Source organism: Chionomys nivalis, chromosome X, assembly GCF_950005125.1.
Source record: "Chionomys nivalis chromosome X, mChiNiv1.1, whole genome shotgun sequence".
In the NCBI taxonomy this organism is placed as follows: domain Eukaryota; kingdom Metazoa; phylum Chordata; class Mammalia; order Rodentia; family Cricetidae; genus Chionomys; species Chionomys nivalis.
In genome coordinates, this window is record NC_080112.1 from 65352508 (window position 1) to 65424596 (window position 72089).

The 72089-nt window shown below is 38.7% G+C and overlaps 1 protein-coding gene across 1 annotated transcript; it reads left to right on the top strand.

Annotated features, from left to right (window-relative positions):
- The first annotated feature begins 29701 nt into the window (after nucleotides 1-29701).
- Nucleotides 29702-37765, top strand: LOC130867773 (G-protein coupled receptor 83-like). Its single transcript, XM_057759941.1, has 5 exons — nucleotides 29702-30575; nucleotides 31219-31344; nucleotides 32405-32538; nucleotides 32914-33599; nucleotides 34188-37765. Exons 1-4 carry the CDS (start codon nucleotides 30120-30122, stop codon nucleotides 33560-33562), a joined length of 1365 nt encoding a protein of 454 aa, XP_057615924.1. The 5' UTR covers nucleotides 29702-30119; the 3' UTR covers nucleotides 33563-33599; nucleotides 34188-37765.
- Nucleotides 37766-72089: the final 34324 nt, after the last annotated feature.

The following is a 72089-nucleotide window of genomic DNA, read 5'->3' on the forward strand; positions in this document are numbered from 1 at the left end:
CTGCATTCTCTAAAGGAACAGAACCAACAGGATATATATATGAAATTTATTAGTTTGTTTCACACAATACAGTTGCAGCAGCAGTCCAAAAATAGGTGTCTCACATTGGAGAGGTCCAGATCCCACTAGTTGCTCAGTCTATGAGGCTGGGTGCTTAAGCAGGGCCAATCTGGTACTAAAGGCCTGGAGGGTTGCTGGAGACATACTGGTCTTTAGTCCACCTTGGAAACTCAAAGAAGATTGATCTATTATCAGCTAAGGAGTCATCTGTGGCAGGAGCAACAGGGTAGACAATCTCAGCAGCAAGGCCAAGCAAGCAAAAAAGGGAAATCTTTCCTTTTTCCTTGTCCTTTCTAATTTGGGCTGCTATCAGATGCTGCTTCCCATATTTAAAGTGAATCTTTCCTTATCATATAAGGCAAGACAATTAGCCTCCCACACAGCCACAGGCTAACCTGGTAGACACAATCTCTCTTTGACTCTTTCTTCCCAGGTGATTCTAGGTTGTGTCAGGGTAACAATTAAAAGTTGTCATCATAGAGGCCAAGGTTTTCATCAATTAATTATTGAGCACCTAGTGTTTACTTCCTCAGTTATTATAGGGAAGGGGGGAAGTAAGGCCTGTGTTCTGTAACTTATGTAATTGAGAAAAATGTACTAGCTCACTGGGACAATGTCAGGCTGTGTGTGGATGACACTAATTATCAGATAATAGCTACATCAACAAGGAACATTTACAGTGCATCTGTCACCACATATGTATCTCATCTATATCTCATAACAACAAACACTACTAACACAGATTGATACTTAAAGGGAAAAGGGATCTGATGAAAGTTGAACCTAGCTCCAACTAGCTATCAATTCAGTATTATTCCTGTTGTACTAAACAGTTTTCAAGGCATAGGGTGGGATGCAGCAACTTCAGAAGTCTAATTTATGAACCTTTTTTTTGGGGGGGGGATTTTCGAGACAGGGTTTCTCCGTAGTTTGTGGAGCCTGTCCTGGAACTAGCTCTGTAGACCAGGCTGGCCTCGAACTCACAGAGATCCTCCTGCCTCTGCCTCCCGAGTGCTGGGATTAAAGGCGTGCGCCACCACCGCCCGGCTAATTTATGAACTTTATGACTTTCATGTATCTCCAGTTTCTGTCTGTAGTAATAAATCCTCTACTGAAATGTCTGCATCTGCCATACACACTGTCATATGCTGAAAACCTCTTGTAAATGTAAACTTTTTTTAACATAATCCACTTCATTACTTCTCTTGCATAAATGAGCAAGGAACCTGGGGCAAATATAATTTTTAAAATAAAAAATACCATCCATTATTTTCATCCCCAGACATATGACGTTCCATGCACGTGTTCTCATGGCATTACTGCTTAGGCTGACTTGGAAATCCATTTTTTTTTCACTGATCCTTTTCTTGTTGTTGAGCTTCCAACTTCCAGTTTTTATTCCTTTTATTCTACGACCTGACCCCGCTTTCAATGATATCTGAGTTGATGGCATGCAAGTAGAAGTCTGGGAGATATTAGATAAGATGAGTTTGGAATGAAATAGTGGGTGACACTGATTTATCTTTCCTCCTTTTCCTCCTCATTTTACAGCCAGAACTTTTTTTTTCTTGTAAGCTGTCATTGCTTCTTTCGCTTCATGTTACTCCCATCTCAGCCAGACATCTAAGGTTTGTGTAGTCAATTTTATTTTGAAATTAAATGTACCACAGCATAACTTTCTATTGCGTTTCTTGTGACATAGAGAGAAATGGTGGTAAATGGAGAGTTCCATTATTACTCAGTGTAGAAACATGCTAGCTATCCATAATGCTTTCTTTAACAGTGCCGAAAGGAACAGGAACCAGGCTGGGCAATATAAATTTAACTTACGTAGTTATAAATTTGACATTCTCCTAGTTTTTAGTGGGAGTTAGAATGGAGAAGAAGGACTCATCCTCAGTTTTTATTTGAGTATAAGGAATCAGAGGAATGTGTACAATGAGTATGAAACATAAGACAATATATACATGAAAGAGTAAAAAATAGCAAGAATTCTGGTATGATATGCATAATGAAAGCTGCTGATAGACTTGAAAGTCTGTGAAAGCCCTTGAGACAATATCTTCTGTGTTAGCTGGAATGAGAACAAAGACTTTCTGGAGGAAAAGAAATTTCAGCTGAGTCCTAAGGAAAAAGAAGCCTTTGGAAAGGTAGACTACACACTGATAGTCTAGATCATAGGAACGAGCCTTCTCGACAGTATGTGTCAAAGGACGTATACATAGGCTATAGGCTGATGAGACAAATACGGGATGTGGCTCAGCTGTACCTTAATAGCGGTGATATCCATTCCTGTCGTTGATAATCATAACTAAAACTTTCTTGAGTATGAGAAATTGCATTGGGTGTTATTCTAGTTTAATTTCTGGTGCTGTGATAAAACACTCTTACCAAAAGCAACTTGGTGAAAGAATGGTTTTATCTGACAAATATTTCCATGTCATGGTCTGTTACTGATCCCTTAAAGTCAGAGCAGGTACTAAAGCATGGACTGGATGGAAGTAGAGACCATGGAGAAAGACGAGTTGTTACCTTGCTCACAAGCCTATTCTTATCTATCTTTCTTATACAATGCAGGACCACTTGCTCTTGGAGTGTTGGCACCTACAGTGCGCTGGCATCATCTACTTAAATTAATAATCAAGACAATTTCCACAGGTCAATCTGATATGTGCAATTTCTCAATTAAGCTTCACTGCTCAGGCAATTCTGAGTTGTAATAAGGTGAGTTTTAAATCAATCATTAAAGATGTTTTACAGCAGTCATTTTTTTTACTTTGACAGCTCTAGGTACCATCATCACATAATCATTTTGTGAACCAAATAGTGAACTGAGAAACAGAGAGATGACAACGCTTAAGGTTATGTAGCTTAGTAGAAAAGCTATGTGAGACCTAAAGTTACCCTACTCCACCTGAGCCACTTTCAATGCCACAGTTTTCTAAAGCTTCTCTTTCTAAATGATTGTTAGTCTCTATAACCAAAGAGAAAAGTTCAGGGAGTCTTGCTGTTGACCCTACAAACGTACCGAAACTTCCTGAAGAATATTATATATTTCATTGAGGGATTTTCTGCTTCCCAGCACTGGTTCTTTTTCTCTAAATGTTAACGAGGGGCATGCAACCATAGAGAAAGGTGGGGAAACATTCCTTAGATCCCACTAATCTTTTTGCACATGGAAGTCTAGGAGATCTCCAGCATACATTTCTCTATTTGCCTACTTAGAAAAGAAAGTCAATGCTTCTATTTTTAAAAATGTATTTTCAAGATTATAATTTGATTACATTATTTCCCCCACTCCTCTCTTTCCTTCAAACCCTCCCATGTACCTTACTGTTCTCTTTCAAATTCATGGCCTTTTTTTTAGTATGCTTACAAACCTGAACTCATAAATACAACCTGTTTAGTCCTTATAATGCTACTTGTAGATACATTTTCAGGGCTGACCGTTTGGTATTGGATATACAGTTGGCTCAATCAATGCTGGTAAAGAGTATCAACTTTCTATCATCCCCTGTATTTATTTTTCTAGGGTTGAGGACTCATGAACTTTCCTCCTTCCTTCTGTATTTATTCCCTAAAATTTCCTAATTAACCCCCTGTTTTCCTTTTTTTAATTACAAATATTTTCATGTTATGACTTACTTCTGCATGTACCTTATCTTCTTCAGAACAATTATCACTATCTAAAAATCACAGTTTGTTTTGCATTTATTATTTGCTAATTTCTATTAGACTGTATGTTCCATGACAGGAGAAAGTTTACTGGACTGCATCTCCAAATTCTAATATCATACCTGATTAATAACATATTTTTCAATTAGTGTTTGTTGGATGGATGAATGAATGCTGCCCTCCCCAACTGTGGTATTCATGCTTTTGTGAAGTAATACTTAGTATCAATAAAAGATCTACTATGTTATGGGGAGGCAAGGTAAAAATGTCCCAGTATGACGTCCTAAATAATGACTTCACTTAAACTCACTTGTTGTCCACTTGGCACAGGTTGGAAACAGAAAGATCCAACAAGCCTGCCATGTTCCAATAAGTTCCCTAGAGGATTATGCTTGTTGGTTCCCATGGAGACCAGCACAGCAAAACAGTCCCAAAGGTAGATCAAATAAGGGCACTTGCATGAGGCACTGTGCTTGCAAGGACCTTTGCTGTGACGGATACTAGAGAACAGGAAACAAGTGTATAATAGGTTTCTTGAAATTGATTATCTGATCTTGATTTAACTTTGGTAGGTGGTATATGCTGAAAATATTTTCATTTCTTTCATAGTTTACAATTTGAAAGTTTCTAAAGTATATTCTTATGATGATCAGGATTTCCCTTGTACCTCTTGTTATGCCCCCTTTTTATTTTAATTTTGCTAAGATTGGATCTTCTCCATTTCCCTTTTAGTGAATTTGGCTAAGGGTTTTTCAAACTTACTGATTTTCTCAAAAATAGCCTTTATTTGGTTCTTTGTATTTTCCCCCATTTCTTCTTCATTAATTTTAGACACATACTTGATTTTTTTCTTGTTATCCACACCTCTTGGACATTATTTCTTCTTTTTATTCAAGTGTTTTAAGGTATGCCATTAAATTACTAATATGGGATCTTCCTAATTGTTTTCTAGGCACCTAGTGCTGCAAACTTGTCTCTTGGAACCTCCTTCAGTCTTTCTTGTAGATTTTGGTATGCTGCCTTTATCTGTTAATTCTATTCTATTCTATTCTTTTTTTTTTTCTTTTTTTGAGACAGGGTTTCTCTGTGTAGCTTTGGAGCCTGTCCTGAAACAAGTTCTTGTAGATTAGGCTGGCCTCGAACTCACAGAGATCCGCCTGCCTCTGTCTCCTGAGTGCTGGGATTAAAGACGTGTGCCACTACCACTCAGCATATTTTTAACTTATGCTAAAAATGTTTTTATTTTTTCTTAATATCTGTCTTGAATCATTTTTTAATTCAGTAGTGAATTGTTTAGTTTCCGTGAATTTGTAAACTTTCTGTTATTTCTGTTGCTGTTTGAATTCAGCTTTATTCTGTGGTGGACAGACAGAATATAGTGTTTTAGTTCAATTTTTTTGTGTCTGTTGTAGTTTGATTTGTATCTATATGTTGTCAATTTTGAAGAATGTTCTATGAAATTCTGAGAGGAAGGTATATTCTCTTGTGTTTGGTGGAAATATTCTGCAGATACCTGTTCGTGATTTTGGCTTATGACATAATTTAGCTCCAACATAACCTGTTTAGTCTTTATCTAGATGACATGTCTGTTGGTGGGAGGGGGTATTGAAGATACCCACTATCACTGTGTAAGGGAGAAATATGTGATTTAAGTTGGAGTAGTGTTTCCTTTGTGAAACTGACTGACCTTGTGTTTGGTGCATAGATTTGTAAGAGTCCAGCATCTTAGAGAACTTTTTCCTTTGTTGGGGATGTAATATCATTCTCTATCTTTTGGATTAAGTTTGATTTGAAGTCTATTTTGTCAGATATTAAAATGGTCACACAAGCTTGCTTCTCGGATTCATTTCCTGGAATACCCTTTTCCACCTTTTTACCTTGGGGTGATGTCTATTCTTGATAGTAAGATGTGTTTCATGAACACAGTTGAAGGACAGATCCTGTTTTATGTTCAATCTGTTAGTCTATATCTTTTTATTGGGGGAATTGTAACATTTCTCTTGAGAGATATCTCAATGATCAGTGTTTGTTGTGGTTGCATGTTATTGGTTTCCCACTCGTGATTTGTTTCTCTGAGGTTATTTATTTCTTATGTTTTCTTGTGTATGGTTAACCTCTTCAGGTTGAAGTTTTCTTCCTAGTTCCTTTTGTGATGCTGGAGTTGTAGATAGATACTGCTAAAAATTGGCTAAAAATCCTAGGAAGTCTTTCTTCATCTATTGTGATGGAAAAATTTGCAGGATGTAGTCTAGATTAGCATCTCTGATCTCTTAGTAGTGTTTCTCAACTTTCCTAATGCTATGACCCTTTAATATTGTTCCTCATGTTGTGACCTCAAATTTAAAATTATTTTCATTTCTACTTCATAACTGTAATGTTGCTGTTATGAATCACAATGTAAATATTTTGGGGGATCAAGGTTTGCCAAAGGCATCCAAACCTATAGAGTCTGTCACAGCCTATAACTTCTGTCTAATCTCTCCTGCCAGATAGAGCCTCCTCTGGAAAGACAGGTATTATTCTAATAGGTCTGCCTCCATTCATTCATTGACCTTTCTTCCTTTTAGCTTTTAATACTCTTTCTTTTACCTTTAGTGTTTTGATTATTTAATGGAAATTTTCTTTTCTGGTCCAGTGCATATGACATTCTGTATACTTCTGTACCCTGATAGGCACTTCCTTCTTTAGGCAAATTTTCTTCTTTAATTTTGTTGAAACTATTTTCTATCTCTTTGACCTGGGTTTCTTCTCCTTCCTCTCTCATTATTATTCTTAGATCTGATCTTTGTATTGTGTCCCAGATTTCTTGAATGTTTTGTATCAGAAGTGTTTTAGATTTAACATTTTCTTTAACTGAAGTATCCTTTTTTTTCTATCTTGTCTTCAATGCTTGAGATTTTCTGTTCCATCTTTCGTATTCTATTGATGAAGCTTACCTCTGAAGTTCCTGGTCAAGTTTCTAAATATTTTCTTTCAGTTTTCCCTTATTATTGATCTCTTTTATTCATTCTATTCCTGCCTTAACATCTTGAATTACTTTCTTCCTTTAATTCCACTGTTTGTTTGTGTTTTCAGAATTCATTAATGGATTCATTCTCATCCTTTTTAATGTCCTTGAAAATACTCTTAATAATATGAATTGAATTTTTTGTCTTGTTCCAGTTATATTGTATTTTTTAAGGCCTACAATAATTCTGGGCTCTGGTGGAAACATCCTGTCCTGGTTGTTATTGATTGTACTTTTATGCTTGTGTCTATGCATGTGGATTTGAGAAGGATGCAATTCTACGCACTGATATCTGGTCTTATTTTTGTGGGTAAAATTTTCATTTGTTGGTTACTATTTCCCTCTCTGTATCTCAGGAATGTGTAGTAGGTATGATGTACTTGGTAGGTAGTGCTTCTGAGTTCTTGTCAGCTGTGACCACTGGAGGCTCAGGGTAGAACTTGTTTCTAGGTATTGGGAGCTAACAAGCAGTAATGGATATAGAGAGTGTTAACAGGAAGGAAGAAAATTTGGCATGCCAGGGAGTTTGTGGAGTCCATAGGGAATGGAGGAAGAGAGAGAACTGAGGCATTTGTAGGCATTGCTACAGTGAGGCTATAGAGGAAATGAGTAAAGATAGCTTACCTGATTCTTTTTTTTTTAAATTGATTTTTATTGAGCTCTACATTTCCTACATGCTTTTTTTAGCTGGTGTGGCCAGAAGGCTTTCAAGAAGAGAGTAGCTTGGGTTTTGGTGGCTGAGACTGGGGGTTGGGGTGAGAAAGGGAGATTGTGGGCAAAGATCTACTTAGTCCTCTGGGAATGGGAACACAGAGATAGGAAAAGTGACAGCAGTTCTTCTGCTACAAAGCTGGGGAGACTGGGGCTTTGGAATTGGAGAATGGGAAGGACAGTGAAGATTACCTCATCTGTCTCCCTGGCTGTTCTGGCCAGTGGTTTACCAGGGTATTGGTGGGTGAGAAAAAGAAATGGAGCTAGGAAGGAAGGCTGTAGGAGAGGATCTGTTTAGTTTCTGGGGCAGAGAGGAAGGAGAAGGCAATCTAATACCAAGCTGGAAAATAAGTGTGTTCCTAATTTTAATGTTACTGTTTTTCAAATGTTTTATTGAGCTTTGTTTTTGTCTTTTTTCAACACTGTAAAGAATATTGGTCTGTAGTTTTTGTGTTGTTGCATCTTTATCTAGTTTTGCTGTTACAGTAATACTGGCTTCATAAAAAATATTTTGGAGAGTTTCTCCTCCTTTTCCTCCTCCTTCTTTTGAAGTAAATTATTTAAAATACTTTAAGAAGTATTGGTTGTAGATCTTTGAAGCCTGGTAGAATTTCATTGTGAATTCATCTGGGTCTAGACTCTTGTCAGTAGAAATGATTTTCAATATTGTTTCATACTCTATTTGTTACAGGCCTGTTTAGGTTGTTTATCTCTTGATTTTAATTTTGGTCATTTGAATGAATCCAAAAATTCATCCATTTCTTTTAGTTTCCAATTTAGTGAGTACAGGTTTTGAAAGTATTTTTAATAATACTTTCTACTTTCTTTGGTGCCTGTTGTAATGTTTCCTGGTTCATTCCTGATTTTGTTTATTCAAGTCATCTTCTTTCTTTTGTTTAGTTGAGACAAGAGGCCATAGATCTTGTTTATATTCTCAAAGAATCATCTCTTAGATCCATTGATTCTTTGTATTATTTTCTATGTTTCTATTTAGTAAAATTATTCTCTGATGTTTTTTTGTCATGTATTGGATTTTGGTTTGATTTGTTCTTGTTTTTCCAAATTCTTGACATGTATCATTAAGTCATTTTTGAGCAGTTCCTGATTTTGAATGTAAACACTTAGAACTGTAATTTTACAACAGTTTTAAAAATACAACAGTTTTTAGTGTTTCACAGAGGTTTTGTTTTATTCTGCTTTCATTTTCACTTAGTTACAGGAATTTTATTATTTAGCTTTTTATTTTGAAACCACCATATTCCCTAACTACATTCTAAACATTTGTCCCTATACCAAGAGATAAGTATAGTACTCACTCCTAATCAAGGAAACTTCTCAATAACAGATGAATATCATTACAGAAAAACACAACCCATCCAAATGAAGTTTTGGAGCCCAGTCTAAAGGGGTGCATCCACAAAACTGTCCCACACCTAAGGCTCAGAGAACATTGTGGAAATGTGGGGTGGAAAGATTGTAGAAGCCAGAGACGTTGTCCTCGAGGGATGTCAAAAACCTTACTCATAAAATCTCAATAGCATAAATGCCTAAACATGAGTTGAACAATGACAAGAGCAATAGACTTGTCAAATTGGGTAGAGGAAAAACTTATGAGGTCTCAACCTTACAAAAAGAACTAGAAGCAAACAAGATATGCTGAGATTGGGAGAAATAGTCTTCCTTGGGGAAAAGCATGGTAATCATTTATCCAATACCAACTGGTCAGCCCTGCAAACAAATATACAAGTAATGTTATACAGACTGAGAGCATGAGTGTGCTCTTTCACATACACACACACACACACTCAAGCGAGCATGTGTGCATGTGCACACACACACACACACAATAACAATTTAAAAAGAGGACTATAAATTTAACAGAGAGCAAGGAATGTATGGAAGGACTTGGAGAAAGGAAAGAGAAGGGAGAAATATAATTATTATATAATCTCAAAAATAAGATTAAAAAGAAATAAATATGTACATGAGTATTTTCTGCAAAAATACAAATAGACTAAATATTATAACTGTAATTCTTGCTTGTATCGGTTTTGTTATATGTAATTTTACAATGTTAAAGTTAAAACCTTCCTTTTTATTTTTTTCTTTCCATATTTTTTGATAAAAATTTACCATTCATTTTACATACTAACCCCAGTTCCTCCTCGCCCTCTTTTTCAGCTCCCTCATCTCCCCCCTTCCCATCCCCAATCCACTCTTCAGAGGGGGTAAAGCCTTCCCTGGGGAGTCAACAAGGTCAGGCATACCAACTTGAGGCAGGACCAAGCCCCTCCCCCATTTCAAGGCTCAGCAAAGTATCCCACCGTGGGAAATGGGCTCCATAAAACCAGTTCATGCACTTGGGTTAGGTTCTAAGGCCACTGCCAGGATCCCCCTCCCCCACAACAGATCAAACTACATAACTGTCACCCACATTCAGAGGGTCTAGTTTGGTTCCATGCAGGTTCACTAGCTGTCATTCTATAGTCTGTGAGCTCCCACTAGCTCGGGTCAGCTGTCTCTGTGGTATTTTTTCTTTTTTTTCATCATGATCCTGATCCCCCTATGTTCATATGATCCCTGTTTCCTCTCTTCAGTTAAACTCCAGGAGCTCAGCCCAGTGCTTGGCTGTGGGCCACTGCTTCTTCTTCCATCAGTTACTAGATGTAAGTTTTATGATGGCAATTAGGATAGTTACCAATCTGGTTATAGGGGAAGGCCAGTTCAGGTACCCTTTCTGTTAATGCTAGGAGTCTCAGCTGGGGTCATTCTTGAGGATGCCTAAGAATTTCTCTAACAGCAGGTTTCTCCCTAACCCCATAATGGCTCCCTCTATCAAGATATCTCTTTCATTGCTCTCTCCTTCTAACCCTCCCCCAACTTGGTCTTCTTGATCCCTCATGTTTCCATGCACTATTCCCTTCCTTCTATTCTCCCCTCACATTTTGCCCAGGAGATCTTATTTTTTCCCTTCCTGGGGCCCTCCATGTGTGTCCCTTTTAGGTTCTCTCTTTTTACTCAGCTTCTCTGGGATTGTGGATTGTATTATAACTGGTTATCCTTTGCTTTATATCTAATATCCACTTATGAGTGAATACACACCACGTTTGTCTTTCTGGGCCTGGGCTACCTCGTTTAGGAAGAAAACCTTCCTTTTTAATAAGACAGGAAAGGGGAAGTAATATAGGATGTCCTTCTGTACACTGTGAATATGTGTTACTTTTATTGGTTGAAGAATAAAGCTGCTTTGGGGTATGGGAGGGCAGAATATAGCTCTGAGGCAAATCAAAGCAGAGATAGATACAGGTGAAGAGAGATGCAAGCAAGCTGCTGGAGAAGCAGAACAAGTTAACACCACAAAGCCATGTGTGTATAGACAGATTATTAAAAGTGGGTTAATTTATATGTAAGAGCTAGCCAGTAATGAGCCTGAGCCATCGATCAAGCAATTTTAATTAATATTAAGTTTCTGCATGATTATTTCATAAGCGGGTATGAGGATTGGCGGGTGGAAGAGAAACCAACCCACCAGGATTTAGCAGGACAGAGAAAAGTATCTGGCTACATGTATATTGCTTAGAAGAGTATCAAACTTGGGAAAAAATGGTAAAAATATTCTAAAAGTGTTTAATTTGGAGATATTATGATTTTAGAAGATTAATGTCCATGTTATCAAAACAAAGGCATGGCAACAGGAACAGCTGAGAACTCATATCTTGATCTACAAGTTGGAGGCCAAGAGAGGAAGAATCAGAATTGTAGGGGTCTTTTGACAGTTCAAAGTCTGTCCCTAGTGACATACCTCCTTTAACAAGACCACACCTCCTAATTCTTCCCAAACAGTTCTACCAACTCAGGAGCAACTATTCAATCTTATAAACATATGGGGCCATTCTCATTCAATTTACCACAATATTAATATAAGATATTGGAGATAAACAAGAAAAAACAAGATTATTCTTTAAGCATATCCATGTATCAAGTTAACAAGGGTTTAATTTTTCTGCTTACTTTTCTGTGAACTTGACATATACTATAATCACCTGAGCAGAGGGAACCTCAATTGAAAAATGCCTCAATAAGCATGGCCTGTAGGCAAAAATGTGGGTCATTTCTTGATTAATGACTAATATATGAGGGCTGAGACTACTATGGACAGTGTAATTCCTGGGCATATAGTCCTGGGTAGTATAAGAAATCAGACTGACCAGGCAGTGGTAGTGCACACCTTTAATCCCAGCTCTTGGGAGGCAGAGGCAGGTAGATATTTGTTAGTTCAAGGCCAGCATGGTCTACAGAGCAAGTTCCATGATAGTCTCCAAAGCTACATAGAGAAACTCTGTCTTGAAAAAAACAAAACAAAACAAAACAAAAAGAAAGCAGACTGAGCAGGCCATCAAGACAGTTAGCTGTATTCCTCCAAAGTCTCTGCCTCAGTTCCAATCTCCAGACTCCTACCTTGAGTTCCTACACTGTCTTCTCTTCATGTGTAATATAAATTGTAAGATACTATAAATCATCTCCCCTCCAACTTGCTTTTTGTCATATGTTGTGGAATATTAGTTTAAGACATGTTACATTTGTTTATTCTGTGTGATAATTGTTTAATGATGCAAAGATATGTTGCATTATTTTAGGTTGAATATGATTAACTCTGTAAAACTGTGTTACTTTGCCTGTCTAAAACATTTAATTGGTCTAATAAAGAATTGAATGTCCATTAGCTAGGCAAGAGAGAGAACTAGGTGGGGGCTGCCAGACAGAGAGAATAAACAGAAGAATGAGAAGAAGGAGAGGAGTGAAGAAAGAAGGAGAGGAGGACAGTAGGAGCCACCCAACCAGCCACCTAGCCAGCCACAAAGTAAGAAGGAAAAATAGATATATAAAATAGAAAGGTAAGACGCCGAGAGGCAAAATGTAGTTAAAGTGAAACAGGATCAGCTGTGTTAGAAAAGCTGGCTAGAAACAAACCAAGCTAAGACCAGGCATTCATAAATAAGAAGAAGTCTTTGTGTTATTTGTCATCTGGGTGGTGGGCCCCCAAAGAGAAAAAGAAGGAAAATCAAAAAACAACTACAGTCATGACTTTTATCATAGCAACAGAAAGAAAACGAAGTGTGTATCCAACCTCAAATACAGTCAGCAATGAGTTTCTTATAAAATCGTAGTTAATTTTACTACCATAGGCTGGACCTGTACTGAGGATGAACAATGGAATCATCCGGGAAGGAAGACATTAAGATGATTTCTGGAGATCAATACTAATATTGATATTTGTTCATCCCAGATAATAAAAACTATCATCCCAGATTATGTAAAATATGAATTGCTATTCTCCCCTCTTTGTACTAAAGTTCTTCTCAAGGCAGTCTGTTCCATAGGAGTACTACTTATTCTAAATTTCCATTCTACTTCATTGAAATTTATCTTAAGAATAACTCTACTCATAAGTCTAAGTTTGGAACATGAAGCTATACCAATTAATTGTCTTATGGTAATCGTTCAGAGGTGAGCAGATTGTCACTCTGCCTTTTAACGGGTTTTATTTCCTAATTCATTCCCTCAACTCCATCCAGTCATCTTACTCCCCCCCCCCATCTTATTGACTGATTCTTGTATTTAAAATCACTATTTGTCACTTTGTGACTGGGAAACATCTACTGAGGGAAAGTTAATCATTTTCTGAGGCATCTCATTTGCTATTTGAAAGGCTTAAAATTTAAGCTTTTAACCTATTTAAAAAATAGAGAGAAAAAAATAAACCTTTGTTATGTTTAGTCGAAATCTCTATCCTTATGCTTTCTAACCAGCAATTCTTGATCTTTTACAGCCACACTATTCTACATACTCCTCATTAATAATAAATTTTCTGAATACAGACTTAGGTAACGTTTACCCTTTTTGTATCTTTTCCAGGCTTAATAGCCCTATGTCTTTATTAGACTTGGGATCCAGGCAGCTCATAGCACTCAAATTCTTCTTTTATAAGAGCGGTCAACTTTGTAGTAGTCTGTCTCTAAGTATAGTAAAAGATCAGCATAGCGCTATGTCTTGTGAGGCTGAACTGCCAAAATAAATACCTTGGTCATTGATCCACCTGTGTTATCTCCACTACTCCATGTATGCAGTTCCTATGACACTTACTTTGCTGTTGCTCTTTCTGTTGTTGCCATTTCCAAGTCCCGTACTTATTATCCTCCTATCAATTAACTCTACTCCAGATAAATCTACAGAATAATGGTTATTTTGTATGCCATACCTCTGAATATAACAACCTGAGAAGTATGTGAAAAAGTATACAAGACCGTGATTACAGAGTTTATACATTGTCTGTACTTTTGTTCATATGTGTAGGTACAGATACATGTGTGTATGTAGAGAGAGATAAGAGGTCAGTCTAGGGTGGTGTCATTTTCAGGTGCTGTCACCTTGATTTTTTTTTCAGATGTCCTCTCTCACTGTCTTGGAACTTGACATACCAAATAGGGGTGACTGTCCAGCCAGTGATCTTTCTTTCTCTGCCTCCTTGGGACTGAAATTACAGATGCACACTACCAACAATTTTTTTGTGTGGGTACTGAGGTCCAAACTCGGGAACTCATGTTTGTATAGAGATTCCTTCACCTACTCAACTATCTCCTTATCTCCTGTACATTCCCTTCTATGTTTCTGTCCATCTCTTCACTATATATTACATATCTGTTAGTTTTTGTCTTCCTCAATCGCGGACTTTCACTATAACCTATTCCTCAATGACTTTCTTACTTCTAATAACAATTATTTTTGAAATTTTGTATGTCGTGTCCAAAACACAAATCTTCCAAATTTAAATTGAATCAGTTCCTAAAATCCATTTTCTTGACCTCAGTAACACATTAACCCAAATTTCTTATATCATTCTGAGTTTTGTTTTGCTGTTCTCTTTATCAGTTTTTTGTCCAAGTGGTCACCTACATCAAAGGTATGGTCATTTTTGCTGTCTTGGGGATTAACTCTTCAATCTTGGCTTAATTTAGACATTAGTCTGTCTACTACTATCCTAGGATTGATCCTACATTTGCCTCCTGTAGGAACTTGCATAAGCAAGTGATACTCCACTGCTACTTCTACACTTTCATTCCACTAAAGCGGATATAGAAGGTTTACTCAGCATGTGACAGGTCACTTCTCCGACTCTCAGGAAATACTGATTATGAACGCCTGACAACCTAATAATGAGAAGCACGATCATATTCTTTACTACTACTTAGTCCACAATTCCTTCTACTGATAGATGGTGATGTGGCTTAGATTTCCTGGATTCTGTCTAACTGACAAGTTTACTACTACACAGCAAAGTCCAAAATATGGGGCTCAGAGAAACACTTCCTAGAAATTAAATGTGGCACTGGGACAGTAATCCCACCAACTGAGAGCGAGAGGCAGGGAGATCACAAATGGAAGGCCATTCTAGGGCACACAGTTATTTTGAGGCGGCCTGGACTACATACTGAGTCCTTGCCCTGAAACAGAGTCGGCTATTAGAATGGATTCAACTCAGACCTTGTCATGGAGGTCTGGAAATGACACATCTAATTTTAAGTAGCCTGGGGCAGAAAACAAAATTAAATCACACTTTGCAAGGAACACTCCTGTAGCTTGCCGAGTGAAGTTTCACAGAGAGAGACCACTCTGAGCTAATGGTGTCAAAAGTTCAGAACTAAAGACCCCAAGCAGCACATGTTTATTGTTAGTTCTGAGAAAAATTGAGCTGTAAGGAATCAGACACTTTCAATAAAATTAAGCCAGAAGATAGGGATTCTTATTTCCTCTCTGTTCTAGACCTTAAGAGACTTAAATGCTAGTCTTAGGTCTACTCTTAGCCCCTAATGCAAACATGGGTAATACCAGTATCTACTCTTAGTGTCAGTTTTCCCATGCCCAGGGAGACTCCAGCTCTGGCACTGATTGTATGTACCTCTTCTTGGATATTGCAACCCTAAATTTGGACCAAGGGCAATGCAGATACTGGCTTGTAATATATCATGTTGTCATCAAAAAGAAAACATGTTTCATCATGACAGATGCAATTCCTTGCTTCACAAGACTGGGTTTGTATAAGTAGGGAAAAAATGTACCTATCTCCATGATTTATATATATATATATATATATATATATATGTGTGTGTGTGTGTGTGTGTGTGTGTGTGTGTGAATTGGTGAAATTTTAGAAGACTGTAGTGACTCTGAAAAGCAACTTTGTCATTTATCTAAGTAAACATCAACTGCATTTCTTTGGAATTTTCATAAAAATTGAATATGTATATATGCACAAACATATACATAAATGGCCATAACAAATTTATGTATAGCACTGTAAAATGAAAGAAACTAAAATATTCTTCAACAGATGAATAAATTATGGTACATTAAGTGTCACAAAAGTGATGCTTCTCATCCTGGAAGAAAAGATTTGAGCTAAATGCAGTCTATTCAGCTGCTCTGTAAGTTTGGTCAGAATCTCAAACTGTGTATCCCAAACGGTCTCAAAATAGTGATATGGCCTAGGCTGGCATTGCATTTGTGATATTTCTGCATTTTCTTCTTGAATGTCAAGATTACAATATTGTTTGTAACACAAAACAATGAAAAATCATATCTTATAAAGGTTCCCCTATATGATGTCCTTTATAGGACATTTCCAGAAATCATAATGTTTTAGTAGAAAAAAATCTGCATTTACCTTGGTTAGAGTTTAGGGTGGTTGTGGTTATAAAGGGGTAGCACAATATAATTTACTATGATGTACCAATTGTCTATTCTTTTTTTTTTTCTGAGACAGGGTTTTTCTGTAGCTTTGGTGCTGTCCTGGAACTAGCTCTTGTAGACCAGGCTGGCCTTGTACTCCCAGAGATCTGCCTGCCTCTGCTTCCCAGGTACTGGGATTAAAGGCATGTGCCACCACAGCCCAGCTTGTCTATTCTTACAGGAATCTATCAATGTAATAGAATTTTACATGCACAAAGATTATTTGTATAAACTAGGGTGAAATTTTACTATCTTTGTGCTTACAGTAGAGTGCTGGCTTTGCTCGCTGACTGTGGATGTGAAAGGTATACGGAAAATTGGCTGAAGGGTATATGTGATCATTTCTGGAACATAGCTGCTACTTCTTAATAAATATGAAATCACTTCAAGTTAAAAGATGAAGAGTTAGTAACAGAGTGCTGAGGGAAATTATTCTGGACATTGTGTTTATGAGGCAGGAATGGACAACCTGCAGTTTCCGTATGACCCATTGGACACGGAGTCAGGAATATCTGGGTTCAGATTCCAGCTTTTCTACTTTCCAATTGAATGATTGTGGATGAGTCAGTCACTTGGCTTCTAGGCTCTTTAATTTATTCATTTAAATGAGAATAATACTATTTACTCCCCTAAGCACAGAGGAGTTTAAAATGCCTGGATCCTGATGAGTGTAAAGTATTTGTTCCTTTCCTAGAACTTTATGGAGTTTAAAACGAAGCTGTCATTCAGGATTACCAATTCTGTTGGTTGATTCTGGGATTCAAAGCAGAGGAACTCAAGCAAATACTTCAACAGTATTAAAGAAAATGCAGGGAGGCTAGGAGGCAAAGAGGCTAGTGTATAATAAAAGTGCCCTAAGAATGCTTTACGCCTACAAAGTACCTAGTAGTGTTGCAAAAGTAAGCAGTTCTTCTTGTAGTGGAGTTTAAACATCCCAAGTGGGTTGGCATAAGAAGAAAGGTACCAAAGTGATAGCACATGCTGTTGCAAACAATTTAGCCTCTGTATTTAATTAATTGACCTTAAGTACTCGATGCCCTGTTGTCGTTCATTACAAAGAAATATGACTATACTATATGTCATAGACTAAACCCTACTTCAGATCTAACTACTTTATTTTGTGGCCTTACTAAAATAAATCTTCACACAAGGAAACAACTAATGTTCTCAGAAAGTCATAGTAGAAAAAGTTCTAGACCTAAACCTTTAAAAAAAATTGAATGCCATTGATCAAGTCCCTAATGCTCTTCGTGCCTCAGTTCTCTCACAGTGTTTATACTATAGCACAATATGACTTGGGCAATTGATTTTTCTTTGTTTGGAAACTTAAAAGACCTTTTAGGAGGGATAACCCTGGACAGAAAGATTGACAAATGAGCAAATGCAGTAATGTTGAGAATGTGTGCTTATTCATTTTTGCATTTCCACATTGATCAGTCTCTTTTGACTCTCAGTGAGTTTTCCAATGATTTATTTTCTTCTCATCACCAACTTTCTAGTAAACCAGGGAAGGCCTTGTTAGTTCATCAAGTATGAATGGGACCAGCAGGCTGTATAAAAGGGAGATGAGACATGCTTCAGGGAAGTTATTGTAGTCATGCAAAGGAACTTTGTCAACCCACACTCTTCATATAAAGTCTATGGATTTAAAGTCAGCACAGTGAGTGAAATCTGGTGAAATACTTGTTTTTCCTGTATGCACTTTTTATTTCAATTGAATCCAATATAAGTCTGAAAGAGTCAAGGAATACAAAGAGACGGCAGTACAAGAATAAGGAAGACCCCGATTCTGATCTCTATGATCTATGGCTTTATTAATAGAGATAGCATACAAAATATGACCAATATAAGCCACAAGTAATGAATAGAGGCTTGTGTGGTTTGACTCACCTCTTGAGATAGGTAACAGAAGAATACTCTCCAATTACATACATAACCCAGTGTCTAGGATGGTTTCATTGCAGTTATTGAAGTGATCCAAGCAATAAGTCACCCATGAAATCTGTGATGTTCAACTAATACTTTTCTTCACAGGTAAGAAAAAGAACTCAACTTGCAGTTATACACGGTGACTGGATGAAGGCTGTGTAAGCAATAAAAGATCCTCTATTCCCTAGAGACTTGATTATTTTGTATGTGACATGTCCTCATTCTAACACTGATTTTTAGAATCCAGAGTTTTCCATTGTCTACTCTTTTTTAATATAGCAATTTTTACTTAAATGTGAGAGCAAAAATTAATAAATGGAACCTCTGGAAACTGAGAAGCTTCTGTAAAACAAAATACATCATCAACAAGACAAAATGGGAGCCTACAAAATCGGAAAAGATCTTCACCAACCCCCACATCAGACAGAAGACTGATATCAAAAATGTACAAAGAACTCAAGAAAATGGTCATCAAAAGAACAAATAATCCAGCCAGGCAGTGGTGGCATACACCTTTAATCCCAGAACTCAGGAGGCAGAGGCAGGCGGATCTCTGTGAGTTCAAGGCCAGCCTGGTCTTCAAGAGCTAGTTCCTGGACAGGCCCCAAAGTTACAGTGAAACTGTTTCAAAAAGCCAAAACAAAACAAATAATCCAATAAAAATTGGGGTACAGACTTAAACAGAGAACTCTGACAGAAGATTCTAAAATTGCTGAAAGACATTTAGGAAAAAGCTTAACATCCTTAGCCATCAGAAAAATGCAAATCAAAACAACTCTGAGATACCATTTTACACCTGTCAGAATGGCAAAGATCAAAAACACTGAGGACAATTTATGCTGGAGAGGATGTGGGGCAAAGAGAACACTCTTACATTGCTAGTGGGACCGCAAACTGGTATAGCCACTTTGGAAATCAGTATGACAATTTCTCAGAAAATTAGAAAACAACTTTCCTTAAGACCCAGTAACACCACTTTTGGGTACATATCCAAAGGATTCTAGATCATACCACAAGCACATGTGCTCAACTATGTTCATAGCAGTATTGTTTGTCATAGCCAGAACCTGAAAACAACCTAAATGTCCCTTGACCGAAGAATGGATAAGGAAAATGTGCTACATTTACACAATGGAGTACTACACAGCAGAAAAAATAATGACATCTTGAAATTTGCAGGCAAGTGGATGGTTCTAAAAAAAAAAACATCAGCCTGCGGTGGTGGCACATGCCTTTAATCCCAGCACTTGGGAGGCAGAGGCAGGCGGATCTCTGTGAGTTCGAGACCAGCCTGGTCTACGAGAGCTAGTTCCAGGACAGGCTCCAAAACCACAGAGAAACCCTGTCTCAAAAAAACCAATAAATAAATAAATAAATAAATAAATAAATAAATAAATAAATAAAAAATTAAAAAAAAACCATCATATTGACTGAGGTAACCCAGAGCCAGAAAGGAAAATATAATATATACTCTCTCATAAGTGTCTTTTAGACATAAAGAAAAAAAAACCAACAACCCAAATTTACAATCCCAGAGAACCTAGACAACAAAAAGGACCCTAAGAGAGACATACATGGATCTAATCTACTTGGGTAATAGAAAAAGACAAGATCTCTTGAGTAAATTGGGAGCGTGGGGATCTTGGGAGAGGGTAGAAGAGGAGGGGAGAAGAGAGGGGAGCAGAGAAAAGTATATAGCTCAATAAAAACAATTAAGAAAAGAAAAATAAAATAAATGAGAGCTAAAAAAATACATTGAAATTTTTTCTTCCCTGTCACTTCCATTCTACTACTCCCATGTCCGCTCACCTCCCCAAATGTATATCTTCCTCTTCTTTAACCATTATTGTCAAATGTAGATATAAATGAATCAACATATATCTATAGCCTATTGGGTTGGTTCAGCATTTCTAGCATATGTATGTATGTTTCTAGAACTGTTCATTTGGGTATTGGAAAACCAATCAAGGGGCTCATCCATAGGGAAGATCAATTCTCTTTTTAGGAACTAATGCTTGTATCTCTTCACACAGGCATAGGGTCTCCATGAAATTTCTCCCATCTACACTGGATGCCAATTGTGTGGAATGGTTCAAGTCTTGTTTAGGGAACCATGTTGTTGAGATGTTGTGGATATACTTTTATCATCTTTTGCCCACCAAGTAAGAACAATTGAGCTACTCTTATTCTCCAGTTTATGGCAAGATTTCTGTTGCTAGAATTTATCATATCATTCTCCAAGTGTTTTAAAATCATTGGAAAATAATTTCTGATCTCAAAAGTTCAAATATTTATGATAAGGGGATGCGAATGCAATAGGGATGGTTCAAGAATCCATAGAAAGCCATGTAGTAAATGCATGTGTTAAAATACTTTATTGTTAAGCAGTGTTTGCTGATATATAAGCCTTTGCGTGTGTCACATCTTTCATATGAGGGCAGAAAGACAGAAATTACTATGCTTATTTTACTGCTGTGGAACCAAGGCTCAGTGACGCTTGGTGACATTTCTCAATTTTTACAAGATGAAAGGAGCTGAAAGGAAACCAAAACTCCTGGTCTCATGGCAGCAGTGACTAATGTTCTTTTCATTAAACAAAGAAACATCAAGATCAGCTGTGTGAAAGAGGGAGGGGGAGTGTTTCCAATTTGAATAAATTTGGTAAACATTGCCTTTTCAAAATTCAGAAATATAAAACAATAATAATTTGCTTAAATCTCCATTTATCAGCTAAAGGAAGATGATGGGCAGATGGCTGTTTGGTGATCTCTTGTGAGAAGAATATGAATTATGTCTTTAAAGATATTTGGAATAATATGCTTTCAATGAGAGAAGCTCCCAGCCAAGCACACTGCCTTCTCCAGACAGCATTTTTGGATGCTTCCTGAATCTATAACTACTGTTTTTCAGCCTAATTTCCCTCACTTGTCTTGGTGGACAGTGTCTTACCTCCAATGTGAAAGACCAGTGTCACCAGCAGGGATTGAATCTTACCAGCATACACAATCAGCCTATACAGACAGCATGGCTTGTTTATCTCCTCAAACTTTCAGCCCTTGCCTGTATGTCAGTTGGCTGAACTTAGGGAGAAATGCGCTGTAGCATTACAGAAACTGGCCAGGAGGGATTTTAGGAGACTGCATTAAAAATAAATAACAATAAATGTGGACAAAAGATAAGATAAACGAAGAAATAATAAACAAGTGACTATGTGAACAGATATGACACATTCATACACTGGAACTTCACATTCCTTGTCAATGAAATAGGTCTAAATCCATGTACCTGCAAGATTCTGGTTTTCATTAGATGATGCAAGGCAAAGAGGGTACCTAAAATGTTATTTAAATAAATTGGTGTTGGGGAGATGGCTCAGTCATCAAAGTATTTGCTGCATAAGCATGAGGAACTGAGTTTGATCCCCAAAGTCCACATAAAAGTCCAGTGTTGTGATGTATACCTTAATCCAAGTGCTGGAAAGGCAGATATCTGGGGCTTGTCAGGTAGTCTAACCACTGAGCTCCATGTTCAGAATAAAAGTTTTTATGTTAGTAAGAGCTGGTTAATAGAATCCTTTTCGTTCTTTGAAGATGATAAGAACTCTGATAATACCTTTTACTTGCTTTTTGCTTTTTATTTTCATCCTAATGCTGGCCTTTTATTTCCTGTTTCTTAAACACTTCAAATTTGTTCTCAAGTCAGGGCCTCTTCAGTTGTTTTTCCTGCTACCAGGGATACCAACCACTTACCTTTTATTTTTGCTTGATTGAATCCTAATTTTTTCTACGTATCAGTCCTCATATTGCCTTCCCAGAGTGGCGTAACTCATCAAATCCAATGAGTCACATACACCTCAGCCACTTTCTTTATATGACTCATATTTTCTTCATAGCATTTTCTATAAAAATATTTAGTTTACTTGTTCACTAACCTGTTGTTAATTTCCCCCATGGGAATGAAAAGTCTATAATGATAGTGATTTTGTCCATCTTGTTCAATACAAAAATGTTTGAATATTGTTTATGAGAAACATTTTAATGGAAAGTTTGGCAAGTGGAGTATGGTTCATTGCTAAGCTGGAAGGAGGCAAATTGTTTGCTAAATACTACGGTCTTATCCTTGTGTGCTTGTACTTTTGCCTTCCTATGTCTTCTAATCAAAATTGCTGTGTTTGCAAGGTACATCTAAAAATTGCCTTCCCCATCTCTGGCATATTGAGAAATTGAAAGAAGAAAAGATTTGATGCATTTTTGAATGTGTATATACTGCCCTAGGTAGCATTAACTTACTCTATAGCCCAGGATTATATGAGAAAGGAATTTCAGTTGAGGGATTGTCCCGATTGGATTGCTCTATGGGCATGTCTATGAGGGATTGTTTTGTTAATTTGTGTAGGAGAGCCAGCCCCACCATGGGTAGCACTATTCCCTGGGAAGGTGGTCATTGACTATATAACAAACCTAGCTGAGCATGAGCCAAGGAGTAAGCCAGCAAGCAGCATTCTTCTGATAGCTTTTGTTTTGAGTACCTGCTGTCAAGGATGAGCTGTATAACCTGTAAAATGAAATACACTCTTTCCTTCTCTAAGAAGGCCAGGCAGGGCTACATAACCACCCTAGACTAATTTTGATTACCCTGCAGGTTAGACAAAGCACCATTCAGAAGACACTGTTCACAACTCTCAACTGTAAAAAGACAAAGTTAATAAGACACCATTCTCGGAACCAAAAGAGATGGAAGGATTCTTTAGATGGTTCTCAGGAACTTCCAGACTTTGAGATTCTGAAATTAGTGAGACAAATAAAAGCCATCACTCACTTTCTCATTTAAGATATATTTACTAGCAGTCTAGTGTGTGCCAAACAAAGATAACACAAGACCAACCAGCTTGTTTCAGGAAGGAAGAAGTGAGAGGAAACAATGAAACAGAACCCATAGTCACAAGCACAGTAAATGAGGAGACTGAATGCAGGGAAAAATGTTGGAGCAGACAGTACTTGGGGTCTTAGGTTCTAGTGATGACTCATCCTTCTATCTATTGGCTTTAGTGTCCCTTTACGTAAGAAGGTGGTCTTTTGTCCTTTATGTGACCCACTGCTTTTTAATTTTATCATTTAAATGTTATGTGAGTACAAGCACAATCACCTGAATAAAAATTTTCTGACTTTTAGTTTTCTGGCAATGAATAATTGAAGGGGAGGAATAGTGCATGAAATTGGCTGGGGCCTCAGCTTCCTTAGCGATAGATACTTGAAGGTGGGAGACTTGAATCACAGTGGGATTCTTATCAATGTATTAAGGGCTTCTCCAAAGCCCTATTAAAAAGCTCTGCACTCTTTCCTGACAGCTCCCCCACCCCCCAGACACACACACGCACGCATTAGAGTCACTGACTATTTAAAACCTATATAGAAGCTTTGGACTAAGTTTCAAACCCTTAAATTTGAGATGGTGTAGCATCTGGACAGAACATTCTAGCCAGCGACCTTCCCCTGGCCTGTTCTGGCACAGTGCTTACAGTGAGAACTACTTACGTGAACAAAGAGCCTGAAGGAAGTGTACTCGTCCTGTCTCCACACCTTTTATAAGATCAGATCGCTTTGCCCTTTTCCTTTCCTGCCTTTCTTTCTGTCGTCACTGAACTATCTCTGAGAAGAAAGCCCAGGAAAACCTATGCCTTTTCCAAATAGACACTTGATGCTGCCTACATTGATTTCTGTCCACTTCATTTTTTTTTCTGTCTCGGGTATTAGAGATATTTTTTCTTTCTTTATGTTTTTATGTTACAAGGAGCTGTCTTCCTAATAATTATGAACAGATGAGACTCCACATAAATATGAAGAGAGTCTTGAAATGCCTAAAGTATTACATGAGGAAGCGATTAAACTGATTATGTGTAGACCCAGGGAGACAAAGTAGGGTCATAGGCCGGAAATCTCTGTAAAGGTCTTGGCTTAGTGGAGCTCTAAACCATCTCAAGTTTCATTAGAAAAATAGATATAGGGTGCTAGTTTGTTGTTCTATGGCGAGTGAAAGCTGAGTCTGGATGACATTTTGAAAATGCAATGCCTTTCCTGGGTTCTGTGATGTTATAACTAATAATTACGGGAATCTTTAACTCAGGAATCCTCTTTTAGCTGTCTCATTGAGTTCATATCATCCTCAACAGTTGTTAGCAGGATAACCAGCATTGTCATTTAAAATGATATCACAATAGGCTTTTCTTTTGACTATTCACCTCTTTCTGTCAATGATTCTTCCATTGGACATTATTTTTTAAGCCTGTCAGATTTGCTAGAGCTGAATATGCTCCTAACCACATTGACCAAAACTTCATTTAGCTTTCTGTGATCCGTTGGACAGAAGAGTATTTGGCTATACTTTTTGATTATCAAATTCGGAGATAATAGGTTTTGTTGCAAAGACAGTCTTTGTACTTGAAAATTAGGTATGAATCATCAAGGACTGTTTTGAGAAGAGCAAAGAGAATGAAATCCAGCAGAAAGGAGGAAATGTGGGATCAAATCAGGATCTGGCTCTGGATTTCTCCATAAGAGCAGGTGAAACAGCAAAGGGTGCTAACTACCCCAGGAAGAGTTTCTGGCCATGACAATGCAGGCTTGTGAGCCCTAAACAAAATCCAAAGAGGTGGTTGGTTTTGTGATTTTACTAGTTTTCAGCATCTCCCCATAGAAGAGGAACCAATTCAGTGGGAAATCAGTTTTGGGAAATGTTTGAAGTTAGGAAGGGATAGACCATCACCAGTTAGCATGTGCACAGCTAATGGGAGGCAGATATTAGGTAAAGACATTTGGATGAAGGGAAGTTAAGTTTTCAACAGGATAACTCAAACAGAGAAAGACAGGGGGGAAAACACAGCAAGGAGAAAGGGGAGTGCCAAAGAATTATTTGCATCAGAATTTGCCCCTTTGTCCATGAACTTCTTGTCTTAGAAAGATCAAGCAAGTGTCAGAATCAATGGCAAACTTGGTAGATCTTCCTGGTTCAATGGCCTTTTAGTTTGAAAGGCGATTGTCACTAAAGATTTTTTGAGTGTTGAAGTCGACCAAAGCAGGTGTCACATTTTTTTTCCCTTGTCAGTATTCAGGCTGGAAGTGGGGCATGAAATATCCATGAGAAAATTGTTTTCCAATGTGGATTTGGGAAGCAAGGTATTACTGACACCAGTGGTTTAGTAAAAGATGTGTTTTGTTCCTGTTACTGGTGATTTAGTTTGGTTAATAATTTTGTTCATATTTAAGACTCAAAAAAAAAAAAACCCCAGAAGCTGTAATCTTACAGAAGAGAGAAAGGTCGTTGTGAAGCACAAGTGGAAGTAGTCTACACTGAGACACAGGCATACAGTTAGACCAACTTCGAGCTGTTAGGCCAGTGATGAAGATCATTTGTGGTTAAGCATTGGAATGAATTTTACAGACTCCAAATGAGATAAATCTGGCCTGTATTTTCTATAGATAGGACCAATCAAAGTGTTGTGTGAGAACATTTGGTTTGGATACTATGGCTCAGCGTGAAGACCTGGAGAGAAGGTTGAACACATCTGAGAATTGCAGAAATCCTTTTCAACACAAATGCCTAATTTTGTATAAAAGACTAGAAAAAAAGCAATGCAAAGGGAGAACAATGTGCATGTGCAAGATGCATGGATAACTTGGAAGTAGTACATAAAGAGAAGTGCTTATTCTGGCTCTTACTGTAAAAAGCATCCTTCCTTCTTGCTCCAGTCACACCATATAATGATTTTCTTCAACTTGCAACTACACTGTCTCCATGGAGATACTCAGAAAACATTGCAGTAATAGATAAATGCATAGAAACAAGAAAGGCTAAACTTTTGATTCAAAACATTTATTTTTGTTACCTGGAGCAAACCAGAAGCATTTCCTCTCTCTATCTTATACCTAATTTGGGGGCTGAAGTTTAATCGCTCTCCTTTTTCTGCCTGCCTCTGTCCTCTGGGTTATTCAAACTCCAGATCAAGTGCTAGTTTATCTGCAAAGCTTCCTCAGATCACATCTTGTACTATTTGTTCCTTTATCACTGACTGTCTGCACATCTTATGCTTGCCTCAATTAATTATTTCCTGAGTATGGGTTCCACTCTTTAGTGCGATGTTTGGCTTCTTAGAAATAGACACTACGGTGAACTCTTCTTTTAATCCTTTATTCCTTCTTCCATTGATAGACTGGGAACATAAATGGCTTACTGACCCCAGGAATTCCTCTGGTTACTGACTGTTGTAATCCCCTTTGCAAGGTCTCAGATAGCTGATGGATAGATATTGAAGATTTGCGGGCCAAGAAGATACAACGGTCTGAGCTCTTAAGGTCCAAATGAGGAGCAGAAGGAGGGAGAACATGAGCAAGGAAATCAGGACCACGAGGGATGCACCCACCCACTGTGACAGTGGATCTGATTTATTGGGAGCCCACCAAGGCCAGCTCGTCTGGGACTGAATAAGCATGGGTTGAAACTGGACTCTCTGAGCATGGCGGACAATGAAGGCTGATGAGAAGCCAAGGACAATGGCACTAGGTTTCGATCCTAATACATGAACTGGCTTTGTGGGAGCTTAGCCTGTTTAGACGCTCACCTTCCTGGACGTAGATAGAAGACCTTGGTCTTCCCGCAGGGCAGAGAATTTGGACTGCTCTTCAGTATCGAGAGGGAGGGAGAATGGTGTGGGGGGTGGAGAAGAGGAGTGGGGATAGGGGGAAGGGAGTGGGGGGAGGGGCAATATTTGGGAGGAGGGGAGGGAAATGGGAAACGGGGAGCAGGTGGAAATATTAATTAAAAAAGAATAAAAAAAATTAAAAAAAGAAGATACTATATGTACATCAAGACATGAAATGAGGAAAAAGAGATACAGTGGTGGTTTCAAAGAGAAATAAGCCAAATTCACAAAGACAAGTATTGTACCCTGTTTGGTGGCACATGCTTGTAATCCCAGAACTCAGGAGGCTGAGGCAGAAGAATCAGAAATTTAAGGTTAGCCTTGCCAGCATGGCAAGATGCTGCCTTAAAAATCAAACAAAACAAAAATACAAATATTTTATTTATAAATTAGACATAAAAGTGATAAAAGCAAAAAGGGGATTGTGTGGAAAAAAGAAGGGAGACAAGTGGGCCCCATGAAGAACAATAATGGATAATAGACAATAGTGGATAAAAATGATTTATATGCACGTATATTATTTTCTTACTGAACCCCAAGATTTAAACAATTAATACATGGTAATAAAAATGTATCCAAGTTTTAAAATGTGTGATAATGTCAGTGGTGATACAATACACATAATGTCTGTCTTTGCAGAATTCACTACTAGCAGTGTTGTGTGGATCTTACATTTGTATGAGAGGAGAGTCTTCCCAAAACTTTTTTGAGTGCTCCAGAACCTCTGGCTCAAAAAGCATGACAACTAGGTTTTAAAGAAATGAGCATTAAAAAAAGGGTGAGTATGGAATGAACATTAGACCTAGAAGGAAGTGGGGGGTGAATAGAATCAAAATATAATATGAAATTGTCAAAGAATTAACTGTATGCAAAATAATATCCATTATCTTATATATAATATTATACTAACTATGTGGAAAGGGGCTGGAAGGAGCTGGTAGATCAGCAGTCTTGATCCTGCCTTAGCATGTCTGGGTCTCCATATCAGAACCCTGATATTTACTCTTTTGCATTTTAGTTAGATTTTTAGAAGTTTCATCTTAACCCATCATCTTCATAATATCTTAAGCTGTTTGGGGTCCTGAAAGTCAGGTTAGCATTGAGTTGATGTGTCTTGACAAACTTCTCATAAAACTACTGCAAAGAGATCGGTCTAAAGTCCCTGACTTAGTGCCTTCTCTAGGATGGGTCCCTGTGACAGAATTACGATTTACTAATTCTTTCAAATGTGTTTATGTACGTGTCTCATCCTTGTGAGTCACCAAACAAAACACAAACTGTTTTTCTCTGATCTGCTACTCAGTATTAGCCCATTCTCCACCATCTCCCCAACAGCCACAACAACCCAGGAATATTGCAACACCCTCAGATCTGCCTCCCACCTTTCTTACTTTCTTAATGTGTAATCAGCAAGATATGTTCAGTGCAAACACCCAGAAGTTTGCTTATCTGCATCGTGGCTCCTTTGTGATCTTTGATGGACAATGTTGATGGTGATAGTTCTAAATTGATTCCTGCTTATTTCTTAATCAGTAATTATTGACATTTTTGAGATGAGTGTCTTCTTTTTTAATTCCTCCAGGAGAATAGATATGTAGTCTCTGGGCTGTAAAGGGTGGCTAGGAAGTCACGAGTCTGGCTGTAACAAACACCAGGATTTCTTAAACAGAGTGCTGCTTACTGCATAGCAGAAGTATCTGAATGCCTGTTCTCATTTTTAATTTTGGTGCTTCAAGTATTTTCCCCCTGACCTTCTATAACCGATCTATTCCAGTTTTTCTACTCATCAATTGCTGGGAGAGGGTTGGCGGATGATAGGTAAATGGCACGCTCGAAAAGACCAGAATCCCCTCCATCCTTTTAAGGAGGTAACTTCGTTGTTCTGGTTGTGACTTTAACACCTCTGGAATGGAGATGTCGCTAAAAATTTCCAAGGGAAAGACTGGTCTGGGGTCACCAGTCCTAGAGTGTTTTCCACTGCCACTCTCAATAAGGAGGCTACAACTCCCTCTCCCTGCTGTTTAGATTTTAGCATCACTGATATGCAGAAGCTTCCCAAATCCTAAATCTTCCTAAGGGACGAACGGAACCATTTAGAAAGCTGACTAATCTGACACAGTCTAGCTTCCGAAAGAGTCACTTTCTGGGGGGCAGATGATAGTACCCTGTTTCCAGAGGCCAGGAGCACAGTTCCCTTGTCAGTGGCATGCAGTTTTGTGGCTAGACATAGCAGAATATCGTGTTGAGCCCACTCCCAGGTGACTCTTGCTTGCTTCTCATAAGCTAAACTTCCCTCCTGACTCGTCAGTTGCACCCTGCCTCGTTCATTCTCTCTGTGAAAGCCCCACATCTGGGCAAATCTTTCATATCGACCACTCTCCCCAGGCATCTGACTGGCATGCTGGTCCAGATGCGACTGCAGTCTCCACAGCCTCCGTTCAGTACCTGTGTCACAGCCAGCCGGTGCCTAGAGCGATGATGCAGAAAAAGAAACAGAAAGCAAGGAAAAGTCAGGAGATGCTGGATTCAAATTATAGGCAGGGCGATGTTAAAAAGAAGAACCCATTAACAATAAATCCAGGTTCCTAACTGCAGGATTAGAAAAGGGAGAGCTAAGAAGAGCAGCGAAAGGAGGGGCTTGAAACAGGAGCGACAAAGACTTTGTCAGCCTCTCAGACTCCCCAGCCCAGAAGGACAGGGCGGGGGTTGAGTCGCGGCTCCCCATTGGCTCCAGCGCGGGCCCTTGGACTTCTATAAAGGGCAGCTGCAGAGCAGGCTCTGCACGGGCTTGGGGCTGGAGTGGCATTGCCTGACTCCGCCCTGCCCACAGCGCCAGCCGGCCTTGGACAGAAAGACTGATGACTGACTGAAGGCAACAGAGATTGGGTAGGAATAATCAATGGCAGCATGGAGGAGGATCTGTGCTTGAGGGAAGCCTGACGCCATCTCCAGTTTGGAGCAGGTGCTGTGGGCACTATCCAGGAAGAGCATTTGCAGACAGCCTGTCCTGTGTTCAGCTGCCCAGCTCTGCGCACTTGCCCACCCTGAGCAGGTCCAGTCTTTTTTCCTGGTTCCTGGTATTTCTCCCCTTTCCCTGCTCCAGACACCTTGGAGAACACTTTATCAGCTCAGAGCTCCAGGGCACTGAATAGATTGTCTGCCTGTCTGTCCTCGGCCTCAACTTGCCCTCTTCCTTCTTTGAGAGGCTCCTGGGCAAATAGCTTAGGGACCTCACGGTCCACTAAAGGCACTGGGATGGAGGAAGAGCCAACCACAGAAATGCCCCAAGAGGCTTTCCAGAGCCCTGGCACCACGAGCATCTTCGGGGATGAGCTGACTCCAGAAGCCCTGAGTGTACCTATTGGTTTTGATGACTTGATCACATCCACTACTTCCCAGGTACTTCAGGCTGTGTCCAATGTCGCATCTGCGTTGGGGCATGGACTGTCCAAGATGCCAGACCACATGACGGGAGACCTGGCCGACACGTCAGGTCCCCTAGATGTGGAAATTGTATCCGAGGATGATCATTTGCAGTTCTGGTTAGTGGTAGGGTACACCATAGTGGTCTTTGCCTCCATCATAGGCAACTGGGTCTTCAACTATATAATTTTGAAGTACAACAATGTCCATACTGCCTCCGGCCTCCTCGTTGTCAACATTTCTGTGACCAACATGATGCTCGCTCTTCTCAGCTCTCCCTTCACCATGGTAAGCTGGGGTACTGAGGAGGGTAAGCTGGGGTACTGAGGAGGGTAACCGGGGGAGTGGGGCAAGAACTGATGTCAAACTTGGTGCTTGCAACAGTCGGTGCTGTGTGGTCAGAGGGAGGGAGAGTTAGAAAGGGCTGGCTTGGTTTGGAGAACATTTTTATAGGAAATAGAACAAAAACTGAGAAACATTGAAAAGGGCTTGGAAATGTGTTAGGAAGACTGGCAGGCTAGTTGTTGTGTCGCCGAAGTAATCCCTTGCTGTGGTAGAGGCTGAGAGAGTATTGGGCTGCCCAGGGAGGCAGTGGGACCTGTTGCTAGTGAGTTTTGGGCTAATGTATGAATCAAAGTTTTGTCATAAAGATTAATCCTGCTTCTCCACCTTTCAAATGTTGTGCATGAACTTGAATGTAGTTAACAGGTTTTGTGATTTAGTGTCCCTCCATGTCTTCAAGCCGGAATGTTGTGTGGGAGAAAATGAGATGAGCATGAGAACTGGAGTGTAAAAATATTCCTTTGTTTGTTGGGAGAATGACAGCAGCATTTTGGTGAAACAAGGAGACTTTTATTTATGTCTTGGGGCTTTGGAGAGGGATGGACACAGGGCTGAGTTCCTATGCGTCACCAAACCTTTTTTCCTACAGGTGCGCTATATGTGTTATTCCCTGGTGTTTGGAAAGATGACCTGTCACCTCAGTCGCTTTGCCCAATACTCATGTGCCTATGTAACTGTGATGAGTATGGTAGCTATTTCCCTGGATCGACATCGGGTATGTGCCTCCCAGATATCTTGCCTAAGATATCCTCCTAGATGAATGGAGAAAAGTGAGGTCACAAGAAATCTACAAAGTTTTCCAAGTTCTTAAGTTCATATATGTAAATGCTTATGTGTAATTTGATGATATTGAAAGATGTAAAATACTAAACTTCACCAAATTAAATCTAAAAAATTGCTACCATCTTTTCTGTGGTGCTATGGGAATAGAGATGTGGCAATAAACACATGATACATGTTCTTTTGGGAAATATTTCCTGTTTGCTGCATTGCAGGACTGGCTAAAGGAAGCAAGAGGGCATGGATAAGTGAATGTAGATGTAGTCTTAGACCTGTCTGAGAGTTTAGTAAGGAAGGTGGGAATGAAGTCTGAGAGGAAAGATTGGGGGGAAGTGGCTGATGAATAGAGATGAGTAAAGAGGTAGGAGAAAGATTGAAGTAATTAAAAGGAAGAGAGGCAAGGGAGAAGAAGCTGTGGTCATCACATAGTTAATCATTAAGGAGGGAGACAGAAAATGAGTGGCAGGGGAAGACCAAAGGAATGAATGGTATGTGATTAGATCCAGTTAAAAAGCTATCTGAAAAAAAAATGAGAGATAGTCAGGAACATAGAGCAAAGGAGAGAGGATGGGAAAAAAAGTGACTATGAAGGAATCAAGATGGGAGGGGATGAGAGGGGATGAGAGGGCATGAAAAAAGCCATGGAGTAAGCCAGGTAGAAGGGTAAATGAAGGAATATGTAGGATACTGTCATACCCATTAGAAGGTAAAGAAAAAATATGTCACACTACTGGACATCTGTTTCCTTTCTCCACAGAACTGCAGACAGAGAAAGAGGAGTTTTGAAGTCAGTTCACTTGAATTCCTGATTTCTTGAAACATAGCAGTGCTGTAATTTCATGAGCAAAATGCCACATACATGTCAAATGAACTAGTACATAAAGCACATTACCACCTACATACTAAGTCTTTGTACCCTTTTATCGGAATAGCAGTTTATTGATGTCTAACTCTAATTTGAGTTGTTAAGCTGGATGGGGTCCTTTTTCCCCCAGGTGATGCTAAATCCTTTGAAGGCCCAGATTACTCCCATGCAAGGCAATATTTGCATCATTGTCATCTGGATTGTGAGCACCTGTGCTGCACTGCCACATGCTGTTTACCAGAAGCTTCACCAGGTGGAATTTGGGTAAGAGGAACATGGGATAAGAGGAATGCTGTTATACTAGCAGCCCAAGACCCCGGAAGCCATAAGGAATGATTTAGCAAATAGGAGCTAGAATAACACATTTCAAAACATAGGTGGAAAAATAAAATTTTTCTAAACTGTTATTTGTCATTATTTCCCGAAAACTCTCAAGACAGTGGGCTATCATTTCCATCTTTGGGGCCATGGCTTTCTTATAGGTACATGAGAAGCCTGGGTCAGTTGAATCCTAGCTCTCCTGGTTTTATGCTCAATGCAGACACAACACAAACAGTAAATACATCTCAACCTTAAGACTTAATTGCCTTAAGGAAAAGACTAAATCATTGGTTTTGTTTTCTCTCTCTCATAACCTAGAAACACAACTGAGGAAAGTGCCTGCCTCCCCAGTTTCCCATATACTTCAAAATCCACATGGATGTACCTTGACCTAGGCACCTTTCTGGTCTTCTTTATGTTGCCTTTGCTGGTCTTGGTGGGTGTCTATGCTCATGCGGCCAAAAAGCTGTGGATCCATGATCCTGTTGATGACATCAATATCCACACTTACATCTGTCAGCGTGGGAAGAAGAAGCAGACCCTAAAGATGCTGATGTTAGTGGTGCTTCTCTATGCAATCAGTTGGATCCCCCTCAATGTGTACCTGGTGCTGCTAGCCAGTGAAACCATCTCGAGCCACAATGGTCTCTATTTTTTCCTCCACTGGCTAGCAATTAGCAGCTCCTGCTACAACCCCTACATCTATTGCTGGCTCAGTGATAGCTTCCGTATTGAAGTGCGAAAGGTCATCATGGAAATCCAGAAGAAGATGCTAGATAAAATCAGACGCCTTAGGGGAGAGCATCGCCGACTGAGCTCTGCATCTCATACCCATCCCCTTGCCTCTGAAGATTCCAATCCAGGAGTGCCCAGATTCCCACGATTCAAAGATTTTGATGAGCTGCCCAGTCCCCCTCCTTCCCCAGCAGTGGAAATCTCCTTTATCCACGCAGTGCCTCGAGTTTAAGCTGCCCAGACCGCGACTGACTATCAAAATATCTGAGGTATGATAGGATCAAAATAATTAGAATTCATTATTGTTTTTGAGTACCACCCATATATTGTACTTGTGTACAGATAGTGCAGGCCTCGGGAGATCTGTGAGCTCCTATATATTATTATTTATATTTTATTGAGATGCACACAAGACTGATTTCATTACTATGTTTCTATGGAAATGCTAGGAGACTAAGGTATCATTTCTGAAATTTCACAGGATGCTCTGGGAACTTGAAGCATCTTATAAGTGCAAGCTCTTGGTCGTCTCTTCTCTTCTGTGGTAGTGAGGATAGGAAATGTTACAGATGCCCAGGAACAGATGAGGCAGTGGAGTGATTCACCCCATGTAATCAGAGTTATTTCCTCAGGTTGCTGTACAACAATTTGGTGACAGCTTCTCTCTGAATGCAGAAAAAATGAAGTGCCCAAGTTCACACTTCAAAATCCCAAACCTCCTCCGTGTTTCTGACTATACATTTAGTTTCATACTTTGTTTCATGTAAATTTGTACTCTCTACTTTTGTCTTTCTTTTTCTGGAAAAAGAGAAAATATAATGTGCTTACTGTTGTTTTAATTATCCCCATCTCTTTAGCTTATGGACAATTTCAACTCAGCAGAAGAGAGGAGGAGGAAGAAATGATACCTTATCCTGTCACTGCCATTCTTCTGGAGACAATGTTATTAAGGTCCTCTGGACAGCATTCATGGTTGCAAGTGTCAAGATGATACCAGGATGAGAATCGGACTTGTGATCCTCCTCATTTTCCTCTCTTCTTCTTTGCCTCCTCCTCAGTATTCTTGTTCTCCCTCTAGTCTCTCCCCATCTCCTTCCTAGCCTTTGTCCGTTTCCTCCCCCTTGCTTCTGTTCCACCTTCTACTCATTCTTTTCCTCTTTCTTTCTCCTCTACTATCTTTCTTCTTGATTTAAAAATCTCCTTAACAATGACAAGTTATCTGTCTGAGATATCTCCTGGTTGGTAAGGTATCTACAAGTTTTTAGGATCAAAAAATGAGGTAATGATTCAGTTTCCAACTATTCAGTTTTCACATAGTGAAAAGATGTGGTGGTTTTGGGGGTTCAGAACTTCAAATGTTTCTGGTAAATTACCATACTTGCCATAGTGTTGTGTCCCTTTTAAGATCAAGCATAAATTGGGAGAAAGACCTAATTGAAGTTTAAACTCAGTTTCATTCCATTGTCTCTTTCTTCTTCCTTTTTATCCTTTGAATTGAATCCATTGTTCCTGACCTATCATTAATACCCCAATCCAATTGTAAAAACAATGAACTTGTATTACTGAAGTACAGGTATACATATTTGGAGTAGCTTTAGGGTGAAACATGACCTTATCTTCTATTGTGACCAATATAAACTGCCAACCTACCTGTGATCTTTAGGCTTCAGCTGTTTTGGTGATTAGTAGTCTTTGTGAGTAGTGAGCTCTGCTTGTGTATTTTCCAACATGCTATGTAAATACTTCTGACTATCTTAAGGACAGATATGTGTATTTCCTTTACATTCGTATTTGATAGAATAGATGTTTCCCAAGACTGACTGCAAGCAAAGTCGAGTTTTGCTTGAGTACCGCATGAGTCTTAGAAGGATTTTACCTGGCTCTGGTAGCCACCTTCTCCTATTCAGACTTAGGAGAAATTTGGGTAAAAGGGCTATTCTTGTAATTAAAATGAACCTTGTGCTTTGTGCTTTAACTTAATGTTCTATCCTTCCCCATCTCTGTCTCTATTCTGTATGTAGAATCACACATTCTTTCACTTCCCAGTAAGGCTTGGAAATTGGAATGCTCCAGGTAATTCAGCTTCAAGGTTTGTTGCCGATTTGGCTGGAAACTCGACAGACTAAGAACTGTAAACAACAGCTTTGGTGGTGTATGGATGTTTGAAGAATTGGGCAGACGAATAGTTTCAACTTCACATGGGCCTTTGTTTAGCTGTTTTTCCACAGCACCGAATCTGAATTCGGTACCCAGCCAAGTCTGAGGGCGCTACAGTTGTAAGAAGTTTCTGGCTGAAGGGCTCATTTGGTGGGAACATCGTTCTAAAGAGCTCTACATTTTAAGCTCTAACCCACGTGCAGCCATTTAGCTCTGTGGGTTCGGGCATGGTGCTAAAGAACTGTGGTCACAGGTTTCTAAACCCCATGTGTGTCTTTTTCCATTGACTGCATCACTCACCCTAGCCAATCTTTTTTTGAACAAAGGTTATTTGGAAGCTACCAGGAAGGCAGCAACAAAACTGTTGTGTAAATATTATTCAAAACCTGTTTTCTCGTCTGGAGACAACAGTTGCTATCCTTTACTGGCTGTGTGTTAGCTGTGTCACATTACTCAAAAGACATCATTTTTGATATGTACAAATGAACAAAGAGAGTGTACCAGAAGTGGCAGACAAGAGAAACTGCTAGATTCCCTCCTTTGACAAATTCAAAGGCTGGCATTACATGTTTTAAATGCCAAGAAACTGTATCTTGGTACAAATTAGGATATTTGCAGACATGCTTCGATGAGCGTAAGCTCTACATGTAGCCTGTTTGATCTTCAACCTTAACAGGACAGTTTGGAGCGGGGGAATTCCTCTATTGGCACAGATACCTGCGATGCTGGTAATCATGTTTTGGTCACTGTATATGTGACATGCACATTCTTTCTCATGTGTTTTGATCTGACAGTCCCTTTCACTATAAATCCCTGTGTATCTTGTAAGCTATCTTTCCCCAGTGTCACACAAGGTTCTACAAATGTATATACATATACTAATAATTTAGCTACATACACATACACCAACACAGTATAGTATATTAGGTCACATAAGCTGTCGCAACTTTGTTGTTTTTGAAGACTCTCAACATCTCCAGACGCTGAGGCAAAGATTCACAGATGAAAACATTGATGTCATCTGGTATACATTAGGAAAGAAAGAAAATATACCTGACATAAACAATATTAGAGTAAAAATGATGTTGTTTATTCTAATACTTCTTATTCACAGACTTCTATGTGTCTATTTCAAACTTACTTCCCTTATATTAGTAATAGTAATATTATGTATGTGATTAAGACTTTGTATTATAATTCTCAAAATAAGATCTTATGATAGTTATTAATAAGTGTTCATTTTCAAGGTTTTACACCGTATTGAAAAATTAAAAATTTCTGGGGTATTCTATAAAGTTTCAACACTTTAGAGGAAGCTCAACACTAAAGGAAAGAAGAGCCTGATCTGGCTGCTCAAGGAGCACATGGAGGAAACGGTGTAGATTAGCCTGGTGAAATTTGCCTGACATAATATATTCAGGCCTGAGTAAAAGTGTCTGTGCTCAGATTTATGTAAATGGATTTATGTTAATTGGATTGTTGAAATGTAGCATCTGGAATGAATTCCCTGCTCTTTTGTGATGAGACCTCCTGGAAGTAAAGTTTACCAGTATATTTTTATAGAAAGACCCTAGAAGGCAACAGGTAGAGAGATACTGTGCCTCATGGCTTTTGATTTAATAGGATCTTGTAAGTAGCAACTCTGACTACTGTACTTGTAATTTTAGACTGGGCTGTAAATGCTTTTGTACCTGCAACGTAACTCAAAGGAAAGTCTGTTGTAGAAATACCCCAGAATAAAAATATTTAAATAAAAAATAGAATAAAAAAGCATCTTTAAATTTAGAGTCTATATAGTAGTTAGTGAAATTTTATCCATTACCTGCCTGTGCAGTCCTTCTCCCCGTGGAATGGAACTGAACTTGCTGATACCCTAATGCTTTCAGCTTTTCAGCTTTCCTCACAAATTCTGTGGAAGTATGGAATATATCCTAGGCACGTGTACATAGGCACATCAAACACTTGCTGCTTGATTCAAACCTACTAGTGATATGGACTGTGTGGAACTGAAGCCTTCTGGGAGAAAGACTGACACTGTCATATTCTACTCAAATGAAAAAGGAATAAAGCTCCCTGAAGCGATATTGATGAATTACCCCTTCACAAAGGGAAAGAAAGAAATCTTACCATTTTACAACAGGAGAATGAACATTATTCCTCCCAATATGCTTGTTACTTGTTTACCTGTAACTGTTGCTTTAAATATTATCTACTACTGTTACTATTTCTCTCTACTCTAATTTAATGTGTGACTATGTATTCTATATCAAAGAGAGGAGGGGCCAAAGGGAAAGGGGATAGTGTGGTTACAGGGGTATGGAAATTGTAGTAGATTAGTATATATATATTTACATAAATATAATAAATAAAGCTATTCATTCAAAGCACTCCTGATCTCTTCTTGTAGCTCTAATAAGAAAAGGGAAAAGGATGGGGGGGGGCAGTTGGAGTGGTGGGTATTTGTGATTCATAGCGGCTCATTAACTAAAGTCAACATTTAAACCTTTCCATGCAATCAACACATAGGCATTAAAGTATAAGGGGATGCGATGAGGGTATAACATAAAAGCAAATCCTTTTATGTTTTCTGTGGAAAAGCTTTGGGGTGAACAAAGGTTAGAATACTCCACAGAGGGAAGATGCCTTACTTGGTAAAGTTAAATTCAGAATTTGAGAAGTTTATTATTCCTCTAAATCTGTGGTTCTGAACATGTGGGTTGCGACCCCTTTAGGGTTAAAATGACCCTTTCATAGGAGTTGCATATCAGATATCCTGTATATAAAATATTAACATTGAGATTCACAAGAGTAGCAAAATTACACTATGGAGTACCAATGAATATAATTTTATGGTTGGGGTTTCCTCAATAAGAGGAGCTGTCTTAAAGGGTCACAGCATCAGGAGGGTTGAGAAGCACGGCTCTAAGGAGGCATCACTGCCACTCATCACACTAGCCCTTAGAGATGCTCATATAGTCTCCTGTAGGCTTAAATCCTTTAATAGTTAGTAGGCTTATATGAAGGTCTAGCATTTCTCAGATACATTAAAGGATAACAACTAGAGAATAAACTCATTAGACCCCCAAACCGTAAACACATTTTAACAAATGCCAAGGTCTTACGTTTTTTTGACTTCTGCCAAATTCTATCCCCACGACTATAAATTTGGTTTATTTTCTTCACATAATGACTTTTTAGATACCTGTTTGTTTTCTAAAGACAGAAAGAATGAAAGAGGGAGGAAGGGAGAGAGAGAGGGAGAGAGGGAAGGAGGGAGGGAGGGAGGAAGGGAGGGAGGGAGGGAGGGAGGAAGGAAGGAAGGAAGGAAGGAAGGAAGGAAGGAAGGAAGGAAGGAAGGAAAGACATGGGTTTTTCTGGATGGGGATGTGGAGAGTACCTGGGAGGATTGAGGAGGTGGAAATATAATCAGAATATGTCATATAAAAATATGTTTCAGTAAAAATATTTGATATGATAATATTTTTAAAGGTTATGTTTTATTTCAGTCCATGTGTTTGTGTCTGTGGGTGTGTGCAGGTGAATGCAGTGCTGGGGGAGGGCAGAAGAAGGTGCTGGATAGGTAGCTGTGAGCTGCCTGACATGGGTGCAGGCAAGAAAACTTGAGTCATTTGTAAGTGGAGCCAGTGCTCTTAACTGCTGAGCCATCTCTCCAGTCTCATGGTGGTTAATTTTAAATGTCTATTTCCTGAAACCCGGAATCACCTGGGAAGACAACCTGAATAAGGAAATATCTAGATCAGGTTGCCCTATGACAGATTGCCTTGCTTGTTAATAGGGGTGAGAAGAGCCACACTGAATGGGGGCATTGCCAGTTTACGGTCTGGGCCTGGAACTGTATAAGAGAGAAGAAAGTTAGCTGAGCATTAGCAGCAAGCAACAGGCAGCTTGACTGTATTTGTTTTTCTCTGCTCTTGACAGTGAATGCGCTGTGACCTGCTGTGTCAAGATTCTGCCTTTGTGACCTCCAGCAGCAATGGATTGTAACCTTGAATTTTAAGCCAAATTAACTTTTCCCTACCCCTTGTTGCTTTTTGTCAGGATATTTTATCACAGGAACACAAATGAAACTAGAACTTATTAATAACTTCAAAGTCTAAATCTAGTTCCACTTACGTAGCTTTACCAACATTCCCCAATCCCCAGGCCTCTGTCTCTCTGCCTTGTTTTTGCTTGAAGATTATTATTTATTTTCAGCCACTATTTGGTAAAATAAACTTATAAAGAAAGTACCATTATAAAAAAATAAAGCTTATAGTTTTAAATGCCTGAATATTCAAATGGTATAGTGTAGATGCCAGCAAGGATCACACTACAGCTATGGGATGGTAGAGTGGATAGAAATGATTATATTTCAATCAAGGAAGTAGAGAGTGGGAGAGACACCCATTCCTTTAACAAGCAGTCTCTGGTAAGAACTACAGTTAGATCACAGGAGAGTTAACTTAAGTCTTTCTAAAGCCATGATGCCAATAGGACCTTGAAGGTTTCCATTAGGCCCTAACACTTAACTATGACTTTACCTGTGTCCCACTTTTTAAATACCCTGAATCCTGGGAACTCTTGGGAGTTACCCTAACCAATTTGAAGTTGTCAGCATATTGAATTTTTGTTTATGCCTATACCAATACACCTGCTATTCAAGCCAAAATATTTAATATGTTTAGGATTCTAATAACCCTACTTTCATAGTCTTCTAAAGCAGAGCTTCTTAAACTTTTCTCACTCATGAGAACTTTTCACCAGAGCAATTTTTACACAACCTTGACTATATAGGTACACAAAAGAAGCATACAAATCAGATTTTCCTGATGAAAATTATGCATGTGTTTGCATTTGAACTACTTTTTAGCTGTTGTACTTTCAGAAACTTCAGTGTTACCAATCCCTCTCCCCAAACCCATCATTTAGCTTGTGGGAATAGGTGGGGTCACCACCTAGTTTAGGATATTCTGATTTTGACTCCAGCCAGGAAAGCAAGTAAGCTAATTTCAGATATTCACTTCTTCCTCTGCTCCTCCAAATCCCATGCCCTGTCTTATTGCAGCTCTGCATTTCCTTCTCCCCCTCTCCTATCTCCAGAGGATCACACAGATCTTCTGCTTCAAACTTCCCGTCCCTGACTACTCACTTTATCCCAGACTCTTACTCCAACAGACAATCCCTGGGAACCCACAGGCTACTCAGGTCAGATAAGCAGGTAGCCTAAGTGTGGATCTTCACCACTCCTGCCCCTCCACCAAATCCAATCCTCCAGTCTAGCCCCATCTCTATAGTAAACTACCTACTGCAGTTTCCCCCTTCTTTCTGCCCAGCAGGTCACACAGACTTTCTCCTTTAACCTTCCTACCTAACCATCCTGCTTTTCTAACCCTCAACTCAAACAGGGCATCCTCTGGGAACCCACGTGAAAGAGAAACAAGTAGGCTAGCAAAGCACGTAGGGAAACTTCATATCTTTTATTTATTTATTAAGAATTTACACCTCCTCCCCTCCTCCCATATCCCTCCCTCTTCCCCCTCCCCCTCCTTTTCCAGTCCTAAAAGAAGTCAGGGTGCCCTGCCCTGTGGGAAGTCCAAGGTCCTCCCCCCCTCCATCCAGGTCTAGGAAGGTGAGCATCCAAACAGACTAGGCTCCCACAAAGCCAGTCCATGCAGTAGGATCAAAACCCAGTGCCATTGTCCTTGGCTTCTCAGTCAGTCCTCATTGTCAGCCACATTCAGAGAGTCTGGTTTGATCACATGCTTGTTCAGTCCCAGTCCAGCTGGCCTTGGTGAGCTCCCATTAGATCAGTCCCACTGTCTCAATGGGTGGACGCACCCCTCGCGGTCCTGACTTCCTTGCTCATGTTCTCCCTTCTTCTGCTCTTCATTTGGACCTTGGGAGCTCAGTCCAGTGCTCCAATGTCTCTATCTCCATCTATCGCCAGATGAAGGTTCTATGGTGATATGCAAGATATTCATCAGTGTGGCTATGGGATACGGCCAGTTCAGGCACCCTCTCCTCTGCTGCCCAAGGACCAAGCTGGGGGACATCCTGGACACCTGGGAACCCCTCTATAGATAACCCAGACCCAAAAAGATGAATATGGTATGTACTCACTCATAAGTGGATTCTAGCCAAAAATAAAAGACATTGAGCCTATAATTCATGATCCTAGAGAAGCTAAATAAGAAGGTGAACCCAAAGGAAAACATAAAGTTATCCTCCTGGATATTGGAAGTAGACAAGATTGCCAGGCAAAAGTTGGGAGCATGGGGGTGGGGCTGGGGTGGGGTAAGAGGAGATGGAGAGAGATAAGGAAGAAGGGGAGGATTGGTGAGAGCTTGGGAGAATGGGATGGTTGAGATGGAGGAAGGGTGGATATGGGAGCAGGGAAGTAGGTATCTTAATTAAGGGAGCCATTTTAGGGTTGGCAAGGGAAACTTCACATCTTTACTTTCCCTTTTCTCCTCTATATCTGATCCCTTGTCTCAACCCCAACTCTGTAGCAAATCACCTGCTGCTGCCTCCCTTCTCTCTAGATATACATTCCCAGGGTACTAAGCAGATACTGGTGGAACACCCTGTTTTCCTCCATCCTGTGGACTCCCTTGGCATCCACCTCCTATTCCATCCCTATTGCTAAGTTTCATATCCTAATACTCGGGAACAGATTTTACCTTGAACCCCCAATGAATACACGTATCAGAATCCCAGAAAAAATTCATACCAGGAGCCACATAGCCATCACACCTTCCTAAGAACCAGAAAGGGCAACAGAAATAAAGGAACAAAATGCCCACCCAACAAAGACAAGATATTAGTACCTAAAATTATAATCTTCTAAAACCCAGGTGCCTAGATGACAGAGTAAAGCATAATAAATAACAGCCAGTCAAAAACAAATATTTGTTTCTACTAGAACCTGGCGAACCTACTACAGTTGGCCCTGAGAATTGCAAGATAGCTGAAACACAAGAAAAAGACCTTAAAATAGCCTTTAAGAATATGGCAGAGGTCCTTAAATAAGACATTAATAAATTCCTTATAAACAAACAAACAGTTGAAGGAAATGATTGAAACAGTCCAAGACTTGAAAGTGGAAATAGAATCAATAAAGAAAGCCCAAACTGAGAGAAATCTGAAAATAAAAAATTTAGGAACTCAAAGGCAGGCATTACCAACAAAATATAAGAGATGGAAGAATCTTAGGCATTGAAGACACTATAGAAGAACTGGATACATTTGTCAAAAATGTTAAATTTTAAAATTTTCTGGCATAAAATATCCAGGAAATCTGGACATTATGAAAAGATGAAATCTGAGAAGATTAGGAATAGAATAAGCAGGAGAAACCCAGGTCAAAGCACAGAAAATATTTTCAACAAAGTCATAGAAGAAAACTTTTCTTATCTAAAGAAGGAGATGCCTAGCAACATAGAAAAAGCATACAGAATACCAAATAGACTGGACCAGAAAACAAGTTCTCTGGGCACATAATAATCAAAACAATAAATATACAGAACAAAGAAAGAATATTAAAAGCTGCAAAGGAAAGTCTCCAAATAACATATAAAGGCAGGCAGACATATTAAATTATACCAAAATTCTTGGAGATTCTAAAATACAAAAGAACTTCAACAAATCTTCTTCAGTCTCTAAGAGACCATATGTACCAGTCCAGATTACTATACCTAGCAAAACTTTCAATCTTTATAGATGGAGAAAATAATACATCCCATGATAAAAACAACTTGAATCAATATCTATCTACAAATTCAGTGCCACAAAAGACACTAGAAGGGAAACTCCAACTTAAAGAGGTTAAGCAGTTAAGCACTCCCAAGAAAACACAAGGAATAAATAATCCTACACCAGAAAATTAAGAGGATAAACACGCATGAGTGTGAGGGGACACACACACACGCATGCATGCACACACAGACAGACAGACAGACACACACACACACACACTGCACAAGAAGAAAATAACAGGAACTGACAAACACAACTCCTTAATCTCTCTCTCTACATCAACGATTTTAATTCTCCAGTATAACGACACAGAGTAACAGACTGGATTCAGAAACAGAGTCTATCTTTTTACATCATTCAAGAAAACACCTCAGTGTAAAAAGAAGGGAAAATATATTTCAAGTAGAACATACATAAGAAACAATCTGGTGTAGACATTTGAGTATCTGTCGAAATAAATTTCAAACCAAAACTAATCAAAGGACATAGGAAAGGATACTTCATATTCAACAAAAAAGCAAAAAATTTAGCAAAAGGACATTGCAATTTTTAACATCTATGCCCAAAACACAAGTTTTACACAAGTGTACAAGAAACACTACTACAGCTTAAATTACATATTAAAACCTCATACATTGCTGGTGGTGACTTCAATACCATATTCTTGCCAATAGACAGTCCCTCAGACAAAAATTAAAGCAGAGAAATTCTGGGTCCAATTGAAATAATAAACAAACAGGTCCTAATACTTATTTACGAACATTTCACTCAAATACAGAAGAATATACATACTTTTCAGCATTCCATGGGACATTCTCCAAGATTGGCCACATACTCAGACACAAAACAAATCTCAAGGATACAAGAAAAGAAAAATAAAATCCTGCATGTTATCTGCCCGATATCAACAAGAACAAAAGAAAATAACAACAACAATCCTCAAGCTCTAGCTACAAAATTCTTTGGCATATACCCAAAAGTGGCTTCATCATGCCACAGAGGCACAATTTTGTTCACTGATACTCTATTCATAAAAGCCCCAAATTAGAAAGAACTTAGATGCCCCTCAACAGAAGAATGGATAAAGAAAATGTGCTACATAATCAAGTATTACTTATCCATTAAAAAAATAAAATCATAAAATTTTCAGGTAAGTTGGTGGAACTAGGAAAAAAAATCATCTTGAATGAAGTAATCCAGACACAGAAAGACAAATAAGGTATGCATTCACTTATATGTTGATATTATCAATTGAGTCAAGTATAACCAAGCTACAATCTGTAGAATCACAGAGGGTAGGTATAGAGTAAGGGAGTAGTGGAGTCAGATAGGTGTCCTAGGATAGGGAAATAGAATAGGTAGTTATGGATGGAGAGAAGAACTGAAACAGGAGCATCAAGTGGGAAGGTGAAGATATGATGATGAAGGAGAAAATTTGGGGAGAGACAGCTAAAATTAAGGGTCATTTGAGGGATTGTATGGAAACCCAATACATTAAACTTTCTAACACATATATGGAGTATATCTAAATGAAACTGCCAAAAAATTTGGAAGACAGAGTCCCCAACTCTACCTCTTTTGTCACCAAATGAAGATTACTGTACTGGGACTGAGTTATATCTGACTTGTTAGCTAAATGATTTCCATGGGAACTCCCAAACAACCCAGGCTTTTGTCAAGTCTATAGGTTGTTGACAGAGGTTTCTGTCCTGCCTGGTACCGCAGTCATTCAGTACCAAAGAAATACACAATAGTCCTACATAAATTTTAAACTGATTGGTCTATTAGCTCAGGCTTCTTATTAACTAATTCTTACATTAACTCATTTTTCTTGTCTGTGTTAGTCACATGGCAAGTTACCTTTTTCAGGGACGGATTCTCATCTTGCCTCCTCTGCGCCTGGGTGATGACTACCTACTGAATCTTCCCTCTTCCCAGAATTCTTCTGTTCTCTCAGCCCTACCTCTACTTCCTGCCTGGTCACCCCACCTATACTTCCTGCCTGGTTACTGGCCAATCAGTGTTTTATTAAAAATAATACAAGTGACAGGATATAAAATTATTGTCCCACAACATAGAACAGAAATCTCTGTCAACAAATGGCATCAGTGGTGACAACTGCATCTACATAAAATCTGAGAGAGCTTGCAAAGTAATTGTAGACAAAAAAAGAAAAGTTAAGCCTCACTTCTTGGTAGCATTTTCTCAGGTGGGCTGCTTGCTAGAGGTGAGTGTATCTCATTTAAGAGAGGCTTCCTGCTTCAGCTTTAGTTGCAAAAACTTTGCAGCCATTTTAAGAGGCTCTGCCACAAAGCACTTAAATGGTGTTTATGAATTACCTACGGCAGGCTTCCTGGTGGTGGCACAGACCTTGAAACTCCATAGACCTTAGCCATAAGGCTAGACTCTCAGAACGCTAAGGACTAGGGTGTATCTATCTGTCAAAGCCTTGGCTTCAATCCTAGCCATATCATTTAGCAAATTAAACACTCATCTGGTCAGAAAAAGAGATATAAAGATAGATTCAAAGAAGAAGAAAACCTTTATATGTTTTACAGTGTGTTTGAAAAATATATGTAGGCATAGAGAGAAAAGAAAAAGGATAAAGTCCTTAAAATAAAAAAGAAAGAAAGAGATTAGTTGGGTGTGGTTGCACACACCTTTAATCTCAACACGTAGGAGGCAGAGGTAGGCAGATCTCTGTGAATGCGAGGACATCCTGGTCTGTAGACTGAGTGCCAGGACAGCCAAAGATACACAGAGAAATCTGGTCTCAAAAAAACCAAAAATTAAAAAGAAAACATAGAATTTTTTTTTAAAAAAAAGTCACATAAAGATAGAAAATACACAGAGAGTCTGGATACTGCATATTTTTGTTTTGTCTTTGAATTGTTTGGTGACTGAGGAAGGAGCAAGAGCTGCTAAAAGACATTTGATTATACATGCTGCTGGGTTAATTGAAGATAAGTATTTTGAAAATGCCTTGACTTCAAAACTGAAGTCAAAAGATATGTTACTTTGGAGAAGAGTTTTGCTTTTTTTCTACAGGAAATAAGAGCCTATGGATTCATTCTGGGTTATGAAAAATCAGGTTTGATCAAAGAAGACCCCCTGAGAAATCTCAGATGTCTGAGTTCTACATCCAGAACAGTTTCAAGAATGCTAGCTGAGATGATCAAGCCTCACAGGATACTCTAATCAGGACTTGTTCATAATCCTAAATTTTCTTTAGGTCCCCATAAGATTATCTGTGCCCCCAGAAGGTGTGGCAGGATTTAAAGTGCATCTTTCCACCTTAAAAGGTCTGCTTTTAGGGTGCACCTTCCCATTTCGAGTGCTTTAATTAAGAAAAATCCCTCTGGATGTCAACCTGTAGAAAAATGAAAATAGATCCATATCTATCACCATGTACAAAACTCAAGTCCAAATGGATTAAAGACTTCAATATCAGTCTGAACACACTGAACCTGATAGAAGAGAAAGTGGGAAGTACTCTACAACACATGGGCACAGGAGACCACTTCCTACGTATAACCCCAGCAGCACAGACATTAAGGGCATTATTGAATAAATGGAACCTCCTGAGACTGAGAAACTTCTGTAAAGCAAAGGACACTGTCACTAAGACAAAAAAACAACCCACTGACTGGGAGAAGATCTTCACCAACCCCACAACTGACAAAGGTCTGATCTCCAAAATATATAAAGAACTCAAGAAACTAGACTGTAAAAGGCTAATCAACCCAATTATAAAATGGGGCATTGAGCTGAACAGAGAATTCTCAACAGAAGAAGTTCAAATAGCCAAAAGACACTTAAGGTCATGCTCAACTTCCTTAGTGATCAGGGAAATACAAATCAAGACAAATTTAAGATACCATCTTACACCTGTCAGACTGGCTAAAATCAAAAACAGCAATGATGGCCTTTGCTGGAGAGGTTGTGGAGTAAGGGGTACACTCATCCATTGCTGGTGGGAATGCAAACTTGTGCAACCACTTTGGAAAGCAGTGTGGCGGTTTCTCAGGAAATTCGGGATCAACCTACCCCTGGACCCAGCAATACCACTCTTGGAAATATACCCAAGAGATGCCCTATCATACAACAAAAGTATATGCTCAACTATGTTCATAGCAGCATTATTTGTAATAGCAAGAACCTGGAAACAACCTAGATGCCCTTCAAAGGAAGAATGGATGAAGAAAGTATAGAATGTATACATATTAGAGTACTACTCAGCAGTAAAAAACAATGACTTCTTGAATTTTGCATGCAAATGGGCAGAAATAGAAAACACTATCCTGAGTGAGATAAGCCAGACCCAAAAAGAGGAACATGGGATGTACTCACTCATATTTGGTTTCTAGCCATAAATAAAGGACATTGAGCCTATAATTCGTGATCCTAGAGAAGCTAAATAAGAAGGTGAACACAAAGAAAAACATATAGTCATCCTCCTGGATATCAACCTTCATCAGGCGATGAAAGGAGACAGAGAGAGAGAGTCCAACATTGGAGCACTGGACTGAAACCCCAAGGTCCAAATCAGTAGCAGAAGGAAAGAGAGCACGAGCAAGGAACTCAGGACTGCGAGGGGTGCAACCACACACTGAGACAATGGGGGTGTTCTATTTGGAACTCACCAAGGCCAGCTGGACTGGGTCTGAAAAAGCATGGGATAAAACCGGACTCACTGAACATAGCGGACAATGCGGACTGCTGAGAAATCAAGATCAATGGCACTGGGTTTTGATCCTTCCGCACCTACTGGTTTTGTGGGTGCCTAGGCTGTTGGGATGTTCACCTTCCTAGACCTGGAAGGAAGTGGGAGGTCCTTGGACTTCCCACAGGGCGGGGAACCCTGATTGCTCTTTGGGCTGACAAGAGAGGAGGAGTTGATTGGGGGAGGGGGAGGGAAATGGGAGGCAGTGGTGAGGAGGAGACAAAAATCTTAAATAAATAAATTAATATCCTGAGTGAGGTAAGCCAGACCCAAAAAGAGGAACATGGGATGTACTCACTCATATTTGGTTTCTAGCCATAAATAAAGGACATTGAGACTATAATTCGTGATTCTAGAGAAGCTAAATAAGAAGGTGAACCCAAAGAAAAACATATAAGCATCCCCCTGAATATTAACCTTCATCAGGCGATGAAAGAAGACAGAGACAGAGACCAACATTGGAGCAGTGGACTGAAGTCTCACGATCCAAAGGAGGAACAGAAGGAGAGTGAGCACGAGCAAGGAACTCAGGACTGCGAGGGGTGCACCCACACACTGAGGCAATGGGGATGTTCTATTGGGAACTCACCAAGGCCAGCTGGCCGGGGACTGAAAAAGCAATGGACAAAACCGGTCTCGCTGAACATAATGGACAATGAGGACTACTGAGAACTGAAGAACAATGGCAATGGGTTCTTGATCCTATTGCACGTAATGGCTTTGTGGGAGCCCAGGTAGTTTGGATGCTCACCTTAATAGACCTGGATGGAGGTGGGTGGTCCTTGGACCTCCCACAGGGCAGAGAAACCTGCTTGCTCTTTGGGCTGAGGAGGAAGGAAGACTTGATTGGGGTAGGGGGAGGGAATGGGAGGTGGTGGCGGGGAAGAGGCAGAAATCTTTAATAATTAAATAAATTAATTAATAAAAAAATTAATTAATTAATTAATTAAAAAAAAGATCCACTCCACAAGATGAAACACATACCTAACACTGCTTGGGTAACCAAGAACCTGAGAGTAGATTGCTTGGGACCTAAGGTAAAACCAAATACTAGTGTTCTCAAAACTAAAAAACAAGCAAGCAAACAAAAACTATAATGATAAAATGATTCCTAATGATATTCTGTTGTTATACTCATAGATCAGTGCCTCACTCCGTCGTTATCAGAGAAGCTTCATCCTGCAGCAGAAGGAAACAAATACACAGCCCCATAGTCAGACAATATGCAGAGGATGAGAGACACTGGAACACTTGGTCCTAAACGGGATATCTTCACCAGTACCCCTCATGGCTCAGGGAACCTTACAAAAGAGGAAGCAGAAAGAGTATAATAGCCAGAGGGGTTGGGGGACATTGAGAAAAAAGCTTCTCTAAAGTAATGTGAATCATACACACAACAACTCATAGAGATGGGGCAGCATGCACAGGGCATGCACAGGTCTTTACCAGATCCTTTGTGTATGAATTATGGCTTTCAGTTTAATGTTTCTATAAGATTCCTGAGTGTGCAAACAAGTGGTTCTCTCTGTCTCTTGTGCCTTCTTTTGGACTTTCTTCCTTCTTTCTCTCTCTGTATCTCTCTCTTTTTGTCCATTTACCGCGTGTTAGTTTTTGTTTTATCTTATTACATTTCATTATATTATATTATATATTATACAATATTACATCAGTCTCATAAAGCCTGTTGTTTTCTCTCAGAGACAGAAAGGAAATGGAGCTGGATGGGAAGGGTTGAGGATGTTGGAGGAGTACAGAAAGGGGAACTATAATCAGGATATATCATGTGAGAAAGAAAACTATTTTCAATAAAAGGAAAAGATGAAAAATACCCTAAATTCTGATTTCTATAGAATAGTTCCATAGTTCAATTTTGTCTTTTTGATAAGGTCAATGTTAATATTTTTATTCTTTGAAAACTTTATCTAACATGTTTGATCATATTTAACTCACCTCAAGCTCTTCCTGGGTCAACCCTGATCTTGCTACCTACCCAAGTTCTAGTTCTTTTATTTTTATTTAAAAGTGAGTCCAATTTGTGTTGGCTAACTCATCTTGGATGTGGAGCCTGACCTCACACATGATTGAATCACCAGGAGTCACATCATTAAAGATATCTGACTGACTCCTACTATCCCAGCAGCCATCAAATGCCAATACTTCTTCAGTTTAGTGGTGGGACTTCATTGCCATTTCCCCTTCTCCATGTCTTGTTTATGCTATCATATATCTATGAATTCATACATACAACTGTCCTGTTGTATCTATAAAACTCTGTTTCCTTTCATTTACCCACCAAGTCTAGTTGTTACTACCTGTCTTAGTTAGGGTTTCTATTGCTGTGAAGAGACACTATGACATGGCAAATATTATAGATGAAAACATTTAATTGGGACTGACTTGTACTTCAGAAGTTTAGTTCATCACCATTATAGCAGGAAGCATGGCAGCACACAGGCAGATAAGGTGCTGAAGAAAGAGTTGAGAGTTCAACAGCTGGATTGGTAGGCGGCAGAAAGAGAGGAAGAGATACAGGGCCTGGCTTGAACATTTGAAACCTCAAAGCAACCCCTAGGAACACACTTTCTCCAACAAGGCCACAACTATTGCAACAAGAACACACCTAATATTGCCATTCCCTATGAGCCTATGGGGGCCATTTTCATTCAAATTATCACTTAACCTTTTAAATTTAAGTTTTAGTATTTTATTTTTTATGTGTTTTAATTCAAATAGAATAACAACACTGACTTCTCTTTCCTCCCTCTGGTTGTTCCCAGGTACTCTTCCTCCACCCCCGTACATGTCCCCCACCCTCAAATCAATAGCTTCTTCTTCTTTGATTATTATTGTTGTATGTATGTATATGCAAAAGTACATGAATATAATTTGATTAGTTCATTTTGTTAGTTGTGTGTATATGGTTTCAAAGTTCATTATTTTATTTTGTATAACCAATTAGCAGGGTCACGATGTAAATAAAATTAGGAAAGAAAATTATTTGAATACAGTAATCATGTATGAAGTTCTCAAACATATGCTAATTCTCCCTCTTTCATCAGTCGTTAGTTGCTATAGTTCTTTGTCTGCATGTGAGAACCTGTGAAGAATTTCCCCATCCCTGTTCTAATGTCTGTTGATAGTGTTGTTGTTCAGTCTTCTTTTTATTTCTGGGAGAAAATGATTCATAGCATTCCTCTTGGTACTCTGTGACTTATAATCCTTCTTTCCTCTTTCATCAATGTTCCCTGGGTCAGAGATACAGGATCTATGATGTGCCCATTGGTGATGGGCTCCCCACAATCTATTGATCTCTCCATTGTTCTCAGTTGTAGTTTTCTGTGATGGTCTCCATTTGTCTTTTGGCATAAGATTAAGACTTAGAATATTGCAAGAAATGATAATTGTTCTGTATTCTTTTTCTGTATTGACTTCTCTACCAGCTTCCTAGATGAAATGCTGTTTATTCATTGTTTTTGCAAACTTCATACATAGTTACTCCATTATTGTAAAGATCATTGGTAATTACTTGCCATCCAAACAACTGGACACAATTTCAGATTGCTCCTACCCCATAAAAAGCCAAGAATGGCAAGGTATATTTGTAATACCCAGGATGTGAAGGCAGAGATAAGAGGAACCCTGGTGCTCTCTTCTAATTTCTTTGGGCATCAGGCACATGATATATATATATATATATATATATATATATATATATATATATATGCATGTAGACAAAACACAATTACACATAAAATGAGATAAGTCAATATAAAAGTGAAAGTCATTTCCACTCCTCTCTCTCCTTCATGGAATTATTCCCTTGTACTGCCTTTACTCCTTCTCAAACTCGTATGTGTATATTCTTCTGAGTTCATTTAAAGTTGTTCATAATTCCTTTGTTTAAGGCTGACCACTTGGGATCGAATAACCAATGAAGGACCTCATCCCTGGAGAAGCCTGATTCTTCCTAACTCAGCAGCCATTGTCTGTAGCTCTTCAGCTCCAGAGGTGGGATCTTGTGAGATTTCCTCTGTCTACAGTGATGTATCCACAGGTGTTGCCATTGTGTAGACCTTATAAGGAACCTTGGTTTCGAGATTTTGTGAGTGTAGCTTTCCTTCCATAGATAGAAGACATTATCTCACAGGAGACATCTTGACTCTCAGCTTCTTTCAGTCACCTCTTCCACAATGTTCGCTGGACCTTAGATGTAGGAGTTGTATTGTTAACATGACAATTGAGGCTCTCTGCATTTTTACCTGATGTGAACTTTTGTGATGGCCTCTGCTAAAAAATAAAGCTTCCTTGATCAGGCATGAGAGCTACACATCTGGAAGGATACATGCTGTAAGTATAAAGTATTTTGAATGTAGTTAAGAGTTATACTGATTGAGGAAAGAGACAGTGGCTGTGGAATATTAGTTTAAGATGTGTTTCATTTGTTTCTGCTGTGGAGTATTTGCTTAATGATCCAAAGATGTGTTGAATTCTTTTATGTTGCATTCAGTAAAGCTGTGTTACTTTGCTTGTCTAAAATACTTGACTGGTTTAGTAAAGAGCTGAATGCCCAATAGCTAGGTAGTGGAAAGCAATAGGTGTGGCTGCCAGGAAGTGAGGATAAATAGGAAGAGAAAATTAGGTTCATAAGAAAAGCTAGGAGTTGTAACATGAACGGGGGGGGGGTGTGTTTGTTTGTTGTTGGGGTTTTGTCCCACCTGGTCCCCCAACTGTTTAGTCCCAAAGAAAATCACAGATAAATGTCTATAAGTTATAAAGCTGATTGGCCCATTAGCTATAGCCTTTCACTGGCTAGCTCTCACATCTTGATTAACCCATTTTTCTGATCTATGTTAGCCATGTAGCTCAGTACCTTTTTTCAGTGGGGCAGCTCACATCCTGCTCCTTTGGTAGTCTGGGCAGGAGTGGGAGGAATCAACTTCCTCCTTCCCAGAATTCTCCTGCTCTCATTACATCATTTTTACTTCCTGTCTGGTTTTCCCACCTGTATTTCCTGCCTTGTTGTGGGAGCTGCGGGCTGTGTTCCTGCCACCCAGCTCCCGGCTGCCTGGCTAGCTTATGCCCCAAAATAACAACACACAAACTGTATTGTTTTAAAGACTGCCTGGTCCATTTCTATTAATGTGTGTAGCACCTTGAGATGCTCTTACCAAGAAGATTCTAGCCTACATCCATCCTGGATCAGAGCTTCATCGCGTCTGCCTTGGGGAAAAGCGGCATCGCGTCTAAGCTCACTTCCCTTCTTCCCAGCATTCTGTTCTGTTTATTCCACCCACCTGTGTTCTAACCTATCAGGCCAAGCAGTTTCTTTATTACTTAGCCAATGAAATCAACAGATTAATATATGACACTCACACATCATTTCCCCTTTTTCTGTTTAAACAAAAAAAGAGAAGGCTTTAACTTTAACATCACAAAATTACATATAACAAAACAGTTATCAAGCAAGAATTACAGTTACAATATTTACATCTATTTTATCTTTTACCGTAACAAAGGAAAACTATAACTATAACTAACCATTCTTCAACTCCATCAAAGACTCCAGAAGGATATAATATTACCTAAGCCAACAAGAAATCCAAAACTCTAGAAATGACAGAGACATCTCGCTGCCCGTACAGTCACCCAAAGTTCCTCTGTACCATTGGGGCATCCATCTTCAGCCTACAGGTCCATAGTATCCAGAGACATTTCCATGAAGCAGGAAATTTCAAAGGCAGTTCAGTCACTATCTGCTGTGTCCTGCAGAATGTCTCGCAGACTCCTTAATGAATCAGGAACCCCGAAAGATCATCTCACCTTTAGGCAAGTTCAGTAGTCCTCTTTCTGCAGGTTCTTTGTGTCCAGTTCATGCAACAGTCCAGGCAAGAGCAGTTTTCTTGCCCAAATGGCTATCAAACTCCATAAGGTGCCTCTTCGATGCCCATCTTCTTTCTTCTTGAAGTAGTTTGGTGCTGCCAGGAGCAGATGTGTCTCATTTTCCTGAAAAACCCTAAGTTATTAAAACATTTAAAATGCCATATTCTCCAGCCTTTGAAAGATATGATGAATGCCTATCTGAAATATATCCATGCACATCTAGAAAATCTAACTAACATGATTACAAACTTGACTATTATAGATGATTAACTATTAACAACCTATATACATTACATTTTTACATGAACTACACAATCAAAATACCTTAATCAAGAACAGAAATACATATACATATAACAAAATTGACCTTAAATCTCTATCAATAAAGCAAAATCTATATTAATGCAAATTATTCATACCTATATCATATCCCCCTTTAAATGTAAAAGAACATTTATAAACAATATATGGGAACATGGGTGCAGTTTTTTCTTTCCAAACTGCTTCCTGCTGAATGGGGGCGTCGTTAATTAGGTCTTTCATGGTATGACCTGTGTGCCAGGTTCATCTCAGTTGGAAGTTGAATGAAGTAATTTTCTGAAGGTGTTCACAGCAACCTTTCAGGAGGGCATGGTCTATCATACCATATTGGGATAGAAACAATCCACAGGGTTTCATCCTCTGTGAAAACAAAAGAAGAAACTCCTTTCCAAAGCATCATGTCCTTAGATTCAAATTTTAAAGTCAAGGTATTTTCAAAATACCTGTCTTGGATTAGTTCAGCAGCATTTATAAACATATATCTTTCAGCAGCTGTTGCTCTTTCCTCAGCATTCAAACAATTCAAAGAGAGCATAATAGCATACAGTATCAAGATTCTCTGTGTATTTTCCATCTTTGTGCAGCTTTATTTTTAACCTCTATTTCATTTATTTTTACTTTTATTTTATATTCTCTGTATATCTTTGACCTGGAATAACTCTGTCGACCAGGCTGTCCTTGAACTCTCAGAGATCCTCTGTCTCTGCCTTCCAGGCATTGGGATTAAAGGCGTGTGCTACCAGACCTTGAAGTCACAGAGGTCAATCTCCCTCTGCCTCCGAAGTGTTGGGAATAAAGGTGTGTACTACCACACCCAACTACTTTCTTTCTTCCTTTTTTTACTTTTAAGAACTTTAACTTTTAGCCTGCATATATTTTTAAACACACTGTAAATCATTTAAAGGTTTTCTTTGTCTTTGAATCTCTCTTTACTGTATATCTCTCTTTTTCTGACCACATGAGCCTTTAAATTGCTGACCAATATGGATAGGATTAAAGCCGTGGCTTTGCCTGCTAGATCCAGCCCATTCCTTAGCTTTCTAGCCTCATGGCGGAGGTACTGCTGGAGCCATTTTTATCGCCACAACTGTGTGGCGTTTCAAAGTTTCTGCCAGCAAGCAAGTTGCAGCATTCTGCTCACAGATCACACTCATTCAGACTGACTGCCTGAAAGAGTCAGAGTTTGCCCTGGCAGGACAGACCAGAAAGCCAGCATTTTAAATAAAACAGCACAACTTTTTCCTGCTACAGCTGAAAACAAACAAGCATGCAGTCAGCTTTTATCAATACCATTTAAGTGTTTCGTGGCAGAACCTCTTAATGAGTTGCAGGGTTTTGCCGCTAAAGCTGAGTCAGGAAGCCTCTCTTAGATGAGAGTGCTTGCTTGCTTCTAGCAAGCAGAGCAGACCCAAGAAATTGCTGCTACCAAGAAAACATGCTGTACTCTATTCTTTCCCAAGCTTTCTCAGACTTTCTGTGGATATAGTTGTCCACACGTTGGGGGCCATTCTGTTGTGGGAGCTGCGGGCTGTGTTCCTGCCACCCAGCTCCCGGCTGCCTGGCTAGCTTATGCCCCAAAATAATAACACACAAATTATATTGTTTTAAAGACTGCCTAGTCCATTTCTATTAATGTGTGTAGCACCTTGAGGTGCTCTTACCAGAAAGATTCTAGCCTACATCTATCCTGGGTCGGAGCTTCATCGCGTCTGCCCTGGGGAAGAGCGGCATCATGTCTAAGCTCACTTCCCTTCTTCCCAGCATTCTGTTCTGTTTACTCCACCCACCTATGTTCTAACCTATCAGGCCAAGCAGTTTCTTTATTACTTAGCCAATGAAATCAACAGATTAATATATGACACTCCCACATCACTGCTTGGCCAATCAGCATTTATTTATAACATGATTGACAGATTATAGACAATTCTCCCACACCAAGGAGAAAAGGAAAAGGAGAGCAGGACTTCAGGGGCCAGCCACCCAGCCACCCTCCCCAGTAATAAGGGAAGAAATACATATATAATAAAGAAAGATAAAAAGCCCAGAGGTAAAACATAGATGAAGAGAAACAGGTCAATTTAATTTAGAAAAACTGGTTAGAAACAAATCAAGCTAAGGTCAAACATTATAAGTCTCCACCTATTTATTTGGGAGATGGGTGGTTGGCTCCAGAAGTGTTAAAAACAAACAAACAAACAAACAAACAAACTACATTTTGGCATACCAACATGAGTTTCAAATTAGCATGTATGGCCTGTAAAAGATGAAAAACAAAAGGAAGAAAAAGGACATAGGTTCTTTAAGAGGCACTGCTGTTCAGCAGGCTGCACTAAATAGAAACAGAAAACTCAGGAAACACACTTGCGGCAGTACAGGCACTGGCTTCCCACAGCTAGGAAGGTTGAATGTAGTTTCTAGTTACATACCTCCAACTGGCAGCTAGCTTTAGGCTTGGCTCTCAAAGCCTGGAGAAGCAGGTGGAGCCAGCTGCCAAAGCCTCGCCTAGCTGCTTAACAGTTTAAAGGTTCATGTGGTCATAAACGGCTAAAAAGATACACAGCAAAAGAGATCCAGACAGAAAAAAAAAACTCTAAATGGTTGCAGTCATAGAAACAAATAGTTTAAAATAATAAAGTCTTTAAAGAAAGAGTAAATGTGATACAAAAGAAAAAGTCACATAACAATGGAAAATACACATGAGTCTGGATCCTATATGTAGAGTATATATAGGAGGTGGGAATATAAGAATATAGGATAAAAAGACAAATATTAATCTCAGATATTTTATATTGACATGAATTTTGGTATATTCATAAAAATTTAAAGTTATTTTTGTTATACTGTATATATGTTTCTACTCTTGTTTGGGATATTGTTACACAGTTTATTTAAAGATGCAATGCATAGTTAATAAATGAGGTTAGTAGTTGGTCTAAAATAATCAAGCTGTAGTCATCTTAGGTATGTTTTGAAGATTAAACAGCTAAATTTTAGATAGATGATTTTAAAACATTTCAAAGACCTAAAGAATATGGTATTTAAGATGTTTAATAACCTTAAGTTTTTCATGACAATGAGATATATGTGCTCCTGCCAGCAACCAATTTAATTCATAAAAGAATGGTGAGCATCCAACAACTTTCAATGTGGAAAGGCTAGTCATTTAGGCAAGAAATTGTTTTTTACTTGACTGTTGATAGTATGCTGTACAGAACCAGTGGGACACCAGAAAAAGACTTTAACTTTGCCAAAAACAAAGCAGAACAGTCCTTTGAGATTCCTGCTTCAAAGAAGAACCTACCAGATAATCTGCAGGACACAGAGGACAGTGAGTGATGAACTTTGCCAAGACAAGGCAAGCCAGTCCTTCAAAGTTCCTGCTTGACTGAAAAGTTTGTCAGATATTCTAGGCTTGTAGGGCAAAGATGGATGATTCAGCATTGCAGATCTTCAAACTTCCTGCTTCATAAAAAGTCTTCCAGACACTATGGGCCTGTAGGCTGAAGATGGATGCCCCAATGGTACAGAAGAACTTTGAGTGACTGTTCATGCAGCCAGTTGTCTCTGTCACTTCTAGAGTTTTGGAAGTCACTTGCAATTCACTTCCTGTTTATTCCAGCAATATTATATCCTTGTGGGATCCTTTATAGAGTTAAAGACTAGATAGAGTTGCAGTTTTCCTTAGTTATGATAAAAAGCAAATTAGATATAAAACTTTGTATTCATTAAGATAGGATAGATAATGGAGTATTTTCTTTAAATTTGCCAGGCACAAATGAACTGGACATTGTGAATATAATCCTTACTTGATAATTGTTCTTATTGTATATACACTTATTTAGTTTAAGTTAAAACCTTTTCCTCTTATTTAGGCAAAATGGGGAAATATTGTGAAATATTACCTTAACTGTGTAAAGATGTGTTACATTTGTTTCTGTTGCTTTTGTTAACGATGCAAGAACACATTACATTTGTTTGATTAACTAAAATTAATCTAGAATGAGGAGGCTAAATCAGCAACTAGCTGAGAGCAAGTAGTAGGGAGGAACAATGTATAGCAGATTCTTTAAGGGGGCCTAAACACAAGGATATCCCTTTTTGGGGGGAGATGCCAACAAGGAGAAAATGTTAGCTATTCGCTATTCAGCTTCTTTGAGATAGCAGGATTTCACCTCAACCTTTGAATACTTATTTTTTTAGGATAGAGACTTAGATAAAGTTTCCTTTAGTGGCCATGATATAGTCAGTACCTGATAGAATAGAATCCCCACCTGACTGTAGCTCCTGTGGCCCAACCATTGCTAGTAGCTTTGGAGTTGCAATTTCCAGTTAGGACAGCGGTTGCTTAAGGTGCAGCCACTGTAATAAATGTAAAACAACAGGTTCTCTAGGGTCCATGATCTTGCCAGCTTAGAAGCTGGCTAGATTTATAGTACCATACATGGATTTCCTCCTGTTTAACAGTTTGTAAGTCCAATTACACAGCTGTTGGTTTTTCCCACGATATAAATGACACTACTGTACCTTTGAGTATATCTTGCCATTCTGGTCACTGTTGGGGTTCTGTCAGCTTTACAGCTGGGGTAGTCCTTTATATTGTTTTTCTCCTTTGGCACTTGCATTGAATCTTCAGATACTATGAGAGCTAGTCCTCAAGAAGGAGTCTTCCAGGTCAATTCCACTTTGGTTTTTCTAGGTCCTATATCTGAAATACGTGATATCTTGAGAAATAGAGAATAACCTTCAATTTCTGGAAGACAACTAAGGGTGTTAATAGCATATATATAATATTTATAATGTATTTATATATTTATTTATAAAATATAGATTTATATATAATATGTAAATATATAATATAAATAACATATTATTTTGAGAATATCTGTCTCATCTTTCCAACAACCAGAAGTATGTTTTTTTGCTCCTGGTACTGAAACTTTTGTTACAGCTCTTACAATCTCTTCAACTCTCCTTCTCAAAGAACCCTAAGCTCTGCTAGCAGGAGTCTGATAGGGATAACTGGAAGATGCTATCCATGCTTCTGGAGAAGAAAAGTAATCATTAATATCACCAAACTATGAACCCTAGGAGCTACAATAGTGGCCAACCTGAGAAGACATGCTCAGTTGTGGAACAGTATCATAAATGTTATTGGAGTATTGCACCAATTTCTGATTGAATTTAAGGATCTTTCTACAATAATGAACCAATCCTTTGCACTGATAATAGAGCCAAGACCTGTCACTAGACAGACCATAGTCCCCAGGAGAGAACCTACTACTATTATTTTGCTAAGTAGACATAATATTAAAATAACTCCTAATGACTTATTGCTGTGCCCTTAGGTCAGTGTATCTTTCAATTGTCATCTCAGAAGTTTCTTTTTCTAGTAGATGATGATTAGGACAGACCCACAACTCTTCAATGCACAGAGCATAAGGAACTGAGGAGTACTAAGCCCTAATGGGACAGGAAATATCATTATTTTTAGAAATTGAGGAATGTTTAGCCTTAATGGTATGGGCAATGTCATTATTGGAAATGCCCTTTTGTATTTGTTTATTTTTGTGGGAGGGAGACACATACCACAGTGAATGTATGAAAATCTGAAGACAATATGCAGAAGTAATTCTTTCCTTTACCACAAGAATTTTTTTTTTTTTTCTGATTTTCGAGACAGGGTTTCTCCGTAGCTTTGGGTTCCTGTCCTGGAACTGGCTCTTGTAGACCAGGGTGGCCTCGAACTCACAGAGATCCGCTTGTCTCTGCCTCCTGAGTGCTGGGATAAAAGGCGTGCACCACCGCCCGGCCTTACCACAAGAATTTTGAGGTAGAATTCAGGTTATCAGGTTTAGCAACAAATATACTCACTCACAGAGTCATCTAACTTATTCTCAGTATCAATATTTTTCTCTTATTTTCTCATTTTTTTACTAAAATAATAACTTAACATATCAATAAAGTTCATTTTGAACAATTTTATACTTACATAAGCATGTACTTATACCTTTATCTTCTTCTTCACACAGCATTCCCAATCTCTATACAAACTTTCAGGTTGACTGTCATTGTCAAATTTTAACTTAGCCCAAAGGACAATAGATATGTTTACTTTGTACTAATACAGCATTCTTATAAGAACATCTTGAAAAGGCAGCCAAATTTTGAATACCTATTAAGTATTACCATTTTCGTTGCCTTTGGCAATGTTGATCAAAGATTAAAGTATTTTATAGGAGCTCTTGATGCATGAATAAAATGCTGAAAATTTCTTTGAATACTATGTCAGTTGACCTATACATTTTAAACATTCTGTACCAATGAGCATATAGGGTTTTTTTCCTTTTGTAGAAAATCAGAGGAAGTTTCAATGATGCAGGTTAAATATGACTAGAACATTAAGATATTGAACACATTAAAAGAATTTTTGAGAACCATGTATTTTGTTTTTGAAACTAAGCAACTGGAGATGAAGAGAGGAAATCATGTATGTTACTAATAGAATATACACAGCACACACATACACACATGAAAGCATGCACACACACATACACACACATAAACTGGTACCAAATAAATGTATTTTGTTTGCAACAGGCTTTTCTAGTTCAATTCTTTTAAGGCAAAATTGCATTTGTCTGCTAATGATATTTTTATTAGCATATAAAAATGAAATAACTTATTAGACAGCCAAGAACAAATATTCAAGGTACATGAGACATTTGTTTTGTCAAAATTTAGGTTTTGCTATCTCCTTTTCCAGGATGATACAGTAAATGATTCCATGAAGTAGGAGGAACAGCCACATAATAAGATCATACGCCTAACCACAGATGAGTGTTATAAAATAATTGTCATGTTTTCATAATCATTCTAACAAATGACAACATAAATGAAGATTGGCCATCTAAACTACACAATCTATAATTAGGTTTTGACTTATTCAGACATGTACATTATTTAAATATTAAATTTAGTTCCAGGTTCATAAACTTGGTTTGCAGGGTTAGGCAGAGCAAGATAGAAGGAACCTAGATCAGAATTATCATAGCATTGGTGAACTCAGACATAACATGCTTGAGATCAGAAAATTATTTTAACTCATATAGTATTTTATTATATAAATACTGTTTTTGGAGTGATTTATAGTAGTCACTTGGAACGCATGTTCTCAGATCAGTTCCTCACTTGATATTTGCCATAATGAATCTATGTGTACAACATTTGCCTCTGGTTCATTCTTAGCTTCATAATTCTCACATTGGCACTGAAATCCTGTCTTGGATAAGGGAGTAATCACTTATATACTGATACACATATGCAGATATATATAAACCTGTCTATAAATATATATTCATATACATTTATATTTATAAAACAATAGAAAGATTAAGATTGAGAAGTAGGAGAGGGAAGGATAGAGAAATGTGGGCCTCATTTTCCTCAGGAATTGTTGGCCATTAGAGGGCAAAGGGAGCAGAAAGAGCAAGTAGGGTTCAGACAGCCCTGAATACGACCAAAAGAACTTTAGGAGTCAGCGTCAGAGATTCAGTTCATTTTATTGTTCTGGGAGTAAGGCATATAAGGGTTCTTAGGGTTGTGGGTGGGAAGGCTGATTGGTCATAACCCAGCACCTATTTATCATATGGGCTGGAGGAAAGAGCAGGACTTCTTTGCTGAGACATACAGTGCTTGCACAAAGCTCTGTGCAGGGTCATCCTTCAAATAAGGTCAGGCATCTGAGTTTAGGGACACTCTCCAATTAAGGTTAGAGGAGAAGAGGAGGCCCTGATGAGAAAGAGAACCCTCCGTTTTATGCTGAGTTCAGAGAGTTAGCTGTACATGGTGTACTGTAACCTTAATAGCAGGGTTCTCCAACAGCTAAAGAAGGAACGGGGACAGAATTGATTCATTATAAGGAAATTTCTCTTATTATTGTTAGGTTCTATTCTCAGCCACCATAGTCAGCCATATGCAAATGGGAGACCCATGCAATTTGATGATATAGTCCAGCTTTGGAGTCCTTAGAACACAGAAAACTCACAATGCAAGTTCCAGTCCAAACACAGGAGAAGATTGATGTCTCAGTGGAAAACAGTAAGCAAATTTTGCCTTACCTCAGTTTTGTTTCAGTCAAAGTCTCTGTTTAGTTGGAGGAGGCCCACAATGGCTAGAGAGATCAATTCCCCTCATTTCATTTATTGAGTCAACTGTTATTCTCATCAAGAATCGTTCTCACAAACTCAATCAGAATTATATTTAACAAAGGATGTTTGAGTCCTGTTTCAATACAGTTGATATAAAGATAAACATCTCATTAGTTTTGAAAATAGAATTATTTCAGGTCCTGTCTTCCCATTATGAACTTTATAAAGACTATAAGTTTTCCTTTTCTTCTGTTCCTATGCATTCAAGGTCTGCAAACCAGATTTTTTTCTCCTTGGATTTTATGTGTCTTTAAAGAGACATAAGAATGGAGCAAAAGGGGTTTGGAAAGATCAGGTTAGTTATTAAACTGCTTACCATCAAAGCAAGAGGACACAATTTCAGATTGCCCCTTCCCCATAAAATGAGATAATAAATATAAAAATGAAATCCTATATACTCCCATATATGCACTGGCAACACTGAGAGGACTCAGAAAAATGAACAGATCAATCAATCAATCAATCAATCAATCAATCAATCACATAGGTGGGAAGAAATAATGGTGAGGGAATGGAAGAAAAAATGTAGTATATGGAATGTAGGTGGACTTGAAAAATAAATTGCAAGTATGCAGTGAAAGTCTCAAAGAATAAAAAGGGGAAAGGGACAGAGGCATAGGTGAGGCCATTCTGAGAAGCATAGTTTACTAGCTACTACCATTGTGACAAATGACTCGTCAGACAGTAAATTAAGTCTCTGTGTTCAACTTCAAACAGCAAAAGAAATAGGGTTTTTTGTTTGCTTTTTTTTATACATTGTAAAATGGAGTAGGCTGAACACTAACAAGAATCTAGCTTGCTGTATGAGCTGAAAGGCTGTGGCAGTATCTGTCATCCAGATGGCTCAGTGCACAATCCTGAGAAATTAGCATGAGTTGCTCCATGTGGAACTTCCACTCATGCAATCTTTGCAATGCAAACAAACATAGCCTTTGTGTTATGAGATTTCAGTTAGGAGCCTGTGGCCCTGACATCCCTAACAAGCCTGGTTTATGAATCCATCTTTGATAAGCTGATTTAAAGAGGTAAACTGCTTTACTTTTATATTATTGACTAACATTCTAACATTTCTATCAGCCTTGGTTATAGAAATGTCTGTCCCTTTTCTTCCTTCCTTCCTTCCTTCCTTCCTTCCTTCCTTCCTTCCTTCCTTCCTTCCTTCCTTCCTTCCTTCTTCCCTTCCTTCCTTCTTCCCTTCCTCCCCATCCTTCCCTCCATTTTTAGGCTATGTGTGATGGCTAATGCAGATCATAACTGGCCAAAATGTTGTAAAATAAAGGACTAAGCTGGACATCTACATCACCCCTTCAAGACCCATGAAACATGGTTTTCCATGACGTTGAAGGATTATAAAAGCTATATGTAGATGTATGTGTTTAAAAGTTTCTACGACAGTAGATTTTCATATGTCTTTTTCAAAGGATTTTAGTTCTTGCTATTCCCATTAATATAGACTACCCAGTCCTAAATAGAATAGTTATATAATATCCTTCTCCTCCCAAGGCACAGAGATCATCATGGAGGAGAAGGCAGAACAATGTAAGAGTCAGAGGTAGTGGATGACTACAAAGAAACAGTGAGTTTTAGATGCAGCAAGTCAGCAGCACATATGAAATCACAGGGACAGAACAAACAAGATCTGTGCAAGAACATGCCAGACAAAATCCAGCTTGGAAGGGGGATGTAGTCACAGTATTCAGTCCATAGCTAGAAGTTTTCAGCGATTGAAGGCTACTGGGCAAGGAAGCATCACTTTTCTTTAAGGATGCAGCTGAGAGATGCACCAAACTCCAGTAAATGGCCCCACACCCATGGACATATTGGCACCAATAATCAACTTAATGTGTACACTATCCAGGGTTCTTTATTGGGAGAGAACTGCTAAGTTGGATATCTACATTAAAAGAATTTTAAAATTAGCTTATTTTAAATATAAGGGAAGCTGAGAACTCAGAAGATGTTCAGTCCTTGAGGCTGTGTGTCTTGGCAATTGCTGGAGTCCCAGAGTGGTTTACTCACACTTGAGAGGCTGACCAAATGTTAGTTGTTCAGTCCAGAATGGTGGGTTCCTCAGAAGTTTTAATATGGTATCAAAAACTTGGGATGTTCCTGGAGAGCCACTGATCCTCAGTTGATAATGGAATCACAAAAACGCTTGTTCTGATATCACCAAAGGAATTGTGATAGTAGAAACAGGTACATCAGCTGGGTAACAAGAGGGAAGACCAAGCCAACCAAATGCAAATAATGTTTCTTTTGCCGTGTTCTTTATTTTTGTTTTTTTAATCTGGGCTGCTACCAGAAGGTGCCACCTACATTTGGAGTGACTCTTCCCACATCAACTAAGAGAATCACAGCAATTATTTTGTCATAGCATCATACTCAGATGATCATATTTTGTAGCAAGTTGATATTAAAAATTAAGGAAAAATAACATATGAAATTGGAACGGTATAAGGATTAAATGCATTAGTGATCAACTGAATAACGAATCTGTACCAGTGTTGCATTAAGGAAAGAAACAAAAGTGCTTCCCCTTGGAGCCATTTAACCCAGAGGGAGTTCAGACTTGAATTCTCTACTTCATGCTCTCTCTGTCTTACATCACAAGCACAAAGGACTTCTTGCTTTGTATTTATGGAATAGCACAGAGGGCATCACATAGCAGAAGGTGTGGGGCCATTATAGAAATCTCTAACAGAATTTTACAGAATTCAGTCACTGGCTCAAATTGATCCCAAATGACCTAAACAACAAACAGTAATATAAATATCATTGATTATCAAGCAATAAACATAAATGGATGCTTTCAAACTTTATGGTAGATTTTAGAAGGTTGATTTCAGCCTCTGTATTTTTATTTTCAGAAAATTATATACTCACGTAGTTCTTGATTAGGGACATGAAAGAGTCAATAATTTAAGATTACAGCTAGGCATTAGCTTAGTTTGTAAAACTTGATTATGCAGGAAATCCAAGGCAAGCAAAGTTGAGTGTTACATTGTTTTCTTAAGGAAAGGTCAAACAAACAAGCCAAGCATATGATGGGCTAGCAGTCTTAGCTATGGATGTGAAGTCCAGCAAAAGTTCCAGTCTTGTAGAATGTAAGAAATATTTGCAGAATATTGCACTACCACAGAAAGGAATAGTAGGGAGGTATTTAGGAAATTGAAAGGGAAGGAATGAGAGGTCTTCATGAAAACATATGTATTTATGGAATTCTCAAATAATGAGATGGGGAAGAGTCCTGTAAAGATTCTTCTGGATATGACTTGGCTAATGGAATCATAAAAACCAAGGCTCTGGCTACCTACATAAGACCTGCATAGATAAATAAGACATAGAATTAGGAGGAAGACAACTTAGGAAGAAGGAAAAGGATATCTGTAGGACAAGAGGGATAAAAGTGGTAACAATCAGTCAATATGCCCACAATACATTATACAACTATATATGTATATATAAATATAAAATTAAATTGTCAAAAATTAAATCTTAGTAAATAGTTACTTATGTAAAAAATATGGTATAAATCAATTGAAGAAAATATGTGGAATTGACATATACCTTTAGCAATATGCACACATGTATATATGAACACAAGCACATATGCACACACAAAAACATGAAGGTAATTAATGTGTCATTGAGCAGTTCTACCTCATTCATAGTAGCAGGGACAGCAACCTCTGAGTTGACTTGTTTGGACTATACATTGTTATTATGGTGCTGATTTCTTTTGTTCCTGAGATTCTTTTGGTGTCTGCCTATTCAAATATTCTGAGGCTCCTAATTCATTATCAAAAGACTTTCAGGAATTTTTAATTCTGTTTATACAAGCCAGAGGAAGATTTTAATTCTTAAAAATATGAGCTGTAATAGATGTATTAAGTCAACAAATGTTTATCAGACATATATTATTATATTATTTTGGTAGATGCTAAAGATAATATAGTGAAAAAGACATTTCTCTGCTCTATGGAACTTAAAATAGATTAGAGAGACATAAAAAGAAGTTTAAAAATAATCTCGGTAAATGAAGGTGCCATGAAGGAATAAAGTAAGTATTTTTGGGTAGAAAAATTATAATCTTTTTGATGCATTTGAGAAGTAAAAGCTAAAGATGATGCATGATTCCAAAAAGCTTTGTGTAGGTAGAATCATGAATTTTGACTAATTGTGTATTTTGTATGAAGCTTAAAATAGTAGTTGTAATTACAGCAAGAGCTGTTCAAGGGTAAGTAGAAAACATTTCTGTGTATTGCCTATACTTCTGGTAAGGCTAATTATCATTAACTTTTTACTGATACATACAATATATTAAAATTTCTAAGTGTAATATAATATAGTTTATACTGTATCTAAGTAGCAATCAAGAACAACAACATATAATTTTATAAAAATCAACACATGGAATTTCCAAATTTGGATTATAGAAAATTTATTCTTAGATTAATGGAGTCATGTTTTAAAAAATTCTTTAGGTCTTGTTGACCGTGTTCTTTGCTTTACAGAAGTTTTTAAGTTTCAGGAGGTCCCATTTATTAATTGTTTCTCTCAGTGTTTGTGCTACTGGAATTTTATTTAGGACATCGTATCCTGTGCCAATGTGTTCAAGTGTACTTCCCACTTTCTCTTCTTTTCTTTTAAATTGATTTATGTTGAGCTCTACATTTTTCTCTGCTCTTCTCCCTGCCTCTTCTCTCTTTTTCAACCCTCTCCCAAGGTCCCCATGCTCCCAATTTACTCAAGAGATCTTGTCTTTTTCTACTTCCCATGTAAATTAGATTTATGTATGTCTCTCTTAAGTCCTCATTGTTGTCTAGATTCTCTGGGATTGTGACTTGTAGGTTGATTTTCTTTGCTTTATGTTTAAAAAACACTTATGAGTGAGTACATGTGATAATGTCTTTCTGGTTCTGGGTTACCTCACTCAATATGATGTTTCTACCTCCATTCATTTGCCTGCAAAATTTAAGATGTCATTATTTTTTTCTGCTCTGTAATAATCCATTGTGTAAATGTACCACATTTTCCTTATCCATTCTTTGGTTGAGGGGCATTTAGGTTGTCTCCAGGTTTGGCTATGACAAACAATGCTGCTATGAACATAGTTGAGCACATGTCCTTGTGGCACAATTGAGCATCCTTTGGATATGTACCCAAAAGTGGTATTACTGGGTCTTGAGGAAGGTTGTTTCCCAATTTTCTGCAAAATCGCCACACTGACATCCAAAGTGACCCTTGATCAATAAATGGCTAAGAAAAATGTGGTACATTTACACAATGGAGTACTGTACTACACAGCAGAAAAAATAATTACATCTTGAAATTTGCAGGCAAATGGATGGATCTAGAAAACATCATATTAAGTGAGCTAACCCAGACCCAGAAAGACAAATATCATATATACTCACTCATAAGTAGTTTTTAAACATAACGCAAAGAAAATCAACCTACAAATCACAATCCCAGAGACCAGACAACAGTGAGAACCCTAAGAGAGATATACATGGATCTAATCTACATAGGAAATAGAAAAAGACAAGATTTCCTCAGTAAATTGGGAGCATTGTGACCATGAGAGAGGGTTGAAGGGGAGGGGAGAAGAAGGGAGAAAAATGTAGAGCTCAATAAAGTCAAATAAATAAAAATAAAAAAAGTTCTTTAGGTCATTGCTACATTCATAATTAAGTTTTTGTGATGGACAATAGTAAAAGAGCCACAGTTTTATAAATGACAGATTTAACCTTATATAATATCACATAAAGCATAAGGAAATGGTAGTGGTAGTCGTGGCTCAGTAGCAAACTCAGTCACCAACAGAAGAGTTTAGTTAGCCTCTACAGAACCAACTGGGAACTTTGATTCATTTACCCTGATGCTTAGTTCTCAAAGTAGGAACAATGCCTATATAGTATTATTCTGTAACTGGTAACACACCAAAAGTAAATAATGACAGCATGATAAATCCACTAGTATTATATCTTTAGCAGTTATCACCAACAATTTCATATAACAAAGTTCAGGTTAGATTATACAATTATTTTTAATTATTTATACTTTGGTGGTGGTGGTAGTGTGTGTGTGTGTGTGTGTGTGTTTGTGTGTGTGCATGCATGCAGACGTGTTTAAGCGCACATGCTTCCATGCCCATGCATACTTACGGAGGCCTTAGTAGACCTTGAAGCTCTCCATTTAAGCTAGGTTGGCTGCCTAATGAGCTCCTGGAGTCTTCCTATCTTGCGCTCAATATTGGGATTTTGGGCATGTACAGCAATATATCAATTCCAACATTTTGCTGATATTATTTTAGAGGTATGATAAAAATAAAAACAGAATAATAAAAATTCAACACTCTTACCATTCTCACATAAATACTTAATGCTTATGCAAGGAATTGTTCTGTTTGCTCTAATCTCCCACGACACAAAGAACTCCTCACTCATTTTAGTCCAAAACTATTGCAACCTCTCCACTAATACTCAGTTCTGATTTAGTTCATCCATTTCCTAGATTTCTCTCTGTGTGTCTCTGTCTCTTTCTCTTTTAAGACAGGATGTCTGTGTGTAGTGCTGGCTGTCCTGGAACACACTTTGTAGACTAGGCTGGCCTTGTACTCACAGAGATCCCCCTGTCTCTGCCTCCAGAGTACTGGGATTAAAGGTATGCACCACCACCGCCTGGCTAGATTTCTCTCTCTCTCTCTCTCTCTCTCTCTCTCTCTCTCTCTTTTTTAGACAGGGTTTCTCCGTAGTTTTTGGTTCCTGTCCTGATCCGCCTGTCTCTGCCTTCCGAGTGCTGGGATTAAAGGCGTGCGCCACCACCGCCCAGGGATTTCTCATTTTTTTGATGAGTTTGTTGAGCATTTGTGGTTCTGTGGTTCTTCAGATTGCCAAAGCCAAGTAGCCTCAGCAGTGTTGTAAAGAATGTGGGCTAGGTCATAGATCATTAATTTCCATCAAACCTTTCAAGTTCCCTGTGCCAGATGCAATTCTTCTAATTAAAAACAAGGTGGTTAATGTTATTTATAAAAATTGTATAAAACAATAAATTTTATCATGACATTTTCACATATGCATATAATGCATTTTGATAATAATCATCATTCCTCATTACCCTCTTGTTTCCCACCCCTTTTGATTCTTATTTCTTTCTGGGCTCCTATCTTCTTTCAAGACCCTCATCTGAAACTATCTACTGATCGGGCCACTTGTTGTACTATCCCCTTCTTCTCTGCCCCCATCACCATCTCTAGTAGATCTCACAGATCTTCTCCAACAGCCTCCCTCACCACCCCACCCCTTTGCCTCAACCTCCACCTTCCACAGACAGTCCCTGAGAATCTAATGCCCATCTCAGCCAAGGAATCTGGTAGGTGATACTCCTTAAACTGTCTCCCTTCTTCAAATCCAACCCCAGACGTATCCCCTGCTCTGTAGCAGATCATGTGTTGCAGTCTCCCTACCTAATTTCCCCAATTTCCTGAAAATACCTCAGATCTTTTGCAGGCTCACTCGCCACTCCCCATCCCTTTATCTCAACCTCTGACTTCCACAGACACTCCCTGGGAACTATGCCAGCCATAAAAGTAGATAGGTTGTGGAAGCTGGTACACTATCTTTAGATCTTTAGTCTCCCACCTCTCCATCCAAAGCCAGGACCCAACTTCCATCCCAGGATCTGTAGCAGACTATCAGCTGTGGCCTGTCCTCCCACTCTGCCCCGTTTCCATGGAAATAAGCATATCCATGGAAATAACACACCCTGCAGACATCCCTCCTGTGTATTTTTCAGACCTTCCCCGACTTTCTAGCCCAATTCTATCACTAAGCAACATTCACCAATACCAAGAAACAAATTCTAATCTGAATCTCAAGTGGTAAGACCTGCAAAGATCTCAATAGCATCTCTACCTGGCAACCCACAGCTACTATACCCTGCTAAGACCCAGAAAGTACAACAGAAGCCAAGGTACAAACTATCCACCCAATAAACATAAGACTATCATCACCTAAAATTACAATCATCCTAAATCAGATGCCTAGGTACCAGAATAAAAGAACAGTCATTATCAGCCAAGACAAAATGTCTGCTCTAAAGCTTAGCAACTCTACTACACTTGGCTTCAAGAAATGCAATATAGATGAAGTACTAGACAAGGACTTCAAAACAGCCTTTATGAATATGTTTGAGGCCCTTAAAGATAAAATTAATAAATCCATTCAGAACTTACTAAAAACACAAATAGTGGAAAAATGAAGAAAATAGTTCAAGATTTGCAAGATGAAATAGAATCAATTGAGTGAATCCAGAATGAGTGAAAACTGGAAAGGAAAAATTTAGGAACTCAAACAGGAAACTAAGGGGCAACTCTTACCAAAAAAATACAAAAGGTGGATGAACGAATCTCAGACATTGAAGTCAAGAGAGAATACCTCAGTCAAGGAAAATGCGAAATCTAAAAACCATGCACAAAACATCCAGGAAATCTGAAATACCATGAAAAGACCAAATCTGAAGGCCAGGTAGCTTGCCAACAGATCTCTATTCTCTCGGTCCCCCCCCCCCCCCGTGTGCTCAGTCTCTCCTGCTCATCCCTAATGCTGCTCTAACTGAACACCACCAGCAGCCTCACTTTTTCCCTATCCATGTTTCCTGTGAATCCCACAGACCTTGCCCTCCTGGTTTCCCCCTCTCCACTGCTAACAGTGCCTCAGCCCCAAACTCGGACAAATACCAGAGGCCACACCTGCCTGAAGACCAGATAGCCTGCTTGTGGTCCTTCCATGATCTCTTTGTTCCTTCAGGGTTCTCCCAGCTGCAGTCTCCCTTCCCTGTCATCATCATCTGTGGCTCCCACAGTTCATCCCTTCCTGGGCTCCCAGAAATTAGCACCTAGATCTACAACCACCCCTACCCCAGATGCCTACAGGCATCATAAAACTCAGTTATCGGTCAGGAAAATATGTCTCCACTATAGCCCAGAGAACCTACCACAATATCCCTTATGAATATGACAGAGGGCTTCAAAGAGGAAATTAATAAAATCCTTGAGGAAAGTTATAAAAACAAAGAAACACAGTAGAAGGAAATGGATAAAACAGTTCAAGATCTGAAAGTGAAAAAAAGACACAAACTGAGGGAAATCTGAAATGAAAAAATATAAGAATTCGAATAGGAACTAGAGAGGCAAGCTTCACCAACAGAATGTAAGAGATGGAAGAGAGAATCTCAGGCACTGAAGATACACTAGAGGAAATGATACATTAATCAAAGAAAATGTTAAATCTAAAACATTCCTGACACAAAACTTGCAGGAAATATGGGACTCTATGAAATGTCCAAACCTAAGAATAATAGGAATAGAAGAATTGCAGTTCAGTGGTCCAGAAAATATTCTCAACTCAGCTGCCACGGGTTTGTGAACTTTCTGTTGCTGTTGATATCCAGGCTGGCCTCAAACTCCCAGATCCATCTGAGTTGGCCTCCAGAGTTTGGGATTAAACATGTATGTCACAACACCCAGCCCTAATTTTTTAAATTTTTAAAAAATATTTGGATCTTTTTAAATAATTGATATTTTATTGATTTTTATTGAGCTCTACATTTTTCTCCGCTCCCCACCCTGCCTCTCCCCTCCTCCCTTCAACCCTCCCCCAAGGTCTCCATGCTCCCAATGAATCTTATCTGGGTGGAATCTTGTCTTGAGGTCA

What these genes read in the sequence shown, in the direction of transcription:
- LOC130867773 (XM_057759941.1), top strand. Translation starts at nt 30,120, where the DNA reads ATGGAGGAAGAGCCAACCACAGAAATGCCCCAAGAGGCTTTCCAGAGC. An exon ending in TTTCCCTGGATCGACATCGG is followed by an intron (nt 31,345 to 32,404) that starts GTATGTGCCTCC and finishes TTTTTCCCCCAG; the next exon opens with GTGATGCTAAATCCTTTGAA. An exon ending in CTTCACCAGGTGGAATTTGG is followed by an intron (nt 32,539 to 32,913) that starts GTAAGAGGAACA and finishes CTCATAACCTAG; the next exon opens with AAACACAACTGAGGAAAGTG.